Genomic DNA, 72089 nt, shown 5'->3' on the forward strand with positions numbered 1-72089 from the left:
AAGCAATCAAAATGGGGGAAATAGTTGAAAATGGTCTTAAGACAGGCAGAATTATAAGTCAAGCAACTTTCAAAGCCGCAACTCAGGCTATCCAGATTGAATCTGATAATTTTAGTGACACGAATAAGAAGGATGAAGAAATCATGATGACAACAGGGTCGAGAAAAGGTCCCATGAGAACACCTCGAAGGTATGAGCAGCCTCGTTAGGTTTCCCATGACTCCCCTGAGCATTACTATACACCTCAGAACACACAATACTCTATTGGTCCACCTCAGTATGTTGGCCAGCCACCAAAACACCCCAGAAGGGGAGTACGAGCATCACAAAATCTCCATCAGCCTCCACAAAATTTTCGGGTGCCCTATAACCCACATCTAAGCCAGGGGTATAGAGGGGAACAACGGTTGAAAGATAATTTTACGCCAATAGGAGAGTCCTATGCAAGCTTATTTGAGAAGTTAAAGCATCATGACATGATTGCACCTATTCCTCCAAATCATGTGGACCTATGTGCAAGAAGCTTTGACCCTTCTAAAAGGTGTGAATATCATTCCAATGCCCAGGGGCACAATGTTGAAAGCTGTCGGGATTTGAAAAGAGAAGTGGAAAGGATGATCCAGGAAAAACTGATTGTGATTCAATATAGTGACACCCAGAGTACCGCGCAGAGTACTTTAACTGCACATGATGATGCACACTTTGTAGGGGTGATGTGTGGTGACATGGAGTATGAGAATCCTCTCGGGAATTTGCCGACTGAAATTGGAGAAGGTCATGGTGATTCTGATGAGCAAATTTGTGGCTAAATGTCAAGCTTAGAAATTGAAAAGTCATTCTCTCCTTACTAGGAGGAAATCTTGGTAGCTTGTTTTGATGTTTTTTTCTACTATCTGGGTTATTTTAGGGTTGTCATCCAGATTTTATTTGTTTTATTGAGTCAAACCCTTCTATCCTTCCATTCTAATTGTGTGAGTCTTGTCTGTCTGTTCTATTGCTATTTTCATTATGCGGGTTATTATAGGGTTGTAACTCGAATTTTAGGTTGTTTGTCTTGTTGTCAAACCCTTTCATCTTCTACTCAATAAAATACAGTTTGTCCGTTTGTGTCATTTTGTTCTTAGTTCTTTTCTCGCTAGTTCTAATGACATGACATGCATGCGGAAATTTTGGCCAGATCTTAGAAACTGATTTAATCTGGAATTGGATAACTGAAAACAAAAAACACTTTTGAGGATGAATAAAGAGTTAAAATATTTTGGAATTAAGATCGAGTAAAATTCAACTTCAAATCATTGTGAAGATCGGGCTTGAGGATGCTTAATCAATTGAAGTTTGTTGGAAAGTTTGACAGTAAGGGATGGAAAGTGTCTTGTGACCACGACACACCAAGAAGACAAACATGTTCTTCAATGCTGTGATCGCAAAAAGATAATATGTTTGGCTTTCTCGAGGCTGGGAGGCCCTTTTTCTGCTATCCAAACATTTATACCCTTTGTCACCCCTTTGAGCCTGTGTTATTTTCTTTAAACACCCTCTTTTGGAATCAAATTTAGAGTCAAAAGTCCAAAAAAATGAAATAAAATAAAATAACAATAAAAGTTCATGCCCCAAAAGTATAAACTGGGGAAGCTTTTAGAAAGTTCTAAGTGAAAAAAAATGAAGAAGAAAAGAACTGGCAAAGGTTCATGTCTCCAGAAAAATAGAAGCTGGGGCAACATGTTTTGGAAAAAAAAAAGACAAAGAAAAAGAAAGAAAGATGAATAAAAATGGTTAGGTCAGATGTTTGAACTACGTTAGACCTGATTCCTTTAGGATACGTAGGCAACCTCACGGTTCTGTCCAACCAAATAAGAATTCAAAAAAAATCCAAAAAAATCCCAATATCTGAAACTGGGGCAAAGATCGGCTCTAGTTAGCGACCCGATGCTCACATTCGCGAAGGCCAGCTCCCCGGACCCTACGCATTCGCGTAGGCCAACGACCTCAGGCACAGCTCTCCTCTTTCCTTCTGCGCGTTCGTGAAGGCTAAAACCAACAGCCTCCCACTTTCCTCTTCGCGAACGCGGGACTCTCTTCGCGTTTGCGAAGAAGGAAACCAGATACCAGCAATCAGCAACACCTTTTTATCCAAATTCGATCCAAAACCACCCTGAAACACACCTGAGACCCGTCCAATCACACAAACCAGTCCCATAACTTAACTCGGGCCTGCTCGAGGCCTCAAATCACATCAAACAACATCGAAATCATGAATCACCCTCCAATCCAAGCTTAATGAACTTTAGAATTTCAAACTTCTACATTTGATGCCGAAACATATCAAATCATGTCCGATTGACCTCAAATTTTGCAAATAAGTCATATTTGACATTACGGACCTATTCTGACTTCCGGAATCGAAATCCGACCCCGATATCAAAAAGTCCACTTCCGGTCAAACTCCTAAAAAACCTTCAAATTTCTATCTTTAGCCAAATGACTCCAAAATGACCCACGGACCTACGAATTCACTTCCGATCGCGCTCCCAACACCAAAATACCATACAGAGCTATTCTCCGACTCGTAATCCCAAACGGACATTGATAACACTGAAATGCACTTCAACCCAAACTTATAAAAATTTTCCAAAAATGCTAACTTCTACAATAGGTGCTGAAACGTTCTCGAGTCTTCCAAAACCCGATCCGAACATACGCCCAAGTCCGAAATCATCATACAAACCTGCTGGAACCTTCAAATCCTGATTCTGAGGTCGTTTACTCAAAAATCCAATCTTAGTCAATTCTTCCAACTTAAGGCTTTCGAAATGAGAATTCTCTTTCCAAATCGACTCTAAACTTCCTGAAATTCAATTCCGACCACACATATCAGTCATAATACCTGAAGTGAAGCTGCTCATAGCCTCAAACTGCTAAACGACGTGCTAGAGCTCGAAACGACCGGTCGGGTCGTTACATCATTGGCTTACGATGTACTCTCACGTATGAAAACGTGGGGTGTAACATCATATTTTATGTAATAATACTTTGCTATAGCTACTAAAATATATCAGAACAATCGAGGTTGTTATTAAAAAGTTTTATTGTAGTATAAGCATAATTTTTTGTTCAAATAAAAAATGAAAATAGAAGTTTGTGCAGAATTTCGAACTACATGGTAAGCGAATTGTGCATTTAGATTTGATTAAATTTAAATAATCTATTAGATATTAGTAACATAAACTGTTTTATTTAAATTAAAATTGTAATAAAAAATAACAATAATTAATGAAATATGAAATTTATAAAATTTTATCAGTTAATATATCCTCAGTGAAATAAATATATAAGAGTATTTTAAAGGTTTCATACACCAAACCTCATATTAACCAAGGAAGTTGGGCACAAGCTCCAACGCCGATGTTTAAGAGTAAAAGGCGACATGAGAGGCAGTTGTATTCAATGGGCCCATACGCTTTCAAAATAGAAGTACATCCCGTGGGGCAATTTAGTCAAGGCAGTTCAAAGCTTGTAGCACTTTAATTTGTTTTAGCCAATCATGTTACCTCACTTATCCTGAAATGACCAAATTGTCCTTAAAATCCTAAGCAGACATGTCGTCCAGCTATATGCTAACTCCCTCTTATTAGATAGTAGAATTTCCTCTAAGAAATAACATAACACTAAATACATTTAACCTTCTCTCTAACAGTCTTGGTTGATCTGATATTTTTTTGTTTTTATATAGTGAATGACTGTTATACTTATAACAACATTTAATGTTTAAATATTTTTTGGTCGTTATAGACAAAAATTATACAAATATTAATTATTTTTTTTTGCTAATGTTACATATAAAAAATTCAAAATTATTTAAATTTAAAATCTCAAAAGATATGCGTATTTCACTAGTTAAATATAGAAGAAAGCTTATACATTATTAATAAATTCATAACTAAATGATAAAGATTTAAACTCTAAGACACATATTTAAAGTTACTTAGAAAAATAAATTCTTTCAAGATCAATGGAAGAACATTATAATTGTAGCTTGTTTCGTAGATTTTATTCTCTTACTAGTGATATAACGCTTGAATTAGTGAAGATTCGTATTCAAATTTTCAGCCAAAAGGTATCCAATAGCTTTCACTTGAAGACAATCTAAGAGCTTAACAGTTAAATCTTCTATCTAAATATTTTTGGCATCTGCCCAATGGAAAAGATATCATGTACAAATCTTCACATCTTCTATCTTATGAAAAATAAAAACTTTATGCAATGAAAAAAGATTATCAGCATATTTTTAGAATTATTATTAATAACCTTAAAGATTCTATATGGTTGTTATAGAGGGGTAATTTTACAAAGAGCATTCTGCTATAAACATGGATGTTACTGTTACAAGTAAAAAGTTATTATAGAGAGGTAAATATATCTTAAAAAGTTGGTTATGAGGAGAACTTGACTTTTATTGTGAATAGCTTTTATAGAGAGATATGATTGTATATGCATCTTGTGAAAATTATAAAAAATTAATACTCCTGTTTTTTGGTTTACCAGTGAAGGGGAAGCACTTGTGAAAACTACAAAAAAAAATAATACTGCCTTTTTCTGTTTTCCGGTAAAGGAAAAGTAAGGCTGATAAAGTAGGAAACATTCGAGAACTTTTTTTAAGGATCGAATACTTTGGTTAAGGATGATGTCTATCCTCCTAACACAATTCTTGATGATTAGAAATAATACTCAACCTGAATAAGTATAATTTTTGTGATATATTCTCCATATATTTTTCCAATGTCAAAAGTAGATAATTAAAGTTTAAATTAAAAATTATGTTCTTTGGGTGTACGATAATTGATTTTTTTAATGTCAAAAGTGATGGTGATGATACTTGACTAAGTATCTATCTACTACAAAATATATATAGCTTATGTATCTTCTAATGTTAGGTTATAGACGTGTGATACAATTACATCAAGGTTTAACTGTCTAATTCTTTTTTTGGATTTAACAATAAAATTAGAATAGAAATAGGACAACAGAAGATATGCCAATAATTTTAATTATAGACGTCTTGTCAATAATTATAACAGTGTTGTAATTATGATGATTTTTATGGACAAATCATATAAATGCAAAACGCACCTCTAATAAATAGCTAGTGTGTAACCTCACGAAAATTCCTTTCACATAATTGTGTAGCTAAACGTATACCCCCAAAGAGTACACGAGTATTACACGATACACATAAGTACACTTCAAAATATCATGTTGGGGGAAGGAGGGTTGCGTTTTCCACTTAAAATTTCAAGTTTTTTCGATTTTTAAGTTCAAAAATGAATTATGTTATTAAAAAATTGACAACTTTTTGAGTCGAGGGCCGACTACTAAATTTGTTATACTCCCATGCTAGTTGTGCTTTTCATGCCCTTGGTTTAAGCTTAGGCAGAGTTAAACACATATCGACCATCAACTTAAAAATAATGTAACTACGATAAATTCTTTGAATATTTAACGAGTACAAGTTTAGAATAAATGCATCGTTAAATGATTAATTGATTAGCAATTAAATGTTGCACTTTGTATGTACTACAAACATGCTTAAACAAGATTCACAAATGACTCATCATATTGTCGATGGCTTATGTACTATTTAAAAAAAAAAAGATAATCTGACGCATGAAATATTCTGTATTCACGTAGGATTAAGAGAAGGACAAAGTGTGATTTCGGCTTATGTACTATTCTTGGTAGAAAATATCAGTCCTAACCACATCCTATCTTCCCACATGGATCAACTGTTTTATGCTTAATCTTTCTTCATTGTTTAACACAAAAGACCTGATGCCATCTAACCAAAGAAGGGTGATCTTAGAAGCTTCTAGAATGTTCAATTTGTATGAGCACGTAAAAGGAAAAACTCAGCCACACCACGTGGCGGACCAAGGACTTGTAAAGCAATCAAAGATGTTACTCCATCCGGTCCACAATAAGTTACCAATTTAGTTTTGGCACGCCCATTAAAGAAATATAAAATTCTAGACAAAAGTAGTTAGTATGACTAAACTACCCTTAATTAAATATTGCAGCATAGTTAATGTGAGAAGTAAAAGATTTTTTAGGGATACGTACATAAGGGCAATTTTGAAAAAATAAATTGAATTTTTTCTTGGTTATATAAATGGACACTTATTTTGGACCAAAATGAAAAAGCAAATTGGTCACTTATTGTGGACCGGAGGGAGTACTAAGGAAAAGAGATAACAGTTGTGTATACAGTAAAATCGGAGGGTCTAATTTCCGTCATTACGATGCCTTGTCAGCACGTTTTCAAAGGCTCGAGGCTATGGTCGAGATTCACTTCCGAGGGGCTACCGACGCCTGACCTCGGGGCAGTATAGATCGGCGGTTATGGTGAAAAAGTGGGAAGTTCCGAAGGCGCGTAACTCGAACCTCCATCAACCAAGACCCTGATAATGAACTTGTCTTCAAATTGCACCGTAATATGCAATGCTCGATTGTGATTCAATCCCTCGGGTGGTAGCTCATCTTCTTGGAAGATGATCTTATGACTTTCTAGTACTTGCCCAACCATGTTGGCCATTTCTCCGTCGGTGATGTTATTGGGTACATAAGCCTCGCTCAGTACTTTCATCAAAGCGTTCTTGTGTGCTTCTGAATTCTGCAATAGTGACAGGATAGATATCTGCGCAGGGACTTTGTTCAGATGGACAACAATAGAATATTCCTTTGCTTGTACTTTCCTTCACAGGTCATCTGGCCCGGTCTCAATGATAGGCTACCTAGTAGTGGCCTCCTTACTCGAACCTCCCAGGTGTTCAGTTGTATAGACTCTTCCAGTTCTAGTCATCCCTTGTGCAGCGTTAGATTCCTTTACCTTGGCTTTCCCTTTCCACCGAGCCTCAGCAACATAATCCCAGGGAATTACTTTTGAGTTGAATGGGGGTGTGGTGATACTGTCATAGTAAGAGGTGTGACCACTTCTACTTCAAATGGAGTGGAGGTGGTTGCGAGCAGAGCCACTTCCACCTCGAATGGAACTGATGCAGTTACCTCAACATCAATTGGTGCCTGAGTCTGAACCACAATAGAAGTAAGTGTGACTGCAACCTTAAATCATCGCCTGATCGACCCCTCGGGGTCCCATTCTTTATTTATCTCTATCACATGTACACCATCACCTTTGTGATCAGGGAGGATATTGTTGCGGACATTAGGTGCAGCTTCCCTTTGCTTGTATGACCTTGTTGTCAATCAACGTCTGGATGTTATCCTACAACGTTCGGCACTCAGCAGTAGTGTGCCCTTTCATATCGGAATGGTACGCACAAGTTTTGTTCGGATTGGCCCATTGGGATGAATTTTCTAATGCTACAGCGGGAACAAGAGTGATGTAACCTGCGGCTTTTAACCTTTCATATAGTTGGTCGATGGGCTCAGCAATGACGGTGTATTTTCTGGGTGGTTTGGGGTAGAAGTTGGGTCTCGGTCTTGGATAATTTTAGCGAGCTGGTGGTGATTGGAAGTGGGATGGTTGGGAGTTATAGGTATGATCGACAGTGGCTGGTTGGGAATATCTGGGAGATGAAGGTTGATATGTAGGCGGTGATGCTTAGTATGTGAGTGGAGGTGTTTGATGTGTGGGTGGAGGTATTTGATATGGAGGTGGAGGTGTTTGATATGTAGTGGAGGTGTTTGATAGGTAAGTGGAGATTTTGGGCCCTGGGACACCAGTACTGCCCAACATCTCTCTTCTTCGATATGCCACCTGATTGTAGTACCTTATTCGTGGCTTGTTGTGCCTCGAAGTTCGTTACCATCCTGCTCCTGATTCCTTCTTCGATTCTTTCTCCGAGTTTGATGATGTCAGAGAACTTGTGATTTTCGATGACCATCAACCTCTCATAATATTGTGGATCCTGTGCCCTGACAAAGAATTTATTCATCTGTTCATCATCCAAATACAGCCTGACTTTGGCCGCTTCCGACCTCTAATGAGTAGCGTATTCCCGGAAAGTCTCAGTAGGTTTCTTCTTAAGATTTTGAATGTAGAAGACATCTGGTGCATTCTCTGTGTTGAACCTGAACCGGTCCATGAAATTCGATGCCATGCTTACCCAATTGGACCATTTCTTGGGATTCTGGCTAATATACCAAGACAAAGCGTCCCTAGTAAGGCTCCTCATAAAGATCTTCATCCAGATCTTTTTATCTTTCCCGACCCCGTCAAGCTTGTCATAGCAGGTCCTTAGATGAACCCTGGGATCACCTGTACCATCGAACATTTTGAACTTGGGAGGTTTGTACCCCTCTGGCAGTTCGACATCCGGTTGTATGCATAGATCTTCATAGTTCAAACCTTCTATTCCTCTATCGCCCTCAACACCTTGAACTCGGCTTGTTAACTTCTTGAGTTCTTCGGCCATGTTTTTAATGAGCAGGTCCTTCTCGGAGGATTCTAGTGTATAGGAGGTTAGTTGGCCAGGAACTTGGGTATAGTGATGGTCATTGGTGGAGTTTTGGGTATCGGGAATGAGTGGTGGTGTATTTTGGGGAGTGTGGTAAGTGGTGGTTGGCGGGTAATGAATTGGATGATGTTGTTGCGGCGGAGCTGGTAATGGGTTGGGATTCTGGTGTGGAGTTGCGTATTGATTTGGTGCGGTAGAATTTTGTGGCTGCTGGTTTTGTATGTTCTGAGGAGGTGTCGGGTTCTTTGTGTTTTGTTGGTGGATGTCAGGGACATTTAGGGTAAGTGACAGGTTTGCCAAGTTACGAACCTGCTCAAGTTCTCCTTGCAGTTCTAGTATCTTTTGTTCCAGTCTCAAAATCAGATCATTTGGGGCCGGAGTACTACGACCATCTGAAGTCTCCGCATTCTCAATATTCTCCTTTCGGATTCCACTTAAGTCGTCCATCTTCGTTTTTCCTATGCCCTTTGTGTTGCTTGGAGGAGGATGAGGTGGAGGGCCTCTAGATCTGGTGTGATACGCTGATGAGGCCAGTATGAGTGAACCAACCTAAGGGGATGGGAATAACAATAATAAAAATAAGCAAAAACAAAAAAGGTAACAAGTCAGTGAGGATCCTGAAACGTTTGCAGTATTTAAACATATATTGCGAAAATGTAAATTCGTGTCCTACTTTGGGAACCTCATTGTGCCGAGGTGGGCCTAGCGACAAATAAACTTGGAGAAATTTTAATGCCAATAAATGCTTCATTTCATAATATAAAAATAGACGAATCCCAAAACGACACTAAGATAATAATGAACTAAGTCACTATTGGCACTTGGCCTTATTACATTTTTAGGAAAAGCAAGTAAATCTAGCCTATTTGGTCCCAGAAGCACCTTCCCCAGATTCGATCTTTCGTACTCCATCATATAGATCCCCCAGATCGCGCAGTCCTGGTAGCAAGTAGGCTCTAGCCAAATGTCCTCGTTTAGCTCCTTCAGCATTCTGGCAATTTTCAATCCTTTTTATAACTTTGCCTTCCATCTCCACTATTCCTCGCTCCAGATATTCTAGTTTCCTATTTGAAGTGATTGCCATCTCTTTCCACTCCTCGATCAACCTCACATTCCTCTCATGTATTTCCCGGTGCTCATTCTCAGAGTCGTGGACACTCTTGTGCAGCCTGTTGTATTTGACTTGAGCTTCAGCTTCCTCATCTATGATTCTGTTTCCTCGATTGGTCCCTAGTGTCACCATTCCTTTCAGATTATCCTCCAGCCATGCCTAGAGAGGCTCGCACCCTGCATGGTACCTGTCTGGCTCAACAGTGTTCTTCTCCATAATGATTTTGCAGTGCCACATGTGCTGACCTTGGCACTTGTAAGGGACATCGTCATCTTGGAAGTATGCATTGAAGTGACTCATCTTGACAACCCTTGGAACAACTTGTTTTCTACCTACTTGCCTCATAACTCGCATAGGTACATATGGGTATATCCCTCTCAACCTGATCAGCACCAAGTGCGGAGCATCCCTGGACCTAATAATAAACTCGTCTGTTGGGAACCATTCAAACATCTACTACACCTGTTCCTCGGTCAGATTGTCGAAAAACTCTACCCATTCTCTGGTGCTTTCCGGCTGAGCAAATCTGTCTAGAATGTAGGTCATCTGCTTAGGATGGTGGAAGGCAATATGGTCATTCCACACCCTTTGTGGAAATTCTTGGCAATAGCAACCCTTTTGGAAATGCTCTAGCAACCATAACTGCACCAACAAGTTACATCCTTTGAAATGCTTGACCCTTTTTTGACAGCGCTCCAAAGCCCTGTAGATGTCGGCTATGATCATGGGGACTATGGTATATGTCTGTCCATTAATCCCTTCCATCAGAGTCTTGGTGACCATGGCCAACCTAGTGTGGATTCTTCCTTTTTTCATTGGGAACACTATCAGGCATAGAAAGTACACAATGAATACAAACACTCTACGGTGGATGTGACCTAGTGAAGTGAGAGAGATCTCATCATGATAAGTGCGAAAAGACTTGCTATGGCCATACCTCTCGTACAGGTATTCGAAAGGTATGTAGGATTCCTTCAAACACACTAGGTCGACATTCTTCTTCAACCCCATCATCTTCAAAAATCCCCTGACAGTACGGTTATCTAGCACCAATAGCTCGGGACTGTCCCAAGTCAATCTCGCAAGCCCTCTAATTAGAAGCGGTATTATTTCTATGTCGCCTCCAATTTCCTCTAGAAGCGGTGTCATTTCTATGTCGCCGAAACAAAACACAGCCCTCTCACTATCCCAGAATAAGGTGGCAGCTTCGATCAACTTGTTGTTTGGCTCAATATTTAGCAAGGAAGGCAGGTTACCCAGGTATTTTCTCACATGTTTCTTGTCGCTTGAGGAAAGGTCCTCCAACCAATCTAGCAGGAATGGTGGGATATTGCTAACCATACCGAATCTAGGGACCTCGTGCCTCATTTTTTGCAAAACAAAAGGGTTAGACCTTACCCCCCACCGGACTCGACTATTTATACATTTATGATCAACATATCGGCATTTAGTTCTCCAAATTAATGCATAGAAGTTGGTTGTGTCCATTGGGATTATGGAAAACCCGATGGACTTTGGATAAGGCTTATCTTAAAGGATCATTATGTGGACAACATAACTTATCCAACTAGGTTTGACCATGATGCATGCATAATTTTAACCAGAGTAAGGTTTCTATGAGGTTTTAGACTGGTACCCTCAAGCGGACAACTCGAGGGGGAAGGCACGGAACCGTCGACTGCACCGTTGATCGACTAGTTTTACCGCAAATAAGTTTTTCCGAATTTAAGGGTAGTAAATAGGAAGAGCGTAACCACTCATTAAAGTGTTGCTATAAGATTTAATATGCACGAGTGGAATATGATGCGGAGCATGATTTATGAAGCAATTAATAACATGTAGTCAAGTATTTTCACATAGGAAAAATGAATGCACCATTTAAATAATTGAAAGACAGTTACATAAAAAAGAAAACAAAGAGGCAAGTCAGTTTCAGGGATAAAGAACTATAAATGCTTTAAAAATGGCAGTTAAATTCAAATAAGGGAGAAGGGTATGGGATGAAGCGTACTTGGACTAATTAGTAAAAAGATAAATTTGTTATGGTAAGAGACTAAAGTTATCCCCAGCGGAGTCGCCATGCTGTCGCGCCTCCTTTTTTCCTCCGCGGAGAAAGTCCGGGTTTCGACATTCATGGGGGGGGGAGTAATAACTCCTTTCCTTTTGGGAATTGGTTATTTGAAGAGTCGCCACCTAATGGATTATGGTGCGTTAGGGCACCTAGAGCGATTAATTCTTGGATTGGTTTGCATTATCAGAGATTAGGATAAGGGCTCGAAATGACCTCGAGGGAAAGGTGTTAGGCACCCCTCTTGGTCCACAACTGTGGGTCCCGGTCGAACTTATATTTACAAATTAGTCCATTAACAAATAAATACTTGAAACAAATAATTACAAATAAAGCACGTTTGTATAACTCAAATAATAAGGCAAAGGGATTGGGCCGGTTGCATATAGAACAAAATTTGAACAAAAGGAATTTTGGGAAAGGGGAAGTCCTAGGTTGGTTAGCCTATAAGATCACCACACACAATGTCCGGTAAACACTCCTCAATGAGGGGCTACACATGACATTAGCGTGTAGTCATCATATCCCATATTTACCCTTCCCACCCTCTTAGTGGTTATTAAAGTGAGTGTTGGTCAGCAATCTCTATTGCGTGCTATTACCGGTCCCTTCTTAATGGTCCTGGAGGAGATTTAGGACCTCTACCTATAGGCAGTTCTAGACCGACCCCTAAGGTTTAAAAGAAAAATGCTAAGGCGACAAGCAATAACACATAGGACTCTTAGCAAATAGGAATAGGAAAGAGCAAATAAGAGGCTCAATTTACCTCCATAGACACATAAGCAGCACGACTCAAGCACAAGTAAGGGCCTTTTGTTAAACAATATCTTAAGGCATGGTGTCTAAGTGAATATCAAGACACAGAAGATAGGCAGTTTATTTTATAAACTCAGAAGTAATGACCCTATCAGTTGCCTATTGATTTTAAAGCCTGTTAAAATTAGAACGACATTAAGTCACAGAAACAGTTTCAGAGTTACGGGACTTGGAAACGCCCTATAGGCTTGCCTACGCGTGGAATAATGGTAACTACGTTTTATATTGTAAAACAAGGCAGGTTTTTTAAAACAGACTCTTGAATCCTTATAGGCATGCTATCTAATGATAGATTAAGGCAGTTTTGAAAGAAATGGTTTGAATCTATAGGCGGAATTTATGGTGTTGTTCCCTATAGGCATGATATCTAGTTCTTTAATACTGATTTTAGAAACTTTACAGGCATGATGACAAATGAAAAACACATGTAAACACTTGTTATAACAGAAGTTGGATTGGATTATAATCCTATAGGCATGTCATCTACTTGTGAAGTTGATTTTAAGACCCTTAAACATGATTTCTATTATGGAATCACTTGAGACCTATAGGCATGATTTCTAACATGGTAAGAAAAACTTAACAAGATACAAAAATCCGATAGGCATGGTTTCTACTTGGTAATCATATCAAAATGTAAAGTCCTATAGGCATGGTTTCTACCCGTATTACCCCACAAACATGTAACTACCCGCCCTTTTTTAATAGTTACCCCAATATTTGTTTATAAATTATTACAGACCATATGAATGAATTACATAAGTAGATAAGAAAAATAAGAAGTTATTCTATAGGAGCCTACAAATAGGCCCAGATTTCCAAAGCCTCCAATAGCCTCAAATGCCCAAATTTCTAAGACAGGTTCATACACATCCAGAGATCATAGAGCCAAAGCAGGTTCAGTAGTCACAAACAGGGGGGGCCAGGGGATTTGTGGACACATAGGTAAACACATAGTTATGGAAACACTTAAGTACAAAATCAGCAGCATGCTAAGGAACCCCAAACTTTAACGCAGAATCAGGTCACTTAAATATGGCCAACTACTTTGCGTAGAACATTAGTAAGGGAGAGTCATATTGGGGTATACTAAAGGGTTTAACATTTCATAAACATGTTGAGTCTAAGGGGTAGTATATAATTAACATAAAGAGATTAATTACTTGTTGAACAGCAGAAACAAATCAGGAACATGATGAATTGAAGGAGAAAAAGAAACATTATGTTTTGAGACTTAAATTGAAATCAGGACATACCAGCAAAGTGACAGCACACAGAAAAGTAAAGGAGCAGGAGAGCACAATAGTTAGCCTTGGCTTGCAGCCGGCTAACTCAGAATAATAGTAAGTAGCACAAAAGAGAGAGCAGAAAGTTTAAGTGTGTGAGAGAGAGCTTTTTGAACCAAAATGTTCATGTCTTTGTGTTAATGAGGAAGTGTGTATATACAGTAGTTCGAAAATTAGATAAAATAAGGCAAGAACCATAGTAACATAGTAATTATGGAACCAAATACTAATCAGAATCAAATCAATGCAAGTACTCCTTTAATTAAGGGGTACTCAACCAACGGTAATAGGCAGAAATGATTAAGGAAAGAAATCGAGTAGAGTATAAGGTATAAAATAGATAATTAGGGGTAAGTACATAGGGGTTTAATTAAGGAAACAACTAATGAAGAATCAGCAAAATACTCAGTTAACCAAATAAGGCAAGAAAACAAATAAAGTTGCAGAATATAGAAATAATCGAAAATTAGCATATAGTAAATCATGGAATCAAGGATTTGAAATTACTGATTTTAAGGAGAGTAACATGGGTTCCCATAAATAAGCAAATAAACAAGTTAAAACAGGAGAATCGAAAGTCTAAAGGGAAGATTTCAAATTAAGCCAAGAAATGAGGAGTTCAGAGTCAATCAAGGAGAGAGTTTTAGCATATAAAAAGAGTGAGATAGGAGTAACCAAACACAGCAAGCAAAGAGGAAAGTATTGACCAGTCAAGATGAACACAAACACATAGAGGTGATAAAACTCAGTAAGAACATATTTGAAGCAAGATAATCACAGAAACTCAGACAAGAAACGAGCAGTCATGCTAATACACAGAACCAAACGAAGAAATCTAAAAAATTAGGGCTTTCAACATAGGCGAGTTGAAAAGGTAGTAAAATCATAGAATCAGTCAAAATATGCAAGATAGAAGTTTAAACATAAAGAATCAGTCTAAACAAAGTTTTTAGAAGAAGTTCCGAAAACCTTAATTTTTAGAAGAAGACGAAAACACTTGAAATCACACGATTATTGTAAAAAGTTCCAAGGATATTGTAAAACATCAAAGAAACCAACTCAAATCGTGTTAAAATTGTACAGATATAAGAGATGTAGGCAGAAATTAGGGTTTCAGAAGAAACCCAAATGGAGATGAAAGAACCTATCTAGAATCCCAAAGATCGTAACAAATACAACGTGATTTTGCTCGAAATCACACCGGAGTAGCCAAGAATAGACAAGTGACGAACCCTAGGTACAAGTCGGCGTGGCCCTGGGCCCTTGAAGACCTTAGAGAACGCAAGCATAACATTAGAGGAGCCATTGAAGGCTTAGGAGTTGATGGGAGATCACCGGAGAAGATCGGAGAAGGGAGGCCAGCGGCTAAAGGGGCTAGGGTTAGGTTGAGTAACTGAGATAGGAGGGGAGATGAGAGAATTCAGAGGCAGCGGATTTGGAAAATGAGTTAGAGTTGGGGGTTGTTTGGAATAAAAAAGGAAGGGGTTAATACGGGTCATTGATCTCTTAGATCAACAGCCGTGATTCAATTGATTCTGGGTCGGGTAGGCGGGTTTAGGGTTTGGGTCAGGTAATTTTAATATGAAATTAGGCTGGGGTTGGGTTTAAATTAAGGCTAAAATTGAAATGTAATCTGGCTATATTTTAAATAGCCAATTTTCCCTATATAATTTATAATAAATAATAAATAATTTCTTGAAAACAATTTTGTGTACTAAAATTATTTTAAAATAGATATTTAACATTTTAAAAATATAGAAGATCAATTTTATGCATATAAATGTAATTATACATTAATAAGTCTAATATTACAATTATATGCAATTTAGCTTTCAAAATGAAAAATGCAATTATAAAAATGCATTAAAAATATTTTAACAATATTTTGGTATAAATATAGAATTTAAATGACTAAATCACCCCAACAATAATTTGAGGGATAATTATTGGGGATTTTATGAGTAAATGGGGAGGAAATAAATTAATTAAAAATCTATAAAATTATAGAAAAATTATAAAAATCTTATGCATGCTTATATATGCATATATATGTTATTTTGAAGGTATTTATGCATATAAAACATACAGGAAAAATTTGGGTATCAACAGGGAGCAAATCATATAGCACGTACCATGGTGTTTTGCCTCCCACCTACCCTTGGACAAAGCTCGCCACTTATGCTCATTATAAGTCGAGTGGGTTGCCAACTTCCGAGCTCAATCCGGCAGGTCGGGGACCTCGCACGGCATCCATGAAATTGCTGCAGAAAGGAAAGGAAGGCGCATTTACGGAGCCCGCCTTCGCCACAATTAAAAAACTACAAAGGCAAGAGTATACCACTTACGTGTAAATTCCACCCCTCAGGAAATAGCAGAAACTCCACAGGGATAATATCGACAATCTGTACTCGGACGAATCGGCTCATCCACCCCCGATCTCGGTCTTCTTCATCATCAACAACGAAAGGCGTGGTGGATCGGCATTGTAGGGTTAGCAGACCTCGATGGTGAAAAAGGTCGATACATCCTAATGAGAAAGCTAAGAGTGAATTCAAGCCCTGCTTTCTTCGCAAAGAACCTCATCATCAATACTATTCGCCAAAATGATGGATGAATCAGCGCCAAGGTAACCTTATACTTTCGACAGAAGTCGAGCACAACCCTATCAAGGGGGACTAGCATAAAGGGGTACATGTACACATTCAAAACCCCTCGGCATGATCCATGATGCTCTCCTCCGGGGAAGGTACCCGCAATACTACCTCTTCCCCCCATCCATAGTCCTTCCTCGCCAACTCAAGGTGCTTCTCACCTATTAAAGAAACAAACTTCGAGGCATACTCCCAATGACCTCGAACGTTGGGAGACTTTTCTGAAGGGAGATTCCCCCCCGAAACAATATACCCAGAGGATGATTCGCCTAGCACTGACGGCACACTACCAACCAGGCGGGAACCAGAGGTGTAACTCCCTTCTCCTTGCCGAGCAGACCCTGGTGTAGCAGTTATGACTGTGGTAAAACTAGAGAATTGGAGTGGAAATTTGAGCAAGAGCGTCAAAACTAAAATGATGGAGGACCTAACGCAGGGAAGGAGAAATATACAAAAGAGGATAACTACTCAGAATGGCGGAATATTCAAAAGGGCAAAGACAATCCTATATATGGAAAAAGCGGCGACTACCCGCCTGCCTCAAAGGCCGATTAAAAATACTGGCTAGAGATTTTATCGCTCTGGGAAGATGTGCCGACGGGATCGCCTCGGTCATTTCGTAACTGTGTCATACACTTGATGCCGGCATATGACGTTTTGGGGTCAGAGACCCCCGCGCCAACCAAGCCTCGAGATGGTACCCGATTTCAGGACCTTCGCCAAAAAGAAGACAGGCTCCAGAAAGCCAACGGTATCATTATAAGTCCCGAGATGGTAGCCGATCTCGAGGATCTCCATCAAGAAGAATATATGCTCCAAGGAGCCATTGACATTATCCTAAGCCTCGAGATGGTACCCGATCTCGAAGTCCTCTGTCGAAAAGAAGATAAGCTCTAAAAACCTACTCATATGGGCTTGGCCTCGAGGTGCCATCTAAACCCGGGTAATCTCTCATCCGGAATCTATCTGCAACACCTTAAGGCTATCTGCATTGAGTTCGGAACAAGTTTCTAGGCCGTCTTAGCTTGAACGAACCCCCATTCGGGGACTGCTCTCGAAGGCCTAGAGGTTATCATTATTCTCAGGCATCCGAGCAAATTTCCCCTCGAGGAATATCGTGGGGTCTAAAAGGCTAAGTCTCGTACTGAATGTTCGAAACCCTACTCTCGTTCAACTAGAGGTCGGGGATCCCGACGACCTGAGTTTATCAATCCAATCTGGGCTCGGTCCAAGGAACGACGAAGGGTTCTACGGGGAATCGTGTTAATCATTCAAGGGCCAGAAGAAATATTGCACCCGGGCTCGATATTCGCACCAATCGGTGGAGTTATGCATTCAGATTCTCCACAAACCCAGATAAAAAGAAATATAGCATAAATCAGAGACAAATTGAAGAAACATCTTGGTATTCATAAGCACATGATTACAAAAGCCCACGAAAGGTCCTTACATATGATTACGAAAGCCTACGAGGGGTCCTTACATAGAAACAAAGAATAAAAAAAATACATATATAATAAAAGCCAAGAGTCTAATCTATTCTGGGGGTGCATCCTTGGCGGCAGTATCTTCGAGCACCACCTCCTCAGGGGCCTCGTCTCGATCTTCCAAAACGGCACCTTCAAGGGAGAAGATAGAGAAGAGGAAGTGACGTAGAAGAAGCAGAAAGGGATGAAGAAGTGGCTGGGTGAAAAATCTGGCTAGTATGGATTTCGCCAGCACTACTATTGTGAAGCCACTTCTTGAGACGTTACACCGGTGCGGGATGCAACAGTTAGTAGATAGTACCACCTCATTTCACGGAAAGCAAAAGGAGTGAGGCGCCGCACCAGGTAGTCAGGAGAGATGAGTAGAAGTTCATAGTCCTCATATCCTCTAATGCGAGGATAATTTGAGATTTCTCTCTCATCACCTCGGGTCAACAACAACAACAACAAATCAGCAAAATCTCACTCGGTAAGGAAAAGCCCTGGAAAAAGGCCATGGTATAACTGATGAGAGCGCCGCCATCTAAGCTTAAGACAACGGGCCTCAAACATGGGAAATAACAATGGATGAGGATGGACAGAAAAAAGGGGTGAAAGGCTGTTGAAGAACATTTGAATGAATAATTAGTTCTAGGAGGCTCCCATTTATAGAAAGGGTGGCTGTGTAACCGACGACGCCATCAATGTCTTTGAAAGACGTATCGGCAGGCACAATCAATTTTGGGAGCTGGACCGGCGGCGACATTATCGCTTTGAAGAATAAGAATCGGCAGTACATTGAATGATTTTGGAAAGATGAACCGACAGGATGCCTCGGTTATCACAAAGGCTGACGTCATAAGTGTGACATTATCACGAGAAGATCGAAGAGATGGATCTCAAAGTCATTTCTTATCGTTCCACTCTAAGAAACGCGGGGACTATCTGTATACAGTAAAATCAGAGGGTCCAATTTTTCGTCATTACGATGCCTCGTCAGCACAGTTTCAAAGGCTCGAGGTTATGGTCGAGACTCACCCCCGAGGGGATACCGACACCTGACCTCGGGGCAGTATAGATCGGCGGTTATGGTAAAAAAGTAGAAAGTTCCCAAGGCACGTAACTAGAGCCGACAAAGTCTGTCAGGCTAGTCTAAGCCAGCATCATGGCATTAACTGGCTGTACCAGCTCCATATCTTTGTAATAAATGTATTTGTACTATGTTGGGATCCCCCCTCCCCATATATAAAGGAGATCCTTGTCATTTTGTAATCACCTGATGCTCAATACTAAATACATAAGAACATTCTCTCTGCCCTCTAACACATTATCTTGCTCTCGTTACTCCCATTTATTGCTTACATTCATTGTGTTCTATTAGTTGTTCATCATTTATTGCTTATCATTGATCATAAAGAGCCATCATTTTAGCTCTCATAACTGTTAGTCCTCCCTCGATTGCCCTAAGTCGGTCTCCAGACTCTACCTCGAGGCCTCATATACGGCAACTCGAGGCCCCGACCTCCAACCGCTCGGTTCGATTATCACATCGTCTCTAAGCTATAATCTTGCTTTCTAACCTTTTACTTAGCATCAATTGGCTAACAACTAGCATAAAAATAGATCACGTATTTTTAGAACCACAAAATCAAATTTAATTGGATGTCGAACACTTAAAACCCCCTCTCCTTAGGCACATGAGCAAGACAGCAAAACACGGGGACCTAACGTTGAGCAAACCAAGTATAGAAAGGGTATGACTAATGATGGTAAAATAGTTAAAAGAAAACAGTTATTCATCCATATTATCCATTAAAATATGGGTAGACTAATAAACTTTTTAAAAACAAGTTAAATATGAATAAAAACCATATCATCCACTTAAAAAATGGATAACTAATGTGTTTTACTTTTACATTTATAAAGCCTCAAATTGAGGGTTCCTTAAGCTTGGGAGACAAGGAATTCTCCGTAAAGTGATCACATTCAAGAAGTCATGGTAATATAGATATCCATATTATCCGCCGGTTAATCCATTTTTTATCGATATTAAATATGGATCGGGTTGGATAATTATCCATTTTTGCATTACCCGTTTTTAACCCGCTCATTTACCACCCCTAGGCATGACTATGTATCATGTTAAGGAAATGGACACTGGACTAACTCAAATCTAAAAACTAGCTCTCAAAGTAAAGATTAACCAAGATTATATAAAGAGACAACAACACTTAACATACAGTCAAGCAGTCAGCGTCAAAATATGGTTGCAATGAAAACTGAGCAGAAAAAACCACTTGCGAATCGAGATACAAGTACAAAAACCATAGAAGAGAGAAAAGACCATACAGCCAAAAGACGTCTCATCTGCGTAAAATTTTTTAGAATTATAGTCCTCAATCCAGGATATACTTATAAGCATCGAATGACTTTCAGAATTCAATATAGATACCCTTCATGACTGCCATCTGGTGGTAAAAAAAAATCAGAAAATTCCTCTTTACATTTCCAGTTAATTGAGATAAAGCAAAATTGAAACTAGAATGTGTAAATTGCTACTACTACTGAAATTACATAGAAGTGATTCAAAATTTTACGTCACTGTACAACTCTGCAATTGTGCCACAATCATGACCGATCACATTCAGCTAACTGTTTCGCTGAACTGGAGTTGGGAACTTCATTCACAGTCGCATGTTCTATATAACCTTTTTCAGGTTCATCAATCCCTGCAGCATTTCCTTCCTGTAAACAAGTCAAAGGATCTTCTGGGATGGGCTGAACATTAGCATCTGAAGGCTGCTTCTCGCGTTCCATGTAATCTTTTTCAGGTGCATCACTCCCAGCTGTGTTTCCTTCCTCTGAACCAGTCGAAGAATCTTTTGAGATGGGTTGAACACTAGCATCTGAAGGCTGCTTCAAAGCAGGAGCAGCATCTTTTCTGACACCACTATCCTTGGTAGAATTACTAGACTGCAACCACATAAACTGCAAAGCTTGGCCTTGCCAGATTTTGCCATTCAAAAATGCCCTCTCAGCAGACCGGCGCGTTGGATAACATATCTTAGCAGATATGTTTAACGTCTCTGAGCCATTATTACTATCTTGAGGCTCCAAATCTTCCAGCTCAACAGAGGTAAGGTCACCAAAAGCAGAGAAATGTTCCTTCAAGACAGCAACCTAGAATAGGAAAACCATTCTTAATTTATCATACAAAGATACGAGCAAGGAGGGAAAAGAATCTACAGATCAACCTGGATATTATAGCTAACCAAGGGAGATATAACACTAATGACAAGTACTATAAAGTGTCCTCAGATCCTTTCTCACACATCTAGAAGAATTATGTGTCACCTAAATTGGGAAGAAGGAACTTTACAGAAAAATAAAGATTTGCAAATATGAGAACAGGTAGAAACACATGCACATATCTCCTACCTTGACCATAGGAATTATGAGTGCATTGTATAAGAAAATAAAAGAAAACTTTCAAAGTGCGGACATAAACTTTCGAAAACCTATCCATGTGAGAAGGAGAAGATAGTAATAATATAGGCATGCTCTAACATACTAACAGCTCTGCCTTGGAAGAAAAGGCACATAAGTGGCATAAGAAGATGGAAGTAAAAAATATGTGCAAAATTATTTGCAAATACTGGCAAATTTCAACTATCTGAGAGAGGACTGAAAGAAATTACATTTGCAAGACCACATGGCAAAGGTGGAAGAACTTTGAAGGCAGTGGGACGATTGTCTAGTTTGTATCTATTGAATATAAAAGGTGCACCATGTGGTGCCAGTGGACGAATTGACTGCTTCAAGCTGGAAGGTTCCTGTGTGGCCACAGTAGAAGATGATATAGAACAAGAGCGCTCTGCATTCTCTGTTGATCTGCTACAATCAGAGATTGCGTCAGCTTGTGTTGAAGATACATCATTATTAAGTTCTGTGGAGCTTGAATTTTGCATTTTTGCAGAATAAGATACTGTTTCTCCCTCCACCTGTTTCTTCAGATCCTGGTCTGAGACTGCTTCAGCTTTCACACCTACAGCCTGCATAGACGGAACCACATAATAGTGGAAGAGAAGACCCTAACATTAGTTTATTAAAGATCAATGAGATTATATCGTCAATATACAGAGAGGAAAAACAAAGAGCAAACTGCAATAAACATGAGATCAGCTTATTCTGAGGACAAATTAATTGCTATAGTCAATCTTGATATAAGTTGTGGAAACAAGAATAAGAACCGTTACAGTTAACATAAAGTTGTATCATCATATGTGGGAAGGAAACAAAGAATGACTTGCATAAACAATTCCAGATACAAGATATTCATTGTAGTCACCCCTCGTCATTATTATGGAAAAAAGTACTTCTACAGTTAACAACTAGGAAGCATATCAGATAACAACTTGCAGGAATGCTCCGAAAAGTCAGTTTGTTTAAATGTAGGTTTTGAAAAAGAATATAATGGAATATTTCAAGTTGGTGAGAGAAAATAAAGAATAAAATCACTTAATCTCAGTAGATACTGAATATCAGCTTAAAGAACATTTTCTTTGGACAATTTTGAAAAAAGAACAGGCAATCACCTGCTTCTCAAGTTTAACCAACTGACGTCGGAACTCATTCCGCTTCTGATCAAGCAGCTCCTGCTTCTTGCGCAATTCTTCCTTCAAAAGTTCTAAACTCTCCACCTTTTTTTGCACAGCTGGTGCAGCTTTGGGAACATTATGAGCCACAGGCTTAGGTAGACCAGAAGTAGGTAACAGAACAACAGGACCATGTTCAGCAGCTTTTGAGGCTAAGGACTGGATATTGTCTTTTCCTTTATAAGGAACAGATAGGTGGGGTTGAACCACACTAGATGTTACTCCACGAGGAGTCAAAGGTAAATTAATGCCACCATTTAAACCATCATCCATAATGCTATCCCTGTTTGCCCAGAAAAGCTTTATAAAACGGTTGCCGATCACAGCATCAGGTGCCCTTAAAGCAGCCTCAGCTTCTTCTCTCTTAGAAAATTGAATAAAAGCTCGTTCACCACTCTGTGGGATGTGGATGTCAATGACCTCCCCAAATTTTTGAAAATGTGAAAGAAGAGCATCTGGTTTGTTGTCTTTCTGTGGAATGCCTCTCACAAACAGCGTTCGAAGTGCCTTTTGAGAAGGTTTTCTCATATTATGTCCAGAACTACTTTGGGGCTTGAAAGATGATTCTGTCATTTGTGGGTCAATAGTATCTACATTTTTTTGCTTCCCTGGACGGGAGTTTCCTTGATTGCTGCAGGACGATTCCAAATCTTTTCCCATTTCATCAAAACTTGAAGCATCCCCTGTAAAATCAGTGATCTCTTTCACATTCGAGTTATTTTTTGACCTTCTGATTCTTCCCCACACACTCTGAGATCCTGAAGCTGCCTTAGCACCTCTAAGTGGATGCTCAAGTTCAAAGGCATCACACTGCCCAACTTGATCATGATCAGAGGAGTCTGCATCTAACAAAGGCCCAGTATCATCAATTTTAGATGGATTTAAATCCTGGAGTACTGCTGAAGTTTCAGAACGATCATTTGACCATAAAGGCTGATCAGGATCATAAAAATCAGCTCCCCCAGTCATAGAACCATCAACAAAAGCATCAGTCAAACCCAATCCATCATCAATCACAGGAGGTTTGGTAATTTTGTTGTGTAAAGCTTTGCCACTAACCAATGATCCAGAAGGGCCTATCACAGGTAAAGATCCTTCTACAGTAGCTGGTCCTAGCATGTGTGCATTAGGAAGTGACACAGGAAGATTAAACTGAGAAAGGCTCTGCAATTTGGAAAACAATAACATAAAACCAAAGTGCCCAGGCTAAGAAATTGCAAAGTATAAGAATAAAGTGTTGACAGTAAATGAACGGGGGATTCCTTTGCCAAAATAATTCATCGCTTACTTGCTTAATAGACAAAACATAATGTGTTTTCATAAAGAAGAATGATCTAATAAGGGAGTCCTGACTCAACTTACAAAAGCTTAATTGAAAGAGATGAAAAAATCAAGTAAGCAAACACTCAGCATTCCGATGAAGACCAGAGATAGAAACACCCTAAACATAAAATATTGACAGAAAACCATTCCCTCCCATAACATATAATGGAACAGACAGTAATAACTATTTGTCAGCTGAAAGTCCACACACCTGAACATCTTCAACAACAATACGATTTACTCCATGCTCCATCGGGCACATATCTCCTCTTAGGCAAAATCCACGCTCCTCAAAGTCTCTACATCTCTGCCTTGGAATACCCATACCCACAGTAGGATTCAAGGGTGGCCTGAGTGTTCCCTGGAAACCAAGGGAATGAATTGTATCAAGGCCGCCATTAGACATTCCTGGAACCATTCCAAATGCACTCCAAGATGAACTCTGTGCATTAGAAACGTTTTGCACCCCTCTTCCAGTAAAGAGATCAGGAGTAACAGGGCCCTGTGGAAACATTTGAGATGCAATATCAGCGGAGCCAAACCTTGAATCACGTTGGGCCCAAGCACTATGTTCTCTCCCTCGACCCCTACCATTACTAGCATCACCAGACAGTGATTGGTTCAGCCTCATTCTTTGGTATGATTCCAAAGGGGCCCTGGAAAATGAACCCATTCCTCGTCTTCTTGGGAACCTGGTTTCACTAAACTGAGAATCTCCTTCACCATAAGGATGTCCATTCTTAAAAGGCTTTCGTTTCCTGAATGGTCTACTGAAAACTGGTTCAACGGTATCAGTCTCCTCAGATTGAGAATGCAGTTCTCTCCTACGATGCTTATGATTGCGATCATCATCATCCTCTTCACTGATTTCTTTCTCTTCAGGATCACTGTTGCAATCAGAAGGTAAAAGTGCTGGCTTTGAAGATGAAACTTTAAGCTCCATGAGTCAACACTCAACCTTGTTTATGATCAAAATGTGTATGCCCAGATAAATAAGATAAATCAAATTATTTCAATGGTCCACGCCAATTAAAAGTGACCAGTACCTGAAAGTGGGGACAACAATGCGGAAGACTATTAATATTCATTTACGCAAGCATGAAAAGCTAAACTTGACAGTTCTATTAAGGTCATTGACGTTTTCTCACATACACAACAAAAGCGGTAGGTCTAAAATAAACAGTCGTAAGAGACAGCACTTTGGCAATAAAATGCAGTTGATAATTTATTTATTTTTGAGAAGGTAACATATCCAGTATATTCATAAAAAATCATCAGCACAACACGTGCTGGAAACCAAAATAGGTGTGTTACATTAAAAAAGAAAACAAAAATACAATCCTTGTTCTTCTTACAAGGAGCTTAAAACATCTATAATTGAAACAGTATCATCTATGTATTCTGATTTACACCAAAAACAAAAAAGAAGAATACACTTCGTCTTAATTTTCTGGAGAGAATCTTCAAAACATCTCGAATTCCTTTCCTTCCAAATTGTCCACCAAATAGTTGCTGAAAATTTTTCCATCTGTCTTTGTCCGTGGTAAAGTTTGCCCCTGAGTTCCAGCTTAGTAAGACTTCAGAAGTTCTCCTAGCATTACCCATCTAGTACCTCTGAGGTTGATGAACAAATCCCATAGCTGGCTGGTCACTTTACAATGTAGAAACAGATGGCTAATTGTCTTAGCATCTTGTCTACACAAATAACACCTAGATACAATTGGTATACCCCTCTTTCTTACGTTTCCCTGAGTAAGTACAACTTTCTTAACCACCAACCAAGAAAAGCATGCCACTTTATAAGGCACCTTTACTGTCCATATGTGCTTCCAAGGCCATAAACTGAGTTGAGAGCGCTCCTAGTTCAAATCTTTATATGCTGAGCTGACTGAGTAAATTCCAGTACTATGCTTCTGCCCTCTGAGTGTATCTTCACCTTCCTGTAGTCCTTTGCCTTGTTCCAAAGTGTTATAAAAATTGTTTTTTTACCGTCTTGCTTAGGAAAGACACATCTCCGTCCAGACAAGATCGTTAGATGATCGTTTCTGTACTGTCCTGTCTTGAAGAACGTCTTCCCCGATCCGAGGTAGATCAACAATCGTGAAAGGCCCAGGATGGTCGCTATAACGTCTTTTTCGACACAGTAACAAGATCCAACGATTAATCTAACGTGAAAGACGATTACTGTACCTTAAAAAACGCGATATAGGCTTTAAAGAAGGTTTTCACGAAGGATTGTTGGATAGCCTTTCACTCGGACTTGAGATCCTTCAACTGGCTGGAAGGTTGACTCAATTATTCTGGACATCTCCCAACCTTGTAAGCATCTCCTGAAAGTCACGTTCCAACCTTGCGTAGACAAAAGTTAATTCAAAGTAGTCCCTTATTGTTGGTTCAAAATATAGATGTCAGGATATAGTTGTTTTAAGCTTCGAACACCCAACTAGTCCTCCCAAAACTGTTTTTTCCTTCCATCTTTTGCATTAAGACTTAGCTTATCATTCAGACTTGGCCACAAATTCTTTATAGATCTCCAAAGGCTAACTCCATAAGGAGTGTTAACACCTCCAGCCATCTAAAAATCTTCCTTTCCATATTTTACCTTAATCACATTGCCCATAGTGCTTGCTCTTCCTTTGGAAACCTCCACAACCACTTTGTCAATAGGCTTTTGTTATGCTTTCTTAGATTCCTGACTCCCAAACCCCCTTATTGTTTGTTGATAGTCAGGATCTTCCATTTAACTAAATGTATCCCTTTTTTCTCTTTGTTTCCATGCCACAGGAAGTTTCTTCTCAAAGCTTCTAGCCTCTTTTCTACACTTGCTGGTAAAGGAAATAACGAAATCATATAGGTAGGAAGAGCATCCAAAATAAAGTTAATAAGTATCAATCTACCTCCCAGGCATAAATAATTTGCTTTCCATCTTGCAAGCTAATTCTCACATTTCTCCAAGACTCCATTCCAAATGTCTTTAGACTTAACGCTTTGCACCCAAAGGCGTTCTCAAGTAAATGGTTGGGGTACTTCTTAACTTCTCCACCTAAAATTCCACCTACAGATGTATCCTAGGCACCTCATTGACTAGGAAATATGGCTTTTCCTCCGGTTGATGTGGAGCCCATAAACAACTTCAAATAGGACTAAGATAACCCTTAGATACCTCAATTGGCTCTCCTCTCGATCACAATATATTAAGGTATCATCTGCATACTAAAAATGAGTGATTTTCCAGTTTGTTTGTTTGCTTGATTGTTAGCCACATTAGCCACATTGAGCCATAAATCCAACCATTCCCAAGTGCAATCTTCAGCATGTTATTTTAATCCTTCCATAGCAAGTACAAATAGAAAAGGAGACAGGAGATCACCTTGCCTCAAACCCCTTTCGGAGGAAAAAACCTTTAGGACATCCATTTATTAGGATTAAGAAACTGACAATACTTATACAATTTCACCCAACTGATCCATTTCCTTCCCAACCCCATTTTTCTGTAAGATCCCCAAAAAATTTCCAGTTCACATGATCATATTCTTTTTCAATGTCTAGCTTGCACATAATACCATATTTTTCCTCCTTTAACCTGGAATCAAGGCATTCATTTGCTATTAAAACAACATCAGTGATATGTCTTGCACTGATGAAAGCCTTTTGCTGTGAGTCTACTAGTTTATGCAACACCTTTTTAAGTCTTTCAATAAGGATTTTGGAGATCAACTTATAGATGCTCCCTATTAAACTAATGGGTCTATAATCTCTTAATTCCTTGGCACCATTCTTTTTAAAGGATCAAAGTTACATGTGGCATTGAAGCTCTTTTCAAACATCTCCTGAGAATCAAAATTCTGGATAGTAGCCATTACATCTGACTTGACCACCTCCCAACAATTGATAAAATGAAACCATACAGTACCCATCTGGACCAGATGCTTTGTCTATTGCACAAAGCTTTAGACAATCCAGAGTCTCCTTCTCATCAAAAGGACATTGTAAAGCTTGTTGTTCTTCTTCAATAATAGGGCAATTATTCATATTGCAAATAGGTCTCCATTCCTCAGTTTCAAAGTAAAGCTTGATGTAACAATCTGTGATCTCCCTTTTGATAGCTTCTGGTTCTTCACTACTCTCCTAATACCAACAACCCCTAATACCAACAACCGATCAATGTTGTTGTTCCTTCTATGTGCATTGGCTATTTTAGGGGGAAAAACTTTGTATTCCCGTCACCCTGCTTAAGCCATAAGGCCCTAGATCTCTATCTTCGGGCTATTTCTTCAATTTATCGTTCTCTTCAAACTCCATTAAGAGATTTGTTCCTTTGGGGTTTCCTCTTCATTTAGACACCTTGTCTTTTAAATTGCATCAAGTTCAGACATTTGATGCATTATTGAGTTTTTCCTTGTCTCCACGTTGCCAAAATTGCTTAGGCTCCCTTCTATCAATTTCCCTTTGAGAGCTTTGAGATTACATGCAAGGATGTAATCAAGCTTGCCTTCAATAATAAAAAATGTCCACCAATCTTTAACTCTATCCTTGAATCCTCCAGTCTCCAATCACCGATTCTCAAACTTAAATAGGATTTATTCTGATCCCATTTACCACACCAAAGAACTAATGGTGTATGGTCAGAACAAATTCTAGGCAATAACTCTTGATGTTCTTGAAACAATCATTCCATTCTATTGAGATCAAGAACCTGTCAATTCTAGATGAGATCTCCTGATTGTCCCCACAAGTCCATGTGTAAATTCGCCCACCTGATGAAGATCAACAATTTCTCTGTCTTCAATAAAGTCTTAAAAATCTTTCATTGCTTTAGTGTTTCTAGTGAATTCTTTTTTTTCAAAGGGAAATCTAACTATATTAAAGTCACCCCAACCACCCATGGACCCATAAATAGACTCCTAACAACCCCAACTTCCCGCCAAATTTCTTGTTTCTCTCTATTGAAATTTGGAGCATAGACCCTTGTGAAGTGCCAATTGAAATCCTGAGTTTGAGATTCAAATCGACATGTCTAAGTATAGGAACCAGTAGTGACCACCTCCCCTTTCCAGATCTTACTATCCCACAACATAAGAATCCCGCCCATAGTTCCATTAGCCTCCGGCTGCCCATATTTTATCCCTTGTTTCCCTACTTGATGATCTCCTCTATATTCCCTTCAAATTTAGTTTCCTAAAAACATTTAACATCAGGTTTTCAATTGAGAACCAAACTACTAATAACCCTCCTTTTTCTCTATGTGATTCAATCCCCTTACATTCCAAGATATGATTTTGATCTTCAAAGGTTCTACTTCCTCAATTGACCAAATTTCTGCTTCTGAAGACATATGCATCTGCATGTCTCCATTATCCTCTAAAGTGTAACTGTCACGGTGTGCATTCTCTCCTTCAAAAATTGTCATGGCATCACCTTCTTCATGAATCACCATCTGATTTTGCTCCTGAAAATGCGTAGGGGAGTCCCATACTTCATTGATGATGTTTCCAGAACTTTGTAGAGAAGACACCGTAATAGAGTTAATTGCTTCTATTTCAATTAGGACTGGATCCAACGTATAAGGGATATCTATGTTGGCCTGGACCTGATTGAAAATTTGGGCTTCAGTAAATAAAACTGAGCCCAACTGAGTGTTTTTTTCAAGTGGCACTTTAGGAGCTTTGGGCTTTTTAATAGGCCCAATACTCAAACCCTTAATTCCCCTTATCACTGGCACGTACACTCTCCCCTTTATTATACGCCTTTAATTTCAAATTAGGTGCATCTTTTGAGGAGCCCACGTGCTACCTCCTTATCCCTTCTAACCTCTTTATTGTAAGGCTCTCTTATCCGTTGGACATTCACCATCTCTGCTTCTTCACCGAAAAAACCCTAGTCGACAACTCGCACCAAATGGGTATCATGAAAACTAAACCACTGTCTTCAATCATCACCTCCTTCGGAACTACACCACCGTCTCCTCTAACTTTAATTCTTGCCCACTTTAGGTGATCCTTCAGAGAAGTTTCTTACTTTGTTTCTAGCCATCCTCCATAGTGGCCTCCAATGGCTTTGAAGACTTTTTCTATCCAGAAGTGCAACAAAATATCCATAGCTCTAATTATGTTTCCTTCTGTTGTTGTTTGTCTAAGCAACAACCAGCTGCCGGTGACCACTAGTCCAGATGAAATTTTTTGCACGCCTCCACCACCGCTCCCCTTTTAGGATATATCCTGCCATATATTTTGTTAGAAATTCAAAGAGAAAGTGACACCCTCCCATCTCATAAATATTACCTCCAAAAGAGTTCTTCCCGATACTAACAAATCATCTTCTAATATCGATTAGTGTTGGCTTCTCCTCCAAGTCTTTCTTAAAATTCCCTACCACACCTCTTCCAGTAGCCCATTTTCAAAAGACTCCCCTATGATTCTATTGTTGTTGGTTTTAATCGTGGCTGCATTGGAATCTTTCGTTTGCCATTTTACTGGTTCTTGGGATCTACGGAGTATTTGCAATAAAAGTTGTTTTGTTTTTATTAATGAAGTTTTGGATCTTAAATGCAATGTCCTTCCACCCTCCATTGAATGTAATCTCTTGAATAATAATTAATGATATGCTTTCTCCTTATATTGATACGATGCTTATAAATCTTCCAAAGTTTTCGCATTTCTCATCAAACAAATAGGGAATTTATTCATTACTCCACCTAGTACTGATTGATTGGAGAGAGACATACGTGGATTAGTACAATTAATTCTTTATTGGCATATGGATTCCAAGAGAGACTAGGTCTGGTTTTTCAACCCGATCCATGTATTGGAATAGAGTACCTTATTTCTTTTTATCAAATTTGATTGTTCTTCCTTTAGCTTCCATCTTTTGACGTAGTTTCCAGCAACTCTTGATGCTTCCTGTAGAACAATGCACAGCCACTCCATGGTTTTCCTGAACGTAGTTCTCCGCATCAAGTTACGACTCCTTCCTATCCATTCTAACCAGACTACAACCCTCGATATGATTCTGGTGATATCATAAGACTTGAACCCCAGTGCAAAATAAATCTTGTCTACCTCCATATTAACAGAAACCTTACAAATAAAACCTAGTAATAAAAGAGGAAAGAGAAAAATTCTAAAAGATGACGCCAGAGGAAAGAAACTGATTATAGGATGTTGCCAGAAAAGAGGAAATCTTTTCTGCCCCCGTGAAATGTGCCTGGAAGCCCAATTGATTAATACATTCCTCAACCTAAGCATAACAATTTCGTGATCAAGCTAAAATATATCCTGCAATATGAACTTGTTGGCTTCAAACCCACAAAGCCTACACAGATGTCTCTGAACTTTAATGTTGAGATGAGATAGCATACCGGAAGAATTGATAAAACATGGCATAAAACATATGAGAATGAGCTTTTCAAGGCACCCATCATGCAAGTGAATAGTTTCAAGAAACTATCAAAATGCATAGATACTACGAAATATAGACCTCACAAGTTGGAATCAACACATATCAAATATTCTCCTTTTTCTGGAAGCGGAGGAGAGAGAATGCCAATAAGGACTTGAATGTTCACGAATCTTTTTCACTTTTCTTCACCAAGCAAGAAAGACTTTAAATTTCACTCACTAACTATTACCAAAATGCAAATGTATTGATACACAAATAATTACGTGTTGTCAAATAATCACTATACTTTAGCCAAATCATGCTCATAGCATCATGTAAAAGGACCTTATAAAAAAAAAAGCATCATGTAAAAGGAAAACAGAGACAACTATTCACATAGAACGAGTGGATCATAAGGATATCAGGATTTTTAATGAGGCATTATCAGAGAATGGTTATGGAGATTCGGGATAGAGGATCATGCTCTTTGGAGGGAGATGATAGCGGAAAAATATGGGATTGTGGAAAGGAGTTGGCGAAAAACAGAACATCATACTCCTTTTTAGGTGCGGCCGATGGAGGAATATTGTGAAGGATCAGGAAGAGTTTTGCAGCATTATCACTTACATGATAGAGGAACAGACCAATGTCAGTTTCTCGAGGCATAGGTGGTATGGAGATAATGCATTGAAATTCTTATTTCCCGACACTTACAACATTTCCAACCAAAAAGAGAAAAGATCCCAACAGGGTTAAAGGTCATGAAAGGGAGTTTCACCAGGACTTGTGGTTTAGAAGGAACCTTGAGGATTGGGAGGTTGCAAACTTTGAAAGTATGGTTGAATTGCTTTATAAATAGTTTTTTGCGTAACAAGAAGGATCCTTGGAGGTAAGAGGCAGGTAGTTGGTTGAATTGCTTCATAAATAGTTTTTTGCGTAACAACAAGGATCCTTGGAGGTAAGAGTCAGTAAAGCCTAATTAAAATAAATTGTTGATCATTCAAGAGGCAGGATACTGGAAGACAATTATAGATGCTAAATTTGGTGCCCCAAGGCCACTGGTGTACCAAGGAAAGCACATTACTAAATAGGGTTGGAGTTTGGAAATACATCAGCAGTCACAACAAGGAATTTTTCCAGAACATATCCTTCAGAGTTGGAAATGGTCTACATATTAACTTCTGGAAAGACAAATGGATTTGGTAACACAACCCCATAGGAATCCTACCTAGGGTTATATCAGCTTGCACGTAACAAGGGTGCTTTTATTGCCCAATACGAAGAAAATAATAGCTTGAATACCACATTCAGAAGGAATCTTCAATATTGGAAATTACTTACTCACACTCCTTGCAGCATTGGAAGACTATTAGAGTGTTTGGATTGGCCTATAAAAAGTAGCTTTTAAGCTAAAAACCAAAAGCCATAAGTTGGTAATACCCAACTTTTGGCTTTTGACTTATTTTTGTACTTTTTATGCCTAAAAGTAAGTGCTTTTAAGCACTTTTTATCATTGCCAAACACCACACAAACTAAAAAAGTGCTTAAAAGCCAATAAGCACTTAAAATAAGCTAACCCAAACACCCTCTATAGCTTTAATCCACACCAACCTGACAGAATCCTATGGCGAAGCTCTAAAGAAGGGAGGTACACAATCAAAGCTGGTTACCATCATTTGTTCTCTCAGAATGGCATCCTTGAGGATTGGCCATGGAAAAATGCGTGGAAGATTAGACTACCTCTAAAACTCTCATGCTTTTCTTGGATAGCACTTAATGGAGCATGCCTAACACAGGACAACCTCACAAAAAAGGCATAACCTTAGTAAACAGATGCTATTTGTAACACTAACACCCAAGTTCAGAGAATGTCAGCCATCTATTTCTATACTACCCACTCACAGCTGATCTTAGAACTTCTTCCATTTTATTTTGGTTTATAAAACCATCAGAAGGATCTGGAGGATGACCCCAACAATAATTTTTTGGTGTGTCCGAACTGAAAGGAACAACAGATGCTTTAATGGGATCTGAAATCCTACTTACACTCTTAAGGCCAAATCTTAGTTAGATTGTTTAGTTGGCATTTTTCCCCTATAAACAATATTGATAATTTTTTGGATTTTGTTAGCTCACTGAGCTAACTTAGACATTGTTCTGGAGCTAACTTTTTGCTACCTTGTATTCTACATCTTTTGGATGCCTTTTTATTAATGATAATTACTTAACTCATTAAAAATAAATTGTTGATCATAAAGTAATCAACATTTCCACATCTATCAATTAAGAATCCCACGATGTCAAATACTGTGCAATTCTTCAGTTGCTTGGCAGCAAGGGAGTACTTCCGACAACTGAAAACTCGAGGAAGAGGAGAATTACATACGTCAGCGGTTGTATGTGTAAGAGATCGGACAAAAATGTGGATCACCTCTTAATACATTGTCAGGTAGTGTCTTGTTTATGGTGGGAGATCTTTAGATGGTTCGGGTTGCAATGAGTGATGCCATGCACCGGGAGGAGACACTGTTCAATTGGACATTTAGAAGACAGATGAGAAGATGAAAAGCGTGTGCTATTCTAGCAGTATGTGGGTTGTATGGAAAGAGTGAAATATGATAGCTTTTGAAGGGATAGAAAATGGTTTTGTACATTTGAGAAATAGCCTCATTTATTTTTGGTGTATCCATGAGATCCCAATTTGTGTCGAAAATTAGATATCGTTCATATAAAATTATATTTCTTTGCAGATTCTCTACTTTTGATTATGAGAGATTTCTCTCCCCATTATCAATAAAATTATGTTACCTTATTCCAAAAAAAAAAAAAATAGGCAAGTCATACATAGCAAGAAATTTAGACAAATCTAAATGAAAAAGAAACTTGTAGCCCATCTTGATTAGTCTCTTTATAACACATAACAATCAAAAAATAAATTAATAAAAAAAAGATAAACAACAAGTTGAGTAACAAACGAAGCTTCAGCATGCTAGAGGAACCGATACATAAATAAAGAACCTGTTTTGACATGAAAGTGCACAGAGGTGCTATGTTGTTCACAAGAGACCTTTTTCAAAATATAAATTTTATTTTCCCAATTTTCACACTTTATTTTTTATATAATTTTCATTTTCACACTTCTACTTCTTGACTTAGGAGAAACGTATCAGAAATGAAATTTCTGTTGCTCAAGGCTTTCCTTAAAAAAGGGAAAGAAGTAAGAGAGCCATTTCAATACAAACACCGACAAACGGCAATAACTGTTTTTTTTTCACTAGAACACAGAGACATGCGAAGATACATCCATTCTTTCACTTTTCAAGTATTTCACATAAATAATGCTTTGAATTAGGTGAAAGAGCCTACTGGAAGGTTTATGAGTTACGTTGAAAATTCCAACCCATGAGCTAATCTTTTTAATTATTTTTGACAATTTCCACATGAAACTAACGCTGGTACATACAACCATTATGACATAGGCATTGCAATCATCATTTAGAGCCCATCACTAGAATTGTCGAATGAATATGGTGTTATATTTTGCATCGGTGCATTAGATAAATTTGAACAATTTCTAGATTGGGTTATTTTTTATTGGGGATAATGAAACCAATCTAGTTGGCAAGTGCACAAATGTTGTCCGACTGGAACTACCAAACCAAGGGCTAAAACCTCTCTCGTGGCAATCAGTAATGTAGCCAGGAATTTATATAAAGGGATTCAAAAAATAATAGAATCTCATAGTTTACTGAGATTTAAACTTGTGACTTAGCGGCTAGCGCAACATTAAACCTCCTTTACCAAAGCACAAAAAAAAATTCTTGTTTTTTTTAGAAGGCAAAGCACTAGAATTTTTTCTTTATGTCAAAGGGATTCAATAGTTTATATATAACCAAAAAAAACTCCCCTATTTGCCAGTATAATATTTCAATAAAGGGGATTCAATTGAACCCCCTTCCTTCTCTTACTAGCTCCGCCCCAGGTGGCAACCTGTCTTCGGTCAATGGTAATATTAACAAGTGAAAGCATTCAAAGACTTGGAAAGGACTTTGCTAATCATAACAAGCTCTCACCTTCATTCAGGACACTGAACAACAAGCTTGAATGGAAGCCGATAAAGGCCAGAATGGTCAAAGTATCCTAAGGTAGTGAAATCAGAAGAAAAATTTCCCTCTCATTGTGGATAATATTCTTCTCTAATATGATGAATCTCCAAATATTAAACAAATATGATTCATATATCGAACCCTAACTAATTGGGATAATACATCGTTGATTGATTGAGTTTAAGACTTTAAGTAATCCTATCTTTCAGAGCGATAGTTACTGGATCATTGTTATTTATCAACAAAAAAAAAAAGGAAGTTACGGGATCATTTTTTACATCTAATACCAAAGTCACTCAGCACTTAAAAGTCTAAATCAAACCAGTCTATTTTACACGAAGCTCCAAAACATTTCCAAAAGATTCAAAACCCTTCTTGAACACTTACCCAAAAATGCACCAAGCTCTCTTTCTCGTCAATTACAGTTGACTTAGTGACGAGAAGTCTATTTTATTATTAATATTATTAATTGTATTTTTCTTATTGTGAATTGTGATTAGAAGTCCTTTTTGCAGTGATAATTGTAATCTTAGTTTATTCATTAACTTTTTTCATTGTCACATTCAAATATCCATGAAAATAAACAAATATACTATGTGATTAGGAGCAACTTTATGTCAAAGAAAGGGAGCAACAACGACCTTAAATCGTAGGTCTGCCACTGAACATTATTCTCTTGAAAAGTTTGTTTGCCAACTAAATATAGATGATTGTAAATGTATCAGAGCTATAAGTTACTGTATCATTTTACAAAGTCACTCAGCATTTGAAGTCTATACCTATAACGATAACAAAGAAAAGCACCATTGTGTCACCTCAGCCAAATTTGAGCCAAAAAACTCAGTTTCTCCATAATTTAACAAAAAAAAAAAAAAGTAAAAGATTGGTTCCATTTTTATCCTATCGAAACATCCAAACAACTTAGGAACCCAACATACCACCAAGCCAGATTAAGGCATAACATACAAATCCATCCAGAACTGCCACAATCGACAATTAAAGGTCATTTACCAAATTAAGTAATTGAGCAGAAACAATAATTTCTTTATTCCCTTAGCTGGAATCATGCTGAAAGAAAGCTCCACCACTACCCACTCGAGCCGTAAGTATCAAATGACAAAATGAATAATCAAATAAAAACAAAACTCCAATTACTAAATCTTTTGTCCTCTAAAAAACTGAAATTACCAATTTCAGCGCAAACCCCTAACTGAATCGAAGCAATATAATTACACACTTAACAATTAATTCTCCACCGAAGATTAAAAGAAAATTACTTCCAAAACTATACTGAGCAAAAGTAGAAGAATAGAACCTGAAAAAGAATTGGCTCTCTTAGGGTTTCGAATTAACGTCCTCAATTCGGCAAATATGAAAATTATCGGCGAATAATGGCCGGACCGTAAAAGACCTCTTTTGTATATTTTCTGCCTCTGCTTTTTTTTTTCTTTTTCCTTTTTTTTTTTTTTTTTTTGAATTGGGAGAGAGAGGGTTTTACAGTCCCATGCGGTTTGCTGTCCACCTCGACTTCTCTTGGAATTTAGATTTTCACTTTCTTCTCGTTGTAAAGTTTATTTGCCAAATAAAAATAGATGATTGGTACATGCAAATAGCACGGTATAGTCAGTTTTCGGACCGGTCATTCAAAAATAGTCAGTGTTTACGAAGTCAATGAAAAATAGTCATTATTTTGCTGCAACAGAGACCAGTCCAACATAATATACTAGAGTTCGGTGCACCTGTGTATGAACTCCAGCATATTATGCTGGATCGGTATACTTTGCTGACTCCAGTATAATATACTGGAGAGTGGAGCATCGGTGCTCCAAACTCCACTACATTATACCGGACAATTACACTTGCTGGACTCCAGTATATTATGCTAGAGTTCTAGTGCACTTATACTGGAACTCCATCATATTATGCTGGAGTTCCAGCATACTTATCCTGGAACTCCAGTATAATATGCTAGAGTTCAAGCATACTTATGCTGGAACTCCGGTATAATATACTGGCGTATTTTCCGGATTTTGAACAGTGTTTTCGTTCAGATTTATCTTTACATGAAAAGTGGGTAAATTTCGATTACTTTTGAAACTGGGCTATTTTTGAACGACCAGTTGTAAATCTGGCTATTTTTGAATTTCTCCCCCTTTATACTGCTAGGGGTTTCAAAAGATATGAATTTACTCAATATAACTAATAATAGAATAAATAAAGAGTAAAAATATATTTAAGAACTCGAGAAAAGTAAATAAGCCTCTTTCTATGGTGGAAGACGGAAGCCTAACTTAATTTTGAGAAACTACCACATATATCCATTTACAGCTTGTTTGGATGATTGTTACATATTGTTCATAATATATCTTATCGTACTGTATCGTTTGATGAATACAATGTTTGGATAGATTGTGTCGTTTTCCATCGTTTCATGATATCACACACCAGTAATATGAAGAATAAACTTGTAATATTATAAAGAAAAATTATGATACAGGGTAAAATTACTATATATAAAGGTAGGGTAAATGATAAAATAAAATTATTTAATAATAATGAAGGGTGAGATTGAGAGAAAAAGACAAGATAACGATGCGACCACACTAAATCGGTCGTTACATAAAGTGGCATATTTCGTCGTTATGTAACGACGAATTTAACGATACGATACAATAAAATTTAAATAATAATCAAAACAAATATCATATTTAAAGTAACAATATGATATAATGCAATAGGTAACAACCATCCAAACAAGCTGTTATAATTAGCTTATTACAAAAATTGATTAATTCATAAAATATTACTAATATTAGTCAAATATTACCAATATTAACCAATTATATATTTTGTAACCAAAAAAGGTCAAGTTTTTGCTTTTTTTTTGAATGGGTGTTATTAGAATAGATTGGGTACATCTTAAGTAGCCTCAATCTCAGTTTTGGGATGAGTTGGTGGAGTTTTGAGGTGGATTGAATTGAAAATTTAAAGTAGAAGATGAGCATCAAAAGAATTATGTGTATCACACTATTTATCATTTGTGTAATCACATATGTATCATATTTGTATCAAATGTGTATTATATGTATATCCATGTATAACTATGTGTCAGATACATGTTTGATACATGTGTCGCAGAAGAATTTTTTGAACTCGATTTTTAACTATGAATTGTGATACCAAATCACCTCCAATCTTCCTCAAATTTTGTATATTGACTCATCTATATGTTTTCAACTCAGATTTTTGGAATCTTATATATATATATATATATATATATATATATATATATATATATATTGTATTTCATCACCTTATTTGCTACCTCATCCATGAATTTTTTTTTCCGTCTTGCATCTAGTGTTGCTGATCACGCTTAAAAATATGGAAGAAGATCTTTGCGTGTGATTTTTGGAGAGAAAGAACCTCATTTCTTTGGGTTTTCAATTTTTATATGTGCATAGCTAGTTTTGTTAAGTATATAATTAATGGCTAGAGGTTGGTAATTTGGGACTTATTTGGGACATTTATGTAAGATTCTCTTTTACTCCTTTTGAAAAAGTTCAGCTTGACAAAAAGTATCCATTCTTTTTAGCTTGAAAAAATGAGGTCCAGATCTTGTTCTACTTGCTTATCATTCTAAACTCATATTTATTACTTTTGTCACGACCCAAATTCCACCATAGAGGTTATGATGGCACCTAATCTCTAAAACTAGGTAAGGCGGTCATTTACAACAATTAGACCAATAAAACATGCTAATAAAGCATACTTTAATATAAATATGAAAATAAAGGTGATACAAGCCAACACGGCGATAATCACAACATATCCCCAGAACTAGGTATTACAGAGTCTCGAGCTCTAACTGAATACGTAGAAATATCTCAAAATATAATATAATTACGATAGAGTAACAACAACAACAACAACAACAATAACAACCTAATGAATTCCCACAAGTGTGGTCTGAGGAGGGTAGAGTGTACGTAGACTTTACCCCTATCCGGGAGAGTAGAGAAGTTATTTCCAAAAGACCCCCCGCACAAGAAAAGGAAAAGAGACAAGAGAGACTCTAAGGGACTGCGACGATCAAAGCAGCTATACCTTGAATCCCCACGATCAAAGAAGCTCTCACTGCTTGGGTCAGCTACCTCCAACACCTGGATCTGCACAAAATTGTATAGAAGCGTAGTATGAGTACACCATGGTCGATACCGAGTAATCATCAAGACTAACCTCAATAAAGTATTGACGAGGTCAAGTCAGGCGATAGTCACTAATCAAAATAACCTCTACAATAGATCAAGACTGGAAACACAAGTATAACAAGAAACAATAACAATAACCTCATCAAAATAAGTGATAACAACTCAATACAAATAGAGACTCAGTTTCAACAAAAAATCATCACAAAGGAACTCACACAAATGGCACCTCGTGCCCACATTATCATCACAAAAATAATAGTGATTTGTATCACTCCGCCCCGACAAAGTCACAATAGCCACCTATATCACTCTGCCTCGACAATAACACAATAGTCGCACCTATCGCTCCGCCAAAATAATATCACAATAGCAACCCGTATCGCTCCTCATAGACAATATCACAATAGCCACCTGTATCACGCTGCCCAAAAAAAATATCACAACAGCCACCCGTGTCACTCTGCACAGACAATATCACAATGGCTACCCGTATCGCCCCGCCAAGAAAAATATCACAATAGCCGCCCGTATCGCTCCGCACAATCAACAACAGTGAAACGCCACCCTATACTCTGCACAACAACAATCAAACCACACAATATGCCCATATGTGCCACAATATCACAAAATGATAACACTAAAGGTTTATCACGATATAAGCTCACAACTTATCAACAAAGTGTACAAGGACATGAGAATAACATAAAGGTGCGGAGGGGTGCTCAACAAACAAAGCATGACTATGGCTAATTCAGTGTAGCGATCATAATCATGAAATCATAAAGTGATGTAAGCATGTTCCATATAAGTTACTTTATCAAATTAAGGCGTATAATAGCTTACGGTCCAACCCGGTCACAAAGCCACATATAACACCCATGTACACACTCGTCACCTTATGTACACGTTGCTTTTCACATAACACGGATGAGCAACCAAGGCTAAATTCTAAGGGGTATTCCCCCACACAAGGTTAGGCAAGATTTTTACCTCAAACAAGCCAAATTAGTATACTAAAAATCCCTTCCCATGTGAATTAACCTCAGGACGGCTCAATTCTAGCCAAAATAACTTAATAACATTAATAAAAGTCATAGAAAACAACCCCGAACAATAAAGCTTCGATTTGAACAAAAATCAAAAGTCAACCCAGATTCGCCTCTTGGAACCCGACAAAATTTACAAATTCTAAACACTCATTCGAATATGAGTCCCACCATACCAATTTCAACCAAGTCCAACTTCGAATCTAGGTTCAAATCCTCAAATTACATTTAGAAAAGTTTTTACTAAAATTCTCAATTTCTCTCAGTTAGATCATCAATTAAATGTTAAAAACAAGGATAAAATCATGAATAATAACCAAAACCTGAATAAAAAATACTTATACCAATTCAAATAGTGAAAATTCCCTCCAAAATGACCAAATACAAGCTTCAAATCTCAAAATATGATAAAACAACTAAAACCCTCACAATGAAATATTTAACACGAATGTTTAGTGGTCTCCTTCGCGATTGGGGGACCTACTTCGCGATCGCAAAGAACAAATCAAACACTGACAAAACAATCCTCCTTCGCGAACGCGATTTGGAACTCATGAACGCGGTCTGGACCCTGCGAATGCTACCCACACCTTCACTGGCCTACGCAAACGCGTTCCCTCACACGCGAACTTGGCGAGCCCATCAAGTCTTCACTCTACATGAACGCGACCACCTGGGCACGAACGCGATGACCACAGCCCCTCTAGGCTTCGTGAACGAGACAGTCATATCGTGAACGCGAAGGGCAAAACACCAGCTACCCAGATACACTTAGTGATCGCAACCCTTGTTCTGCGATCGCGATGAACACTAGAACATTAGAACACCAGAAAATCCGCACCTCCAAACATGAGAGAAATTATTCGAAACACATCCAAGACCCTTAGGACCCCATCTAATTACACCAACCAATCCCAAAATATAATGTGGAGCTACTTGAGGCCTCAAATCATACAAAACAACATCAAAACCACGAATCGCATACCAATTCAAGCTTAATAAACTATTTCAAAATTCCAACTTCCAAACTTACGCTGAACATGCCTAAACAACTCGGAATGACCGCAAATTTTATACACAAGTCATAAATCACCGTATTAACCTATTCCAAGGCTCAGAATCCCAAACGGACATCGATAACTACAAGTCAACCATGAGTCAAACCTATGAACTTATAAACCTTGAAACTTCCAACTTTCACCAATTATAGCCAAATCAACCTAGGAACCTTCGAATCCAAATCCGGATATACGCCTAATTCCAAAATAACTGTTTGAACCTAACGGAACCACCAAAACTCCTATCCAAGATCAAATACACAAAATTCAAACTTGGTCAATACTTGTAACTTAAGCTTTCAAACTAGGAACTAAGTGTTTCAAATTACTCCGAAATCTTTCTAGGACCAAACCAACTATGCACGCAAGTCATAATACATCGTATGAAGCTACTCACGGCCTCAAACCACCAAATAAAAATGCAAATACTTAAAACGACTAGTCATGTCACACCCCAACCTCGGGAGGTGCAACTGGAACACGACGCTTGAAGGCCCATGCGAACTGACGTCCATGCGTACACCTATTTAACCATAAGATCTAGGCCAACAAGGCCTCCAAGTAACAATACCCGAATTTTAAAATGTGCACAACTGATTGAGAAAGAACATCAACATTTATACAAATTCATAACTATTACCAACATGGTTATAACCAACTGTTACATACAACCAAACATTAGTTTGCAAGCCTCTAAGAGTGCTAAAATATAGTACATGACTTGGTCGGGACAAGGCCCCACCATACCCAAAATAACGTAAACATACACTTTGGTACATATTGACTTCTGAACCGCTACTCCAAAAAAGTGGAGTGCAACAACCGGCAACTGGAACAAACACCCTACTAGGGAAGGACGTCATAGGGTCTATCTGCACCTGTGGGCATGAACACATAGCCTAAAAGAAAGGGGCGACAGTACGGAAAATGTACTGAGTATGTAAGACTCAAAAGATATGTAAATCCAAGCCATAACATACGAGATATGGATACATGATTTCAACCTAGATGCCGAAGACAAGCCATTGGGGGCGCAAACTGTGGAAACCATAATGCAAGTTTTATAAAAGGTTAAACCATTCTTGGAGATTATGCACTAAACATAATAAAATATTACCAAGCCACTCTTTGGGGCATGCCATTCATATTGTACCCGGCCTCGCAAGGGGCTCGGTAAAGTTTATTTCCTCCACCACATTATACTCAGCCTTAGGAGGTCTTGGTTGTACCTGGCCTCAAGAGATCTCAGTCGTACTCGACCACTAAGGGCATGGTAGTGTTTCATAGCATATCATTCTGTATCCAGCCTCATATAGAGCTCGGTCGTACTTGGCCACACAAGGGCTTGGCCATACTCAACCACATAAGGGCTCGGTGATATATCACATTTCATTTCATCTTATCCAACTGATCATTGGTTGCACAATAGGTGTCGTACCCGGCCGTCTATAGCGTGGCTCGGTGGAGTAAAATAAATACATATGTATAAGTGCAATGCATTTTCATTTTCAAGAGACAGTAAGGTTTCACTCAAACGTGTCAGAATCATACTTTCCTACTTTAAGACACTATCTGGGAATATCTCATACTTTAAAAGAATCTACCTGTAAGAATGTACAAGAACAAGAACCACGTTATTGAGATGGGCTTAGAGCAAACCAACATTCAACACAAAAATCCTTTAAAAGGGAGAGGGGGGAGAGAGAGAGAGAGAGAGAGATACTTACATGAAATCATGCCAAGAAACAAGGTTGCCTTATATACCTTGTTGAAGAACTAGCTATGTTCCCCTGAATTCCTACGCCTTCATGGTGATTAACTCGGCCTCCAATGAGCCTCCAAAAATCAAGATAATCGGTGTTATAGTGATGATCCAAAGCTTTTTTCACGTTGAATCCTACTAGAATCGTCTCTGATTCCGTTTAGTCTGCTTATAAACTTTCAAGGGAGGTTTGAGAGCATTTTGGGTGAGTTAGAGTGGGTGACACTTCCTAGAATGAAAGAGAAAGAGCCACACTGCTTTTTATGCTATACCAGGTCTAGGAATTTCTGCCGCTCCCACCTGCAAAATGGGTTGCCCCGCCCAGCCACTGCACCCGGTGGGACAGTTAGTGCAAGTCAAATGAAATTTGTAGCCACTTTCTATCCTCACACGCATCGCCGGCTGATTGGCCAAGATAGAAGCCAAACCTACCAAGCTTTATTTTATTTGTGGGGTGTAACATCATCCTCCTTTCGGAACATTCGTCCTTGAATGTTGAATCATAGTCACTTCTTGCAAATTTCTTTAGTCATCTAGGGTTATGCTTGCCAGAGTGGTCTTATTATTGCCTCCCGTTGCATGGAACAAATGGGGGTACCAAGTTTTCATGTCTTCTTCAACTTCCCAGGTCATTTATTCTACCATATTGCTCTTCTAAAGTACTTTAACTGAAGCTGCCTCTTTGATTCGCAACTTACACCTTTGACGATCTAGGCTAGCTACCATAACTTCTACGTAAAATAAGTCCTCTGTAACTTGAATATCTTCAATAGGGGTAATACAAGATGGATCACTCAAGCATTTTCGGAGCATAGACACGTGGAATACCGGGTGCACTACTTCCAATTCCAGGGGCAGCTCAAGCTTATAAGCCACTTGACTGACTTTTTGAATAATTTGATATGGCCCAACATATCGGATACTAATTTTGCCCTTCTTACCGAACCTAATCACGCCTTTTATAGGCGACACCCTTAGGAATACCTAGTCTCCCGCGGCAAATGCCAAATCTCATCATCGGGTATTTGAGTAAGACTTTTGTATGCTTTGAGCGGTCAATAAACAACCTCGAATCATGTTACCTTTTCTATAGTCTGTTGTACCAACTCAGGACCCAATAATTTTGTTTCACCAACCTCGAACCAGTCGATAGGAAATCTATATTTCCATACGTATAGTGCTTCATATGGTGCCATCTGAATGCTAGCATGGTAACTGTTGTTGTAAACAACTTCGATGAATGGTAGATAATCTTCCCAATTTCATTTAAAGTCTAATACATAGGCTCGTAACATGTCCTCGAGCATCTGAGTGGTGCATTCGGCCTGACCGTCTGTTTGTGGATGGAAAGCTGTGTTGAGGTTGATTTTGGTACCCAATACTTTTCGGAATGATCTCTAGTAGTTAGCTGTAAATTGAGTACTTCTATCTGATATGATGGAAATCTGGACCCCATGGAGTCGAACTATCTCTTTAATGTACAACTTAGCATAATCTTCAGCTGAGAAGGTAGTCTTAACTGGTAGGAAATGAGCTGACTTAGTGAGGATCCACGATGACCCATATGGAGTCAAATCTTCGACATGATTGTGGTAACCCGGTAACAAAATCCATGTTGATAATATCCCATTTGCAGGTCAAAATTTCCATATTTTGCAGCAATCCTCCTGGTTTCTAGTGTTCAACCTTAACTTGTTGGCAATTTAGACACTGAGCGGCATATTTAATAATGTTCCTCTTCATGTCGTTCCACCAGTATAGATGTCAAAGATCATGATACATCTTGGTTGACCCCGGAGATAGAGTACCAGGATTGGTGAATCTTCATCATGATCTGCTCTTGGAGTCCCTCGACATCGGGCACACATAACGGGTCCTTGTATCTAAGAACTCCGTCCTCGGATAACTCGAACACTTGCTTCTTTAGAAAGGGAATGCTTTCTCTTATTTTCACCAAGGGTGGATTGTCAAATTGTCGTGCTTTTATTTCGGCAACTAGCGAGGATTTGGCAGCATTTCGAACTATGACTCCTCCATTACCTATGTCAAACAATCATACACTTATATTAGCCAACCGGTACAAGTCTTTAGTCACCTCTAACTTATCACCTTCCATATGTCGTAGACTACCCAGGGTGTAAGGCCCCGAGAAAATTTTGCTGTGTAATTTAAGGTTTTATGGTGCCGAGTTAGGCTAAAGTGTTCAGAAAGATCGCCGCGGTTCGGATTTTTTGAATTAGAGAATTCACTAAGGAGTGGATGAAAGTTTTTGGCAGAGGAATGCAATTCTGCAGTCCGATTTGCAGCAGTAGAATCGATGTTCGGATCGCACTCCCGCCGTAAAGTGAAGTAGAAGTCAAGCTTAGTTGAGGACCATTATGCGGTGCATTGTGCGACCGCAGATCAGGTCTGCGGTGCATTTTGCGACCGCAAAATAGGTCTGTAGACCGCCGACCTGTCGTAGATCCAACCCAAAATACCCCCATTTTTGAGCATCAACTGTGCGACCATTTTGCGGGCCACATATATATTATGCAGCCATTTCTGCAATCGCATACCCGAGTCGGAGGGTCCATTTTTCTATTCTTTTAACCAGCCCCATTTTGATAAATAGCATTTGGGGATTCATTTGGGATGATTTTCCGGAGAGTTTAAAGAGTGGTAGGAGCATTTTAGAGAGAGAATGAGGGAACCCAATATCCTAATCATCCAATCTTGCCCAAGTCTTCAAGAATCAATGAAGCTAGCCACTAAATTATCATCTATCCGGGTAAGTCCTACTCCTAAGCTTTCATGCAAGATGTTATAAGTCCAAATATATTGTGGGGTTAGAAATAGGTCATGCATGTAGCACTAAGTTGTAGAATGTGAGATTAATGAACTAATTTGGGTAGTTTCTTGTTGAAATTGGTTGAGGGAAGAAGGGATTTCCATTATAGAACCTTGTAGTCCATGTAACAAGTTAGGTGTTTGATGAAAGAGTTACACCATGGGAATCCTTCTAATTATTAACTGAATTTTCACTATCTTCCTATAGATTATTATTGCTAGAGGTGTTGGTGCATTGTAGTTACTTAAGGAAAGCTCAACAAGGTATGTTCGCTAAACTTTCTCTCTCGAAATTGAATTCTATAATGTTTCCGTAAAGTTTAAGTATGATCGGCTCAAAATCCCTAATTTCTACATTCCGGGTTATCCCCTATAAACTTATAAACTTGATTATTCCGAATGAGCTTTATATCGAAAGATAGATGTTTAATGTGGGGTTTGCTTATTAAAATGGTATGGCTTTGAGCCGTATTTTAAGCGAAAATATATGTTGATAATTAGTGATGATGCTTGAAATTAAATGAAGTGAAAGTATGGAATATGAAATGCGGCCATCATGCCATGAATAAAGAACCTTGTGAAAAGCCCAAAGACCCAAGGAGATATTGTTAATATGAATGGTTGAAAACACTAATAAAGATCTATACAATGTGAAAGATTCTGAGATGAATACATTTCTATCTATATTATCTTTGTGTGCAAATCAAACTAAAAATATTTTTGGGAGTATCATTAGCAAAACCGAGAAAGGGTGACTCATAAGGCCCACATCTGACACTACACGTGCCGGTGTAGGGGTGCATTGTGATTATTCCCCTCATTTGGGATGAAATTAGAATATTGATGAAATTGTGATTATTCCCCTAAATTGGGATGAAACTGGTACCTGTGAATTGGAAAAGAAAAAGCCAACCCGCATGACATATGTGGGTGTGACGACCTAGCCGGTCGTCTTAAGAATTAACGCCCCAATCCCCTATTAACTGCTTTCCTCGAGTCTATTTCCACTATTTTGATTGCCGGGATTTTCGGTTTTAAGTTTCGGAGAGTTTTGGGACGAGCTTAAGTGTTGGAAAGTTGACCATAGTCGGAACAATGTGAAGACAGCCTCGGAATGGAAATCCGATGGTTCCGTTAGCTCCGTTGGGTGATTTCGGGGTTAGGAGCATGGTCAGATTGTGTTTTGGAGGTCCGTAGCTAATTTAGGCTTGAAATTCCAAAAGTTGAATTTTTGAAGTTTCCGGTTCGATAGTGAGATTTTGATCCGAGGGTCGGAATGGAATTACGAGAGTTGCAGTAGTTCCATTATGTCATTTGGGATGTGTGCAAAATTTTAGGTCATTCGGAGGTGGTTTAGTTGTGTTTTTTATCAAAAGCGTGATTCGGAAGATTTTGGAAGACTTAGGCTTGAATCCAATGTGTTTTGGTTGAATTGATGTTGTTTGAGGTATTTTGAAGATTTGTACAAGCTTGAATAAGGTTTTAGGATATGTTGGTGCCTTTGGTTGAGGTCCCGGGGGCCTCGGGTGTGTTTCGGATGCTCAACGGATCATTTTAAGTTGTTAAAAAGTTGCAGATTTTGTTCAGCTATTGCAGAGGAATTTTACCCTTCGCGTTCGTGAGTGGACCCTCGCGTTCGCGAAGAGTCATTTGAGGAAGGCAAATATTAATCCTTCACATTTGCAATGGAGATCTGCGTTCGCGAAGGGCTGGATACTTGTGAACCGCGTTCGCGACTAGGCTTCGCGTTCGCGAAGGAGGAAATTTGGCCTAGTAGAATTTACTCATCGCGTTTGCAAAGGTTAGACGGGTAAAGCATTGCCTTCGCGAGGGCCTTGTCGCGTTCACATAAGAGAACTTTTGGTCAACGTCATTTTTGTGCTTCGCGAATGTGAGGCTTTGACCGCGTTCGCGAAGAAGGAATTAAATGCCTGGGCAAAATGTTTTAAAAGGTTTATTTCGCGAATTTCAGCCTAGGTTCCTCCATTGTTAAGCGATTTTGAAGCTTTTTGAAGAGGGTTGAAGAGGGATTCAAGGGGAATCACTTGAAGGTAACATTTTTGACTTCATAACTTGTTTTTATGTGATTAAAGACCTAAATAGTGGTGTGAAATTTGGGAAAAATGGGTAATTAGGGCTTGAGTTTAAGAGGCCTTTAAATGAGGATTTAAGGGGACATTTGGACTCCGATTTCAGTGTTCTTGTTATGTATAGACTCGTGAGAGTACGAGGTTTCTGAAAATATAAATTTCACCCGATTCCAAGACGTGAGACCGAGGGACATTTTGGTTATTTTTACATAATTTCGCGTATTAGCTTAGAGTTTAATTGTAGAATCAGTTACTTGAAGTGTTATTTACATTATGCAATTGAATTGAATAGATTTAGGCCATTTGGAGTCGAGTACTCGTGGCAAGAGCGTGGTTTCGGATTGATTATTGAGCCGGTTCGAGGTAAGTGGCTTTTCTAACCTTGTGTGGGGGACTTTCCCCTTAGGATTGGTATTATGATAATTGAAATGCCTTGTACATAAGGTGACGAGTGCGTACTTGTGCTAATTGTTGAAAAAACGATTTTCATTAAGTAACTTTAATTGTGTTTTCCCTTTCTATTTATGTTACTTGCACCTTTAAACCTGTTGTTAGTTAGAGAAGCATGTCTAATTGACTTAATTGCTTTATTTGCTTTAACTGCCTTATTTGTATTACGTGAAGCATGCTAGGTTAGAATTGTCTGTGTTACCTTGTTATGAAGTTGAGTTTATTTGAGTATTCCTTGTGCCATTGTTGTGTGTTTTACTTTGGGACTACGGGACAACATCCTGGGAGATCCCATGTACGCATTTACGATTTGAGCTGAAGTGTGGGATACCGAGAGATCCCCAACACGTATATTGAGGATACCAAGAGATCCTCGGGATACCAAGAGATCCCCGGTTATCATTCTTGTTATGAGTGGTACTTCCTTGTGGTTTGCCTTCATCTCTGTTTCCGTTATTGTACTCTTATTATCATGTATAGATTCTTACTGTAGATTCTCAATTGCATTGTTTATCTTATCCTGTCATCTTTATATTTTATTTAACCTCAGTAGGGCCCTGACCTTCCTCGTCACTACCCAACCGAGGTTAGGCTTGGAACTTACCGAGTACCGCTGTGGTGTACTCATGCCCCTTCTGCGCATGTTTTTCATGTGCAGATCCAGGTACCACTACTCAGGTCTATTATCCTTGAGGAGGAAACTAATCTAGAGACTTTGAGGTACATCTTCCGCGTCCACAAACCGAGAAGTCCTTTTCTATTCCTGCTTTTAGTATTTAGACCTTCTGTATTTTTCTATTCTTATTAGACATTCCAGAGTTAGAGCCATGTAGTATTGATCTTAGCTTGTGATTCGTGGGTTTCCGGGTTTTGGATTTACGTATTGGTATTGAGAGTTAAACATGGTGTATGTCGAGTGGCACATTTAAACACTATTATTACTTTATTCCTGTTTTAAATTGTTTTACTTCCACAATTTTTGGTTTTTCTTCTGCAATATGCCGTCACGATGGTTCACGGAGGGCAAACCGGGGTCGTGATAGTGGGGAGGCGGCCTAGCTGATCGAGTGGAGATTGGATGCCATGTTGCGCAGATGGTGGTACTACTCTTGTAACAACTTTACTTCGCATCACCATGCCAAACCACATTGTCCGTAGGGAGATGGCCTAGCCGATCAGGTGTGATCGGACTCCATGCTAACAAAGACGGTGGAATATCGATGCTAATGATCTCCCAACCAAAAATATATATATTATTTTCGTACTTTAAAAATCGTTATGTTTCAATAGGACATTTGGATATTGTTGATTGTGACTTGCTGTTTCTATGTTTTCTTTTCTTATATGGTTATTCTATTTTGAAAGAGGACTTTAGCTATATATACTAGTGCTATTCGACGGCACTAACATACCTTTTGTTGGGGGTACTGTATCTTTAATTGATACAGGTGGTTTCACAATAGGCGGCATCGACCAGTGATAGCGGTATACTCCTCCTAGCTGACTTGGTGAACCCTACTTCATTTCGGTCTCTTGTACCTTTTGTTCCTCATTTATCTTTTGTTCATTTTCTTATCATGTTTTGAGGTATAGCCAGAGCCTTATTGCCGACATTTCCTTATTACCCTTCAGTTGTACTTAGAGGCTCCGTAGACAGTTTGTGGGTGGTTCTTGATGTTGGGAGTGGAACTAGAAATGTTGGTATTTGGAAAAATATGTTTTTCATTAAATCTATAAAGTTATAATATTTTGTTAATATGAATGAAGTTGTTAATGGAAATGAAAGGGAAGTCGTAATGAAATACTTTCAGAATTTGATTATTGGAGTTCATCTCCTCTTTATTCATGAATTAGTTTGGGTAGAATGACAATAGCATGCTTGCTCAGTCGGGTTTACTTGGTTGAGCGCTGACCGCGCTCCTCAGTTTTTGGGGCATGACACAAGGATTTTTGACTTAGCGTGTCAGCCACAACGTTTGCCTTCCCGGGGTAATATAAAATGTCAACTGTAATCCTTTAACAATTCAAGACATCTCCATTGCCTCAGATTTAGTTCCTTTTGCTTGAATATGTATTGCAGGCTCTTGTGATTAGTGAATATGTCAACATGAACTCCATACAAATAGTGACACCATATTTTCAAAGCAAATACAACAGATGCTAGCTCCAAGTCGTGAATGGGTAGTTCTGCTCGTGTTTCCTTAGTTGTCCCAAAGAATAAGCGAGAACTTTCCTGTGTTGCATTAGAACACTACCTAATCCCGCTCTAGAGGCATCACATCATATAACGTACCCCTCGGGCCCCTTAGGAAGAGTTAGAACTGGCGCCAATAAGATGTCCTTTAACTCCTAGAAGCTCAACATCCGTCCACTGGAATTTTGTTGCCTTATGTGTCAACTTCATTAGCGGACCAACTTTAGATGAGAAATTTTCCACAAACTTTCGGTAATAACTAGCTAAGCCCAAGAAGTTGCGTACCTCAATAGGAGTTGTGGGCCTTGGCCAATTCTTATCTGCTTCAATTTTCTGACTATCGACCTTCATACCCCCATTCGATACTATATGCCTAAGAAAGGCCATCGAGTTTAACCATAACTCGCATTTGGAAAATTTGGCATACAACTGGTGATCCTGTAGTGTGTGTAAAACCATTCACAAATGCTCTGCGTGTTTCATTTATGATCAATAATACACCAAGATATCATCTATGAATACAATCACAAAGATATCCAAAAATGGCTTGAACACCCAATTCATCAGATCGATAATAGCCGCGGGTGCATTGGTTAGGCCAAAGGACATAACAAGGAACTCATAATGGCCATATCTGGTCCGAAAAGCTGTCTTTGGAACCTCTTTTTCCTTGATTCTGGACTGATGTTACCTAGATCTGAGATCGATTTTGGAAAAATACTTAGCGCCTTGCAATTGATCAAACAAATCATCAATTCTCGGGACGGATACTTGTTCTTAATTGTCACCTTATTCAGCTGTTGATAATCAATGCACATCCTTAACAAAACCTCTTTCTTTCTAACAAATAGCACTGGGATCTCCACAGGGAAGTTCTGGGTCAGATAAAGCCCTTATCAAGAAGGTCCTTCAACTGATCTTTTTGTTCCTTCAACTCGGTAGGAGCCATCCTGTATGGAGGAATAGATATCAATTGCGTATCAGGTGGCACATCAATGGCAAACTCGATCTCTCTCTCTCTCTCTCTCGTGGAATTCCCGAGAACTCATCAGGGAACACATAAGGAAATTCACTAAAACTTGGAACCAATTGAAGGGTTGGAGACTTCACCCATGTATCCAACAACCTCAGCAAATGATAGAAACATCCTTTTATGATCATCTTTCAAGTCTTAAGGTAAAAAATAAACCTTTTTGTGCTTCCATATCACCCTTCTATTCAATAATGGGCTCTCCCAGAAAGTTAAAGCGAACAACTTTCTTCCAATAATCCACCATAGAATAACAAGAGGCCAGCCAATCCATACCCATAATAATATCAAATTCTACCATTTCTAATTCATTTAGATCAGCTATGGTATAATGGTTATAAATCATCACATCACAACCTCGATATACCTGCATAACTACCATGGACTCACCTACGAGCATGGACACTTCAAACGGTTGACCTAACAATTCAGGTTCTTTACCATATTTACTAGCAACAAATGGGGAAATATACGATAAAGCGGAAGTTGGATCTATCAAAGAATACACATTAACGGAGAATATGGATAGTATACCTGTGACCATGGTCGGTGATGACCTTAGGTTCTGTCGGCCTGACAATGCATAAATACGGTTCTGTTGTTCGCCTGAGCTAGTCACTCCACCTCTACCTCTCCCCATCGGTGGTTGATACTCTGCTCACGAGATGCGCTATCGAGAAGAAGGTGTTGCGGATCCTGTTGGTAGTATCAGACCACCCACATTTCTCTCTGGGCAAAAACGCATAATATGACCGTGCTACCTACAAGAATAACACAAGTCTTAACCCTGGCGGCAATGCCCAAAATGACTTTTACCATATCAGCCACAATGCAACATCGAGGGTCTCGCTCTATGAGGATCCCCACTATTCTGTGAACTCTACCCTCGGGAATTCTGGCCTTGACTGAAATAAGTGGCCCATTCTCGATGTTGGCCCTAGAACTGTGACGGGACATTAGCTACCGAATTAGGTGAATGCCGGGCTCTCTTAGATTGGCCCTAGTCATGTTCTCGAGTAGCTCATTGTAGCCTCTTGTGATCCTCCAAGTTCTGCGCATAAGATTGAATATGAGCAATATCCATAATCGGATTCAAAGAAGCTATGGTACATTCATTTATTAGATGTGGTAACCACCCACAAATCGATGTACCCCGTCACTCATCTCAGCCACCACCGAAGGAGCATACCTATCCAAGGAGTTAAATTGCATGCTATACTCTTGGACACTTATATTACCTTGCTCCAACCGTAATAATCTATCTTGTCTCGCTCGGCAGAGCTCAATGGGTAAATACTGCTATAAGAATGCCTTAGAAAATTCCCTCAATCCTGATATTGGGGCAAGAGTTCCCTTAGACTGTTCCCATGTCTCATAACAAATCACGGCTATATCCCTCAATTTGTAAGAGGCAAGTTCGACAGACTCAGCGTTAGTGGCATGCATAGCTCGTAATGTCCGCTGCATTTGATCTAGAATATTTTGGGGATCTTTGTTTGGATCTATTCCTGTGAATACCGGGGGATCTTAACTTATTAAATCCTGAACTTTCGTACTGAATTCTCCATCTAAGGTGGTAGGGGCCTAACTTTGGGCCCGAGAGGCCACTAATTGAGTCAACAACTGTACCACACTTCTTATATCTAAATCTTGGTCAGAAGCAATCGGGGGAAGAACAAGACGTACACTAGTTTCTCTTTGTTGTTCCGGGGTAGTGGTGCTGTCCCCGAAACTTGTGTACCAGCTTCATTAAGAGTTTCATATTGATTCCTAGGGGCAGGTGGCACCTGACTGGTGCCCTCCCTGCTTCTTCATTCAATCCCTGAACAATTGCCTGACGTTTCTTGGTAGGCATCACTATAAACACAAACATGATGGGGATTTGAAGCGAATACTTATGACTAAGCTCTATTACACGATCTAGATCATAAAGAAATCCATCCTCCCTAAATATCCCGTAGCCTCCCGTTTATAAGTATGGTGTACGACATACCGATAAACAAGTCTCTATTAGATACGGCTTGCAGATTTCCTAGGACACGACCTGCTCTGATACCAAGTTTGTCACACCCCAACTTCGGGAGGTGCGACCGGCACACGATGCCCGAAGGCCCGTGCGAATCAACATCCATGCTTACACCATATTTAACCATAAGATCTGGGCCAACAAGGCCTCCAAGTAACAATACCGAAAATTTTAAAATATGCACAACTGATTAAGAAAGAACATCAACATTTATACAACTTCATAACTATTACCAACATAGTCATAACCAACCGTTACATACAACCAAACATTAGTCTACAAGCCTCTAAGAGTGCTAAAACATAGTACATGACTTGGTCAGGATAGGGCCCCACCGTAGCCAAAATAACTTAAACATGCACTTTAGTACCTATTAACTTCTGAACTGCTACTCCGAAGAAGCGAAGTGCAACGACCAAAAGCAGGAACAAACACCCTATTAGGGAGGGATGTCACCGGGTCTATCTGCACCTTGGACATGAACACAACTCCCAAAAGAAAGGGGCGGCAATACGAAAAATGTATTGAGTATGTCAGACCCAAAAGATATGTAAATCCAAGACATAACATAAGAGATATGGATACATGATTTCAACCTGGATGCCGAAGACAAGCCACCGAAGGCACAAACTGTGGAAACCATAAAACTTAAAGTATGCAAGTTTTACAAATGGTTAAACCACTCATGGAGATTATGCACTAAATATAATAAAATATTACCCAGCAACTCTTTGGGGCATGCCATTCATACCATACCCGACCTCTTGTATACGGTGAAATCGGAGGGTCCAATTTGTTGTCATTAAGGCACTTCGGAAGATCACCTCGAAGGCTCGAGGCCACGACCGAGTATCCTCCCTCGAGGGTCGTCGACACTCGACCTCGGGGCAGTAATGATCACGGTAATGGTAGAAAATGGGGAGTTCCCAAGGCACACAGCTAGGACTGATAGAGCCTAGTGGACTACTCTAAATCCGAATCAGGGCGTCATATAGCTGTCCCATCTCCATATCTTTGTAATTAATGCATTTCTGTACTATGCTAGGACTCCCCTCATATATAAAGGGGGTCCTTGATACTTTGTAAATCTTTGTTGCTTCAGTCGCTCCACACGAAATATACAAGAACATTCTCTTTGCACTCTAACACATTCTCTTGATATTATTGCTTCCATTTATTATCTTCATTATTGTTCATCATTTATTGCTTATCATTGGCCATAAAGAGCCTTCGTTGATTTTATTATAACTGTTAGTCATACTCCGATCGCCTTCGATAGCTCACAGTCGAGCTCCAGAACCTACCTCGAGACCCCAAATTGACAAGCTCGAGGCCCCAATTGTTAACCTATCGGTTTGGTTATCACCTTACCCCTTACTCTTATCTTGTTTCTAAACCTCACACATAGCATCCACTGCTTAACAACTAGCATAAAAATAGATCACATATTTTTAGAGTCCTATAGTCAAATTTAATTGTTATTACCATTTTTGCGGTAAACAGTTTGGCGCCCACTGTGCAGCTAAAAATAATAGTGATTATTTTCTTGCTGGTTTTACTACATAACGCAAGTTATCTTTCACGCTTTTTCTTGTCCAAGATTTTCGATTTTAGGTCGAAATGTCTAACTCAGTGAATGAAGGTGAAAACAACAATCTTGAGGACCATGGAGAAAACAATGTGGGTGTTCCATGTGTTGGTGTGCCACCACGAAACCCTGGGAATGCACCGAAACCAATCCCCGTGGACGCGGTCTCACGCGACGCCCACCACATCGACATAAGCTCCCACACTGACAGGAGCGTGCACCTAGGAGATCAACAAGAAGCTCAGAAAACCCCGACTAGGGAAGGACGGGAGGTTAGCCTTCATGTTTATTTTTGAAATGTTGTAGGTACAACAACTGGCTATTGCTCAGCTGCAAAGTCACCAGAAAACTCCTAGCACGGTAGCACCGGGGACAACTCCCCTAGCCGAACAGGTACTGGAGAGATTGAGCAATAACGGGCCGATGATCGATCCCGTCATCATAAAAATACTCGAGGACCTCACCAGAAGGATCGAATCGGGCGAGAAAATGATAGAAGCCAATGATAAGAAAGTCAAAACTTACAACACCAGGGTCGACCAAATTCCAGGAGCGCCTCCGATCTTGAAAGGTGCAGACTCAAAGAAGTTTGTACAGAAGCCGTTCCCGCAGGAAGCGGCCCCGAAACCCATTCTAAAGAAGTTTAGAATGCCAGATCTCCCGAAATATAAAAGTACCTCAGACACTAATGAGCACGTTACCGCTTACACCTATGCAGTAAAGGGAAACGACCTGAAGGACGACGAGATCGAGTCTGTCCTACTGAAGAAGTTCAGAGAAACACTTTCTAAAGGGGAAATGATGTGGTATCATAACCTGGCCCCAAACTCTATAGACTTATTTGCTATGCTGGCGGACTCTTTTATAAAAGCGCATGCCGGGGCCATCAAGGTGGCCACAAGAAAATCCGATGTTTTCAAAATCAAGCAAAGAGAGAACGAAATGCTGCAAAAGTTCATATTTCGCTTCCAAATGGAACGAATGGAACTACCACCGGTCTCTAATGACTGGGTAGTGCAGGCCTTCACTCAAGGTCTGAATGAACGAATCTCGGTGGATTCAAAGCAGTTGAAACATAATTTGGTTGAGTATCCCATTGTGACATGGTCGGATGTCCACAACCGATACCAGTCAAAGATCGGGGTCGAAGACGACCAATTAGGAGCCCCCTGGGCTCAGTATACCCAAGCAGGCTTCTGGCGAAAGAGCCAAAGCCAAACAAAAAGAGATATCAGCCATACACCGAGGACAGAAGGAACGCCCCGAGGCGCAACCCACCTCGCAATGATTTAAGGATAGACCGAGGATAGAATCCTCGGGGACTCATCAACAGAGCCGGATTCGATAGGAATGCAGGGCCAAAAATATCCATCACCAGAGAAAAGCGAAGCCGGGGGTATATACCCGAGGATGCCTTCATATTCAGCGAAGAGGACCTTGAGACCTTGTCTTAACCCCACAATGACGCGTTGGTAATCTCTTTCCTTGTAAATACATTTCAACTAAAACGTGTACATGTGGATTCAGGTAGCTCGGCCAACATTATCAGGTCGAGGGTAATAGAGTAGCTCAGACTGCTTGACCAAATCATACCCGCCACTCAAGTCCTCAACGAATTTAACATAGCGAGTGAAATAACGAAAGGAGAAATCGCCCTCGCAGTCAACTTGGCCGGCACAACCCAAAATGTCAAATTCCATGTCATCGAAGGAGACATGAGGTACAATGCTTTGTTCGGGAGGCCGTGGATACACTACATGAGAGCAGTACCATCCACCCTCCACCAAATGATGAAATTCCCGACAAAGGATGGAATTAAAATCGTCTACGGGGAACAACATGCAACAAGAGAAATGTTCACGATGCACGATGTGGCGCCGACACCAATACCTCCACCCACAAAGGGGCCAAGGGGTAATCAAACTACATCTTCGGTTAAGCCCGATTAAACAAAGCATAGGACCATACTACATCCTCATCACAAGCGAGTAGAACATATCAGACCTCGAAATGTTGCCGACACATCCCACACTAAGGTATAACCCTCTCCCTTTCCATTTTATATTTCACACTAACACTTATGCAGGCGCTCGACCGAAGCAGTCAAAGCGCTAACCTAGCCCAAAGACCTTAAGATTTTAAAGCATCCGTTGCACTCTTTTCCTTTGACCGAGTTTTTGTCCCGAAAAGGGTTTTACCGGCAAGGTTTTTAATGAGGAAACATCCACATGCTACCTAAGGAAAACTCGACAAGTATTCAAGGCTTCTTTTGCAATCAAACCCAAACACTGATGAGCATCCCCCAAGAAGGCCATCCACTCGGAAAATCCAAGAAACGCCAAATGGGGTCCCAATAGGAAAATGATGTACCGGGCCAAACGATCGAATGAACCGTGCCCGTATAGCGGGGCCCCCGATAGCAAAAACATGTATAATTATACCAAGTAATCAAAGAATATCTTTTATCAAAGCATCTCACGCTCAAAAAGAAACTCGACATCTTTGCGAAAATGACTCCTCTGACAAAAATGCCACGAGCACTCGTGGACTGGCGTCAACAATTCAACACCTGAATGACCTCCGGGTTGAGACTCCAAACTCATGAGCCCTCAAGCGAGGCAACATGAAAATCGCAAAACGTCTCCAAGGCCGAAAGTGTCCTGAACACTCAGGGACTAGCGTCAAAATCTCAAGAATCGCACGACCTCAGTGTCTGAATATCCGAAATTGTAAGCCCTCAATGAGGGAATACCAAGTTTGCGAGTAACGGCTCTAGAGCCAGAATACCCTCGATGACTCAGGGACTGTCGCCAATCACCATTCATTAATAAACCTGAGGCCAAAGACCGCAAGCGGGCAGACTCGATCTCGTAAGACCTACATAAGGCAGCAACAGTATCTGTAAGACCTCAAGCAAGGCATGAACCAAGTGGCAATATCTGTAATACCTCAAGCAAGGCATGAATCATACTTGTACCAAGTATCTAAAAACTGTAAGACCTCAAAGACATAAAAATTTGTAAGACCTTACTAAAGGCATAAACCCGATCTCAAAGTTAAGGCTATATATCGAACTTGTGGGACCCTTAAAAGGCATACCCTCGATATAGACGCCGAAACTACTTCACTCGGGATCAAAAATGGCTCCGGCCAAGCGCAAATGACTATGGTCATAAGGTTGTTCTAGCCAAACTAACACGGCTCGAGGACGCCCGATCGTTACTATGAAATCACAGGCCTTCAAATACTTCGAATCTACTTTGAAAAGAACCGATTAAACAGTCTACCCTTGACATAGGTAAAAGATCTTTGACCATGTCATCTCCAAATCATAGGCTTCGAGATACTCAGCCTCCGAGCCAAACCTCCTAAGGTGATCGATTATCGCCACATAATGACTCGTAATCGAGGTTTTTATCGAACCGTCAAAGACTCAGGCAAAAATTATTTCAAAAAGTTCTTAATGAGGGAAAAATAAAGCCAAAAAAGGTCGCTTCGATCCAAGGCGTAAAAGCCATTATCTCCAGCCCGCATAAAAGGCCGCATCAGCCCAAGTTGTAAAAGCCATTGTCGCCAGCCCACACAAATTCGAAAACTTGAGGGTCGAATGAGCTTAAGTCGAAACCCGACTTGGAGACTGAACCCAAAATAGTTAACTAAATATGCCTAAGGTCAAGGCATAAGAGCCATTGTCGCCAGCCCACATAAAAGGTTGATTCGACCCAAGGCGTAAGAACCATTATTGCCAGCCTAATGAGCCTCAGGGCCACATGTAAAAGGTTGCATCGGCCAAGTACATAAAAGCCTACGGGCCGGCCTAATGAGCCTCAGGGACATATCACGAATCTAAGGATTCCCATCGACCCAAAGACCAGTTCACATGGCCAAAATTCGAGACAGAGAGAGTTACAGAAGAAGTAAAGCCGCAAGGTTTTCTTTTATATAGATATACAAAAAAACAAAATCTTCATCTACAAACATACTTTGGAAATGCTGTATACAGACAACAAAATCTACGCCCCCTAGGGGCTATGGTCTAATGGCCTCATCTTCGCTTTCTTCGGTATCAAACAGAAGTAACTGAGCATCAGGCTCGTCCGCCCTTGCTCGAGCCAACTTTTCCGAGAGGACAAAACCCCTAGCACGGATCTCATCGAGAATCTTTCTTCGAGACTTGCAACGAGCATATTCTTTGATCCTCTCTTCGCAATCGAGGATCCTTTATTGGTAGCCAATTTTTCCCCAAAATATTTTAAAATTGCATATATACCTTCAAAATCATGCATTAATAGCAATTGCCCCACAATTTTCCTATATTTTTAATAATTTCTCCACCATTTTATTTCCAATAAAGAATTACAGAATTTCATCACAAGTGATTTCAAAAGTATTTCTTGATTTAATTTATTATTTATGGTCATATTTAAACCAAATTATTTCATAATTAGCCAAATTGGCACCTTTTTGGCTATAATTGCAATAACTTTACAATTATTGCCCAATCATATGATTTTGTACTATTTTTATCTAGAAATTAATCATTTATATTTTTAGATACTAAGTAATCATTTTTAACTATTTTATATACATGAAATTTATTTTGTACAATTATCAGCTATTTTTGTAAATTGTTTTATTTAGTTTAATTGGGTATTTAAAAAATAGCCAATTTTATTTCAATTTTAACCTAATTAAACCAGCCCCAAAAACCTCAATTAAATCAGCCCAATACGCCAAAGCCCAATTCCTAAATTACCCGACCCAATCCCTGGTCCAATCTGGACCGTTGATCAATTCTAATCAACGGTCCAGATCCCCCTTTTCCTAATTTAACCTAATAGACTACCCCCAAAACCTTATTTTATCTCTTTCACTATGCCGTTACACTCTCTCATTCTCTCTCAAGCTCTTTGCATAACCACGACTCCTACTCGCCGGTTGTTGGCTCACCGGTATCAATGGTGGTTCCACCACCACCCCTAGCCTCCATGGCTCCCCCACACGCGGGATTTTTGCCATCTTGAAGGTCCTCAAGGGACCAATGGCTGTTCACTCACACCTATGGTCTGATTCTTGCCATTCTCTCGTCACCTTGGCCCGTCTGAGTACGATTTTTTTATTTTCTGGCTAGATCCATGGCTTCTAAGCCGGAATCTCTCCATCTCTGGGTTATCTCTCTCTGAAACCCTAACTCATCTCTTGACTTATCAGATCTACCATAGATCTGAGTATATTTTGAGTTATCTTTACTGTTTTCCTGATAATCTTCCCGATTTTTCAATAACGCCTCTTCATCTTCGAAACTAGGGTTTCTTAACCCCTTCTCAAAATGACTTTCCCTTTGATTTTCAGTATTATTCTATGATTTATACCATGTTTAAGTGGTTTATTTAAGTTTTTCCTTTTATCTGATTCATCATGTTGAAAACCCTAATTATCTTGGTTTTAATCCGTGGTCCTGAAACTGTCTTTGCTTGTCTGATTTGTATGTATACCTGTTTCTCATGCATATTTTTGAGCTTCTATGATTTTCTACCTCCTTGTGCTCATTAGGGTTTCTGATTTTGCTTCTCCTGCCTATATTATATTTACTTTGTTTATTGACGGAAATTTGTGGTAATTTCCTCTAATCAGTACTATTTCTAGTTAAATCCCTGATCTCCTGTGATTGATGCCTTTTACTGATTTTCTGTGATTGATAGCCTTTCTGATTTCCGACCTTTAAATCATTCTCTTGCCTTATTACGTGATTGACTATGCTGTTAATTGATTCTATGTTATTTCCTTAATTAGAACCTTATGAACCTAGCCCTAATTGTTTACTCTATACATACTGTATTTGAAGTCTGTCCTTATTGGTCGTACATTGATTTCTTTCCTTATTTGATATTTAACTCCTTAATTAAAAGGAAGTACTCATACTGATTTGATTCTAATTAGTACATAGTTCCATAATTATTGCTGAACTATGATTATTGCCTTATTTTCTACCTGTTTTCAAACTATAAGTACCCTGCTATTTCATTAACACAAAACACGAACACATTACTTCAAAAACTCTCTCTCTCACACTCAAAACTTTTTGCTCTCTTTTTGTGTTACTTACTTCTGTTCTAAGTTATCCGGCTGCAAGCCAATGCTAATTATTGTGCTCTCTTATTCTTCACTTTGTGTTTACTATCTCTTTACTGGTATGTTCTGATTTCAATTTGAGTCTCAAAACCAATATGTTTCTTTTACTGCTTCAGCTCATCATGTTTCTAATTTTTTTCTATTTATGGTTATGTTGTTCAACTTGTAACTGACATGTTTACATTACTTCTTCATCTAGCATGCTAGTCTAACCCTCTTGGGGCATTTCAGAATAAGTTCTACTCCCCTGGTAGTTTGTCTCAGTGTGACCCTACCTTGTTTGAGTGCTTATCTACTTTTTATCCAGTTTTGATATGCATGTACTTTGCAAACTGATTTGTCACTTTAAACGTTTGATTCTTGATTGGTTCTGGACTTCATACTATGTTGGTACCACTAGTTATCCCCCTAATCTCATAGACACCCGCAAGAACTGCTATGCTCATGTATACTATGTGCTCTATGGGTCCCCAAATCCCATTACCCCTGTTTGTGGTTGCTGAACCTGCTTTGGTTCTATCTTCTTTGGCTGTGTATGAACCTATTTTGGGGTGCTGTGTTTGGACTGTTGCTTACTACTCTACTCTATTTTCAAAACTATCTCTGTTGTATTTTACAAAACTATTTCAAACTAGTCCTTTTTCAAACTGTTTCCCTGCTTAGATCTTTTCAAGCACTTTTACATATACTCTTAGGTTTTAAGTTCTGCCCCTCTAATGTGTGACTGCTTAGGGATACCTATGAGATCCCTCTAAACTTTGATACATTAAAGCTGACCATTCCACACCGCACTTACTCAACTATGACTATGAAATCTGGGTGTGAGCACTGCCTAGGATCCCTTGAGGTCCTTAGGGAACTCTAACACACCCGAATTTTGTGAAAGGCTGTGAGGCAATCTGGCATTGGAAACTCTGGAAATTTGGGGCCTACTCCCAGGTTCCCTATAGTATAACTTCTTATTTTTCTTATCTGCTTATGTAATTCATTCGATATTGGCCTGTAATAATTTGTTGTAAACAGATGCTGGGGATGGATAAGGAAAATGGGAGGGTAACTATGCATAAAAGGGGTAGAAACCATGCTTTAGGTTTACGTTTCCTATATACACAATAGAATCCATGTTTAGGACCAACATGTGCAAAACATATCATAGGCCATGCTTCCTAGGTTTTTTTATGTATGCTATTTCAGCATCTCATGTTGACATTCTTGCTATCACTTAGAAATCTTGTTCCTAGGCATTAAAGCGAAACTGCTACTCCTGCACATTTAACAACATGCTCTACAATGTTGTAACCTTTTTATGAATTTAGAAATCCTGCTTTGAGAAATTCTAGAATCATATCGTGCATATTAGATACCATGCTTTAGGATCTTATTCGTACTTGCTCAGTCACACCTAGTGTAAACTACTGATTATGAAAGATGCAAAAACAACTTCACATATATCCTATTTTAAATAAACTGGTAATAATTCATGTATTTTGTAACACTTAGAACAACATGCTTTTAGGGTAAAATAACTCCTTCATTGCTCTAATGGTTCTGGTAACTACTGTGCACTATCCCACGTCTAGGCAAGCCTTAGGTAATCAACTCTTATAAACTAGAAACTGCCTCTTTGTGTTTACTGCTTAATGATTAAGAAGCTTTAAAAATTTGTAGGCAAACTGATTATGGCCCCTGCTTCTGAGTTTTAAAAACAAAGCTGCATATTACTGTGTTCTGATATTCACTTATACATCATGCCATAGGATCCTGTCTAATAAAATGCCTCTTGTTTGTGTTTGAGACGTGCTGCTTATGTGCGTTATTTGTGGAGGTAAGCTTGGCCCTCTTAACTGCTTCTTTCCTGCCTTTATATATTGAGTCCTCCGTGTTCTTGCCTGTTGCCTAGAATTTTCTCCTTTTAAACACCTTAGGGGTTGTCTAGAACCGCCCAGATTTAGAGGTCCTAAAATACCTCCAGGACCATAAGGAATGGACGAGTAGTGCACGCATATGACACTGTCAAGGTAATTAGAATGCTTTAGGCTATGACCACGGGGTGGGAATGGGTAGATATGGATATGATGACTACACACTAATGTCACGTGTAGCCCCTCATTGAGGAGTGCCCAGGCATTGCGTGGGGTGATCATGTAGGCTAACCAACCTAGGACCCCTCCTTCCCAAATTCCCTTTGCTTAAAACTTTACTTTTCTGTATAACTTGTTCAAATCCTTTGTCTTATTATTTGAGTCATACAATGTACAACATGCTTTATCTGCAATTATGTGTTTCAATTACTTGTTAAAGGACTAATTCATAAGTATAAGTTTCGTCGGGACCCACAGTTGTGGACCGAGAGCGGTGCCTAACACCTTCCCCTCAAGTTTATTTCGAGCTCTTACCCTAAATCTCTGGTAATGCAAACCAATCCAAGAGTTAATCGCTCTAGTTGCCCTAACACACCATAATCCGTTAGGTTATGACTCTTCAAAATACCCAAAATTCCCAAAAGGAAATGAGTTATTACGCCCATAAATGTCGTAACCTGGACCTTTCTTCCCCGTAAAAAGGGGAGGAAAAAAAGGGGTGCGACAGCATGTCGACTCCGCTGGGGATACCTTTAGGCTCTTACCATAACGAACTTGTCTTTTGTGAATCAGTCCAAGCATGTTTTACCCCGTACCCTTTTCTCTTATTTGAAATTAACTGCCTATTTTAAGCGTTGATGTTTCTTTTATTCATGAAACTGACTTTTCTCTTTGTTTTCTTTTTTCGTAATTGTATTTCAACTATTTAAATACTGTATTTATTTTTCCTACGTGCAAATACTTGACTACATGCTATTTATTGCTGCATATGTCATGCTCCACATCATATTCCACTCGTGCGTATCAAATCTTATAGCAATGTTTAATGAGTGGTTGCGCTCTTCCTATTTATTACCCTTAAATTCGGAAAGTCTTATTTGCGGTAAAATCAGTCGATCAGCGGTGTAGTCGACAGTTCGACCTTAAGCTTTATCCAAAGGTCCATTGGGTTTTCCATAATCCCAACGGATACAACCACGTTCTGTGCATTAATTTGGAGAACTGAATGCCGATATGCTGATCATAAATGTATAAATAGTCAAGTCTGGTGGGGGTAAGGCCTAACCCTTTTGTTTTTCAGAAAATGAGGCACATGGTCCCCAACTTCGGTATGGTTAGCACACTCTCACTTTTGCTAGACTGGTGGAGGAATCTTCCATTAGATGACCAAATCAATGAATGGAAAGAGAGGGCCACCAAATCTAGCGAGAAGCTGGAATATCTGGAATACAACCTGTTGGAATTAGAAGGAAAAGTGAGGAAGAGAGTCACCGACTGCCACAACACTGAGGGAAACTAAGGAGAACATTTGGCAAAGGAATTTTTACTGGTGAACCTACGCGAACTGGAGGATTTGATCAACGAGAGCATTCAACCTGAGGAAGGTCCTTCTGGGTCCAAATAGGCTAGATTTATTTGCTTTCCTAAAAATGTAATAAGGCCAAGTGCCAATAGTGACTTATTTTCCTATTATCTTAGTGTCGTTTTGGGATTCGTCTATTTTTATATTATGAAATGAAGCATCTATTGACATTTAAAGTTCTCCAAATTTATTTGTCACTAGGCCTACCTCAGGCACAACGAGGTTCCTAAAGTAGTACATGAATTTAAATTTCTGTAATATGTGTTTAAATACTACAAACATTTCAGGATCCTCACTAACTTGTTACTTTTTTGTTTTTGTTTTTTCTTTATTTTGATTATTCCCATCCCCTTAGGTTGATTCACTCATACTGGCCTCATCAGCGTATCATACCAGATCTAGAGGTCCTCCACCCCCTCCTCGTCCAAGCAATACAAAAGGTAGAGGAAAAACAAAAATGAACAACTTAAGTATCCGAAAGGAGAATATTGAGAACACAGAAACCTTAGATGGCCGTAGTACTCAGACCCTAAATAATCTAGTCTTGAGACTGGAATAAAAGATACTGGAACTGCAAGGAGAACTTGAGCAGGCTCGCAACTTGGCAAACTTGTCACTCACCTTAAATGTCCCCGACATCCACCAACAGAACACAAAGAACCCGGCACCTCCCTAGAACATACAAAACCAACATCCACAAAATCCCACCGCACCAAATCAGTACGTAACTCCACCCCAAAATCTCAATCCATTGCCAATACCGACTCCTCCACAACATCACCATCAACCAATTTAGTACCCACTATCCACCACTTACCACACTCCCCAAACACACCACAACCCATTCCCGATCCCCAAAACTCCACCAATGACCATCACTACACCCAAGTCCTTGGCACTCATCAAAGCAACCCTATATATGTGGAAACTGTACCTCACTCTACCCAACCAATCTCCTATACACCAGAATCCTCCGAGAAAGATCTGCTCACTAAAAACATGGCTGAATAGATCAAAAGGTTAACAAGCCGAGTTCAGGGTGTTGAAGGCGATAGAGGAATAGAAGGTTTGAACTACGAAGACCTATGCATACAGCCAGATGTGGAACTGCTAGAGGGGTACAAACCTCCCAAGTTTAAGATGTTCGATTGGATAGGTGATCCCATGGTTCATCTAAGAACCTATTGTGACAAGCTTGTTGGGGTTAGGAAAGATGAAAAGATCCGGATGAAGCTCTTTATTAGGAGTCTTACGAGGGATGCTTTGTCCTGGTATATCAGCCAAGATCCCAAGAAATGGTCCAATTGGGTAGGTATGGCGTAGATTTCATGGACCAATTCAGGTTCAATACAGAGAATGCACCGGATGTTTTCTACATCCAGAATCTTAAGAAGAAACCTACTGAGACTTTCTGTGAGTATGCTACTCGTTGGAGGTCGAAAGTGGCCAAGGTCAGGCCATCTTTGGACGAAGAACAGATGAACAAATTCTTCGTCAGAGCACATGATCCGTAATATTATGAAAGGTTGATGGTTATCAAAAACCACAAATTCTCTGATATCATCAAACTTGGAGAAATAATCGAAGAAGGAATCAAGAGCGGGATGGTAACAAATTTCGAGGCACTGCAAGCCACAAATAAGGCATTACAGTCAGGCGAAATATCAAAGAGGAAAGATGTTGGAACAGTAATGGTGGCTCAAAGCCCAAAATCTCCACCCACATATCAAACACCTCTACCCACATTCCAAACATTACCGCCTATATATCAACCTTCATCTCCCAGATATTCCCAACCAGCCACTGTACATCACACATATAATTCCTAACCACCCCACTTCTAATCACCACCAGCTCGCCAAAATTATCCAAGACCAAGACCCAATTTCAACCGCAAGCCACCCAGAAAATACACCGCCATTGCCGAGACCATCGACCAGTTGTATGAAAGGTTGAAAGCCGTGGGTTACGTCACTCTTATTCTCGCTGTGGCATTAGAAAACCCATCCTAATAAGTCAATCCAAACAAGACTTGTGCGTACCATTCCAGTATGAAGGGGCACACCACTGTTGAGTGCCGAACATTAATGGATAAGATCTAGATGCTAATTGACAACAAGGTTATACAGGCGACGAAAGCCGCACCTAATGTTTGCAACAATCCCCTCCCTGATCATAGAGGTGATGGTGTACATGTGATAGAGACAAACGAAAAATGGGACCCTGAGGGGTCAATCAGACTTATTCGAGAAGGTGATGAATTTAAAGTTGCAGTCACACTTACTCCTATTGTGGTACATACTCAGTCACCAATCGAGGTTGAGGTAACTGCATCAGTTCCATTCGAGGTGGAGGTGGCTCCGCCTGCAACCACCCCCGCTCCATTTGAAGTAGAAGTGGTCACACCTTTCCCTGTGACAGTATCGACCACACCTCCATTAAACTCAAAAGCGATACCCTAGGATTATGTTGCCGAGGCTCGGTGAAAAGGGAAGGCCAAGGTAGAAGAATCTGATGCTGCACAAGAGATGACTAGGACTGGAAGAGTCTATACACCTGAATACTTTGGAGGATCAAGCAAGGATGCCACTACCAGGCAGCCCATCATTGAGATAGGGCTTGATGACCTGTGGAGGAAAGTACAAGCAAAGGAGTATTCCGTCATTGATCATCTGAACAAAACCCCAGCTCAGATATCTATCCTGTCACTGATGCAAAATTCAGAGGCATATAAGAACGCTTTAATGAAAGTGCTGAGTAAGGCTTATGTACCCAGTAACATCACTGGCAGAGAAACGACTAATATAGTAGGGCAAGTCCTGGAAAGTCATAAGATCATTTTCCATGAAGATGAGCTACCGCCTGAAGGGTTGAATCACAATCGAGCATTGCACATTACAATGCAATTTAAAGACAAATTCATTGCAAAGGTCTTGGTTGATGGAGGTTCGAGCCTAAATATTTGTCCATAGACACTCTGAAAAGGTTAGAAAAGGGTTTCCATAAGATACAGGTAGGAAGCATGAATGTGAAGGCTTTCGATGGGTCCCAGAGGGCCACGATCGGGGAAATAAACCTTTGTTTATAGATGGGGCCAACTTGGTTCGACGTCGAATTTCAGGTACTCGACATACCAGCCTCATATAACTTTCTGTAGGGTCGTCCATGGATCCATGCCGCTGGAGCCGTGCCTTCCACACTACATCAAGCCGTGAAGTTTGAATGGAACCATCCAGAGGTAATCATTCATGGGGATGGAAGTAACCCCATTTACACTAGTCAAACCATCCCGGCCATTGGACATAGAAGAAGGCTAGGAGGGGAAACCTATCATCATATTGAATGGGTCAACGCCATCGAGAAGGATAAATGGTGGAGTGGTAAAATAGAAAGCATATTGGCCTGGTCTGGATATGAACCCAACAAAGGGTTAGGAAAGAACCTTCAAGGTATCACTAAACCGATACAGCTGAAAAATCATGGTACCACCTTTGGGCTCGGATACTAGTACACATGGCAAGAGTACATGAATTGGTCGCCTCCATAGCGTGGATCGTATTAACCTCTTGAGCAGCCAGTGCCACGTTTGGAACATGCTTTTCACCAGGATGATACAATATGGGGGACTGTAGAAGAAGAAGCACTAGCTGGGTTGAAGAATTTGTTATTGGAGGATGAAGACATGGACTGCAGTGCCATAATTGAGGAGGAGGAGGAAGAAGGCCTCACTATTCAGACCGTGAAGAAGGGAGCTGTTCTTAGGAAATAGACCGCCACACCATTCCAAGCTCGCCGAGTCACTGGGTAGCTTGGCAGAATTTACTTCTATAGCCATTCTAGGCATTAAAGATTTCCCGTAATTTTGTTTTAAGATTTACTTGTTTCAAAATAAATGCTCGATTCATCGAGCCGTACTTTGTCTGGATGATTTTTTTTTTCAATTTTAATCAATGCGTTTTCTCTTTATTATTCACTACTATCTTTACACTTTTCCTTTCTACAATGTTATTATTACTTTTCCTGATGAACCAATGACTGTGACATGTAATGAGGCAATGCAACATGAGAATAGTGATTCAGATGAAGAAGATGAGATACCCGAGGAAATTGTCAGGGAAGTTGAAAATTTTGAGAATAATCCTAAGTCCAATCTGAACGAGACCGAAGCAGTAAATTTGGGAGACGCCAAGACCGTCAAGGAGACTCGCATCAGCATTCACTTGTCACCATCAGAGAAGGAATAGTACGTTCGCTTCCTAAAAGAGTATGAGGATATTTTTGCATGGTCATATGATGACATGGCTGGTTTGAGCATATCCATAGTGGCTCACAAGCTGCCTACCAATTTTATGTGTCCGCCGGTGAAACAGAAACTCCGAAAGTTCAAACCATACATGAGCCTGAAAATCAAGGAGGAAGTTACCAAGTAGATCAAAGCTAAGGTTCTCAGGGTGGTTAAGTACCCAACTTGGTTAGCTAACATTGTGCTAGTTCTGAAGAAGGATGGGAAGGTCAGAGTATGTGTTGACTATCGGGATTTAAACAGAGCAAGTCCCAAGGACGACTTCCCACTACCAAATATACACATCCTGATCGATAATTGCACCAAGCATGAACTCCAATCCTTTGTAGATTGCTTCACGGGTTATCACCAGATTTGGATGGACGAAGAAGATGCAGATAAGATAGATTTTATTACACCGTGGGGTGTATACTATTACAAGATGATGTCATTCGATCTGAAGAATGCTGGGGACACTTACATGAGAGCCATGACAACTATCTTCCATGACATAATTCACAAGGAGATAGAGGTGTGTGTGGATGACGTCATTATCAAATCCAAGAGGGCCGCAAATCACATAGCGGACTTGAGAAAGTTCTTTGACATGCTAAGGAGGTACAACTTGAAATTGAACCCCACAAAGTGTGCATTCGGGGTTCCCGCAGAAAAATTATTGGGATTCATCATCAGTCATCGAGGGATCAAGCTGGATCCCTCTAAAGTCAAGGCTATTCAGGAGTTACCACCAACTAAGAGCAAAAAGGGTGTGATGAGCTTCCTAGGACGTCTCAACTATATTAGTCTCTTCATAGCACCATCCATAGTCATATGTGAACCCATTTTCAAGATGCTGAAACAAGCTGGACAGAGGATTGTCAGAAAGCTTTTTGACAAGATCAAGGAGTACCTGTCCACACCACCAGTTCTGGTCCCGCCAGAACCAGGACGACCTTTGATACTCTATCTATCTATATTGAATGAAGCATTCAGATGTGTTTTGAGACAACATAACGAGACAGGAAGAAAGGAGCAAGCCATATATTACCTGAGTAAGAAGTTCACACCTTATGAAGCACGATACTCTTTGCTTGAACGCACTTACTGTGCTTTGACCTGGACAGCTCAGAAATTGAGGTATTACTTCTACGCCTACACTACATACTTCATATCCAGGATGGACCCTCTGAAGTACATATTCAAGAAACCCTACCGACTGGAATGTTGGCCAAGTGGCAGATACTGTTAAGTGAGTTCGATGTTGTCTACGTAACTCAAAAGGAGGTCAAAGGGCAAGCATTGGCAGATCACCTTGCTGAAAATCCGGTGGGAGGAGCATACGAACCTTTGAAGATGTATTTTCCTGATGAAGAAGTATCATTTGTAGAAGAAGACATTACAGAAGCATACGACGGTTGGAGGATGTTCTTTGATGAAGCTGCAAATTTTAAAGGAGTTGGCATTGGAGCAGTTTTGGTATCAGAAATGGGTCAACATTATCCGGTATCTACTAAACTCAGATTTTCCTGCACCAACAACATGGCAGAGTGTGAAGCTTGCATACTAGGGCTCAACATAGCAGTCAACATGGACATTCAGGAATTGCTGGTAATCGGTGATTCAAATTTGCTTGTTCACCAGGTACAAGGAGAGTGGGCCTCCAAGAATAACAAGATACTGCCATATCTGCACCATGTGCAGGAATTAAGAAAGTGATTCACGAAGATAGAATTCCGACACGTGCCCAGAATTCAGAATGAATTTGCCGATGCATTGGCCACCTTGTCATCTATGATACAACATTCGGATAAGAATTATATTGATCCCATTCCGGTGAGGATCCATAATAAGCCGGCATATTGTGCTCATGTTGAAGAAGAAACAGATGGAAAGCCTTGGTTCCATGATATCAAGGAGTATTTGTCAAAGGGAGAATATCCGGAGTATGCAAACCACACTCAGAAACGCACACTCCGGAGATTGTCCAATCACTTCTTCTACAGCGGAGGAAACTTGTACAGGAGAACTCATGATTTGGGTCTGCTAATATGTGTCGATGCAAAGGAAGCTTCTAAGCTACTTGAGGATGTACATGCCGGGACTTGTGGCCAGCACATGAATGGTTTCGTTTTGGCTAAGAAGATACTTAGGGCCGATTACTTTTGGATGACCATGGAGACGGATTGCATTCAATATGTCCGCAAATGCTTTCAATGTCAAGTGCATGCCGATATGATAAAAGTGCCACCGAATGAGCTCAATGCAACAAGCTCACCTTGGCCATTCACCGCTTGGGGAATGGATGTTATTGGTCCGATTGATCCCACTGCTTCAAATGGACATAGGTTTATTCTGGTAGCCATTGATTACTTCAGGAAATGTGTAGAGGCTGCATCTTACATAGCTGTAACCAAGAAAAACGTCGCAGATTTTGTCAAAGATCGAATTGTTTGCCGATTCGGTGTTCCCAAATCCATTATTACTGATAATGCCGCCAATATCAACAGTGATTTGATGAAAGCTATGTGTGAAACTTTTAAAATCCAGCACAAGAATTCCACAACCTACATACCTCAGATGAATGGAGCCGTAGAAGCCGCCAACAAAAACATCAAGA

General features: G+C 39.5%; 2 protein-coding genes across 4 annotated transcripts in view; one reads left to right on the forward strand and one right to left on the reverse strand.

Moving 5' to 3' along the window:
• Window positions 1-20278: 20278 nt before the first annotated feature.
• LOC104239676 (zinc finger CCCH domain-containing protein 41-like) lies at window positions 20279-36789 on the reverse strand. 3 transcript variants are annotated; one of them, XM_070157703.1, is made up of 6 exons: window positions 36646-36788; window positions 30666-30780; window positions 24059-24893; window positions 22465-23688; window positions 21568-21921; window positions 20279-21049 (listed from the first exon to the last, which is right to left on the reverse strand). In XM_070157703.1, exons 3-6 carry the CDS (start codon window positions 24788-24790, stop codon window positions 20498-20500), a joined length of 2862 nt encoding a protein of 953 aa, XP_070013804.1. In that variant the 5' UTR covers window positions 24791-24893; window positions 30666-30780; window positions 36646-36788; the 3' UTR covers window positions 20279-20497. The 3 variants fall into 3 exon arrangements, with proteins under 3 accessions (XP_070013804.1, XP_009792670.1, XP_009792669.1); XM_009794368.2 differs by having other exon boundaries at window positions 30666-36789; XM_009794367.2 differs by lacking the exon at window positions 30666-30780.
• Window positions 36790-71770: 34981 nt separating this feature from the next.
• Window positions 71771-72089, forward strand: part of LOC138878331 (uncharacterized) — an 873-nt gene continuing 554 nt past the window's right edge. Inside the window, exon 1 of the mRNA XM_070157998.1 lies at window positions 71771-71978. Coding sequence (XP_070014099.1) covers window positions 71771-71978 — 208 coding nt within the window. The remainder of the gene's footprint in view (window positions 71979-72089) is intronic.

The sequence above is a fragment of the Nicotiana sylvestris genome, chromosome 9, assembly GCF_000393655.2.
Source record: "Nicotiana sylvestris chromosome 9, ASM39365v2, whole genome shotgun sequence".
NCBI classification, from domain to species: domain Eukaryota; kingdom Viridiplantae; phylum Streptophyta; class Magnoliopsida; order Solanales; family Solanaceae; genus Nicotiana; species Nicotiana sylvestris.

What these genes read in the sequence shown, in the direction of transcription:
- LOC104239676 (XM_009794368.2), bottom strand. Translation starts at nt 24,790, where the DNA reads ATGGAGCTTAAAGTTTCATCTTCAAAGCCAGCACTTTTACCTTCTGAT. An exon ending in TTGTTGTTGAAGATGTTCAG is followed by an intron (nt 23,689 to 24,058) that starts GTGTGTGGACTT and finishes TCCAAATTGCAG; the next exon opens with AGCCTTTCTCAGTTTAATCT. An exon ending in TGGTTAAACTTGAGAAGCAG is followed by an intron (nt 21,922 to 22,464) that starts GTGATTGCCTGT and finishes CCGTCTATGCAG; the next exon opens with GCTGTAGGTGTGAAAGCTGA.